The 63,357-nt window shown below is 40.9% G+C and overlaps 1 pseudogene; it reads left to right on the top strand.

Annotated features, from left to right (window-relative positions):
- Positions 1-15,192: 15,192 nt before the first annotated feature.
- On the top strand, positions 15,193-26,429 carry LOC148022694 (uncharacterized; annotated as a pseudogene).
- The last annotated feature ends 36,928 nt before the right edge of the window (positions 26,430-63,357 follow it).

The raw sequence follows: 63,357 nt of genomic DNA, 5'->3' as shown, positions 1-63,357 counted from the left end.
TAATAATGAGGTGCTCTTCATTGTTTTCCATGCCACTCCACGTTTTCATTAGTAGTTTAGCAGATTTTATGGTGTATGTTGATGGATTTTGTTTTCAAATGTGCTACGATCTGCTCCATTTATTTTACAAAGAGGATGATAAACTAATCTTGGTTCATGATGATCATGTGGACAAGTATATTCATAGAAGAAGATGATTATGCACATTGAACTTTGTGAGCTTCGAAATGTAAGATGATTATGCACATTGAACTTTGTGAGCTTTGAAACGTAAGATGATTATGCACATTGAACTTTGTGAACTTTGAAACGTAATTTAAACTTTGAAACATAAGATGATTATGCACATCAAGCTTTATGAACTTTGAAACGTAATGTAGACTTTCCATTGGCATATGGGTGGTTGTAAGATCACAATGCTCAACTTTGGAGACTCTGATTTTAAAAATGGGACATCTTTCTTACGATGCATTGTGTGGGCACCTTACGTCAATTGAGATCCTCTTACCTCATTTAGGAAACATGGCCCAATCGGAGTGCTCCCATCTACATATACCTATTCTACAATGTATGTTTTGATATTTTTAATTTTATTAATTATTTTAAACCTTTTTTTCTTTTAATTTTTTTGGGATGTGTATTGTTTGAGAGGAGGCAAGCCTTGCTCATTAGGTTGTTCTCCTTGATTATTGGATTGGGAATTGACGAAGAAAGGGATGAGAGCAATGGGCGAAGCAAATCTTGTTGATGTTCTTCGAAAAGTTTAATACACCATTAGAAAAATCCTACATAGAACGAGCTAAGCCACAATGCTACTTTCACTTCCAACATTGATGTCAAAGAAGAGTAGTGGTAGTTATTCCTCATCATATTGTTAAAGAGTTTACTGTCCATGATATAAATCATGGGATTCTTATAAACACAGAAGAGTTTCACTGAAGTTGTATGAGATATTTGCATACAAAATTCAGGCATTATTATCCAATATCTACCTTAGTTATACAAGTTCTTTTGTATTTAGCATATAATTTGCAGATATACCATATACATTTATGAAAAATAAGTCTATGGGAACCTATAACTTGGACATCTGGAAGTAATTGTCAGTCTGCTAGATAAATCACATTAATTTAGGTACAAAAATATGGACAAAACCCAAAAATATTGCCAAAAACGGTCAAAAAGTCCACTAGGTCCACATGGGACCAAAAGTAACTAACTTAGGTGACCAGCAAGTGACTTAGGCTAGTCAAAAAGTGACCAAGGTTAGAGCAGAGAGCAGCCTGCGTTTTTCGACGCAAAATGCGGGCTCCATTGCCTGAGGAAGACTGGAGGAAAGCTGGAGCTGAGATGCATGATGTGGAGCACGCAAACTGAAGATGAACAGGCCCAACTACTGAAGATGTAAACTTGGTGAGAGCTCCACTTCTGTGCCTCTTTGGTCTGATGAAAATGCATACTGAAACTATCTATAAAAGAGGGGAAATCTGAGAGAAGAGAATTTAGCCTGCTCTTATGCACAACTTCTCTCATCTTCTCTACCTTATTCTTGGTCCAATGAAGCCCGACTTGTGCCTAAGTACTTGAGTGACTTTGGGGCAAGCAAAGGGTGAGGATATTGAAAACTTATGGAATGTTATGGGCTGGAATAACCAGTCATAAACAGGGCAGCCCACTATTTTGATCTATTTTTATGAGCAAACATGGGTTTTTTATGGTTGTAATAGAGGAAAATGATGTCTTTTCTTCAAGACATTGTTCATAGATGATGAAGAGTGCTTCTTCTTGAGTTTATGCACTCATTTTGAATTTGTTTATGGGCTGGAATTTTCTGTTTTAAACAAGGCTGAAGCTAAAAATATTCTTTTCTCATTCATTTCATGTATCTTTGGTCCAAATCTTGGATGCATTTGTTTCTAGCATCAATATACTTGACCCAAAGGATTGAAATCCATCTTTGTACATGAAATAAATGCCATTAGAGCTTGCATTTGACATTTATAAATGAATTGAAAATCTGAAAATATCCTTTATGAAATGATGTATGTATCCTGAAGCATTTGATGTATTCAAGTTAGTCTTAATCCTTCTGTTCATGTATGCTAAGTACAAAGTGAGAAGGCTTGAATTCCCCTTCCGTACCTAAACTCTTTCTAAACCCCGAAACTTGTTAAAACCCAATCCATTTTTCCTTTTTGAATCTTGAATCCCAAACTCTTCGTCTGCACTAAAAGCCCCGGTGGTAGACCTTCAACTCTTAATGCAACGACAACGTAAGGTGATGAGAGGCCTACGTAGTTACATGTGCTAAGAAAACTGACAATCTAGGTGGTTAGTAGGTGCCCCAGTGAAGGCACTAATGGATAGCACCAAGTCTCTAGGTCAAAATAAGCATATACTATTTTGGGTCCGTGGCATTAACATTTGATGTATATATGCAAATCGATATCTCTGTGCTGAATCTCCAAATCAAATGAAATAACATGTAGCCTTGGATAAGGGTAGCATATCAAATTAGCCCTCTCTTTTGTAGTGGACATGCAAACGAAAAACCATGTGTAGTTGTTGATGTAACAAGCGGGATACACACTGACTAGGGTTTAGACACCCCGTCACACTGACCGGGATATTTAAGGTGTAAGAGCCCCAGATTAGGGAACTAGTAGTTATTATCAAGATTCTACTCTTCACCTTCATCTCCAGCTTCTATGGCTTCCTCCTTTCTACTCTCCTCTTTTCTCTCTTTCTCTCTCTTCTTCTAGTCTTCTTCCTTCTTCTTCTTGCTCTCTTTCTCTCTCCTCAGATCTCCTTCTCTCTCCTCTCAGCTTCTTTCATTACAAGTGGTATCAGAGCTTCAGGATTTGGTCCTTTTCCTCTTTCCCCTTTCTCCCTTTTCAAATCCTAAAAACCCTAGTTACTCAGCTTATAGGTACATGTACAACAAGAAGGACTGCAATTAACTTCAGCTTTTTGGAGCAAGCAGGAGCTATGGCTAGACAGTTAGACATATCTGGAGGTAAAACGGTTAAAATAGCAGGTCGTCACTTCTTTTCATGCAAATTTTAAGGGTTACAGGCCAAGTTTAGGATCCTAGGAGTTGGAAGAGGGCAAAACCTGAGTTGCTTTTTGCTCCAACCCCTTTCTCTCTCCTCCTGGGCAAGCTACCATAGCCACACAGCAGTGAAGAACTCCTCTTTTCCCCCGGAGCAGCCATGGGAGTCCTTATCTGAGGGTCCAGGAGCCTTCCCCACTTGCCCCTGACCAAGGCCAGAACCCTTGTGGAGGGGCACAGCCAGGTAGAGAGCCTAGGGAACAGCCCAAAAATCGCAGTGCATTTTTCGCTGCTGTTCCCTGCTCTGCCTACCCCTCCCCCATCCCTCCTGACCTTCTCCTCTTGCTGCCCTCCCCTCCCTGCCACTCCAGGGCACTGACTCAGCACATTGGTTTACCCCTTTGGCACTCTTGCTCCTGGGATTTAGCCCCATGGTGGACAGCAGATTGGACTGTTTGAAACAGTTAGGGACAGCTATGGATTCTTCAAGCTGAATCCATCTCGGGCCTTGAGAGCTCATACCCCACAAGCCCTTCAGCCCGTGAATGATTCGTCTTGCCCGTATGAAGATATTGAGTTCAGCATACATGGGAGCTTTGCGGGCAGCCATGAAAGCTTCACTTGAAGCTTCCCATTCTTGAAGCTCAAGCTCGGGGACAAGCACGGGAGCCGTCTTCATCAGCAAGAGCATTCAAATGCTGAAGTACTCTTCCATGGATACCCAACCAACAACAACCGGACTTGATCAATGGAGCAAGCAGCATCATGATGATTCATGCTTCAACGGTCTTCCCAAGCATTAAAGAGGTATGCCATTATGATCTTAATCTCTCAATTTAGCCACTTGCTGAGATTAATCCATTGTTGGAGAGATTCAAGATTGCATACAAGCATCATACCTCTTCCTGAAATTCATTGTAATGGTTGACATTAACCCCCTACCTTATCTTGTGATCTTGGATGAACAATAGCCATTTTTAAATTGGGTAAGTAGCAGCCAGTGAGTCATTGGACTACCAAGGTAACCCCTGCCCCAACCTTTATCCTTCCTTGCATCTCATGAAAAGGCCCAATGTCTTCTTTCCAATGCATCTCATGCTGATTGCTTATGAAAAATGTATGCCATGTATAGTCCGGCTGAGGAAAAAGGCCGATGCTAGGTGAGGTGGTAAGAAAAAAGAGAGGTGACCCTCCCTTACCACTTAAGACCCTGAAAGGGTGCACAACCCGGCTCGGGGGGAACTTTGCCCACCTCCCAGTAATTCGGAGCCCAATACTTGTATGCAAGTGCAGGTACTTCCATGAGCTCCACTCCCCTGCCTCAATGATCCTTCTTGGATACCCCACAATGCTAATGGCACCCATGAATCACACTTGAAGTACGTGCAGTCAAAGGAGATGTATGGTAGTGAATGTACTTATGCATTAATAGCAGAGTTGGGATATGCAATGATGCTCGGGATTATGTTCAGTGTGCTCAAGATGCTATTGATGTGGTAGATCAGGCCCTTGAACTATGCTCTATGCATGTAAGACATTGGTAGTAAGGGATATGCAGTGTTTTTGGTCATAGTCCTGTAGGATTGTCACAAAGATCCCATTGCAGAATTTTTTTTTCTAAATCTGGGGGTGAATCCTATAGCTCACCTAAAAAAGGGCTTTTTCCACTCCGATTTGAATAAAAAATCTCCCCAATTGGAGCTACGGTGCAAAAGTTATGCCCATTTTTGTGCACTAGAGTCACTGTGGATAGGATGGAGACCGCTCCAGGACATGCATTGTAAACCCCTTACAGAAAATTCTGGTCATTTTCTACCATAAAGGTTAATAGCTCATCTCAAAGAGGCCATTGTCCCTCCGACTTGAGCCCAAAACCTCATCAATCGGAGTTTCCTATAAAGAGTTACGCCCTTTTTACTGACAACAGGTCCTGTGGATTGCATCCAGATGGCTGGCCAGAAAGGTAAAAGCAAGGCCCAACAGGAACTCTAGAGGGAGATTAGAGAATCCCGGACCTCCATGGATGAGGAACCAAGCTCAACGAAAGATTACCATGGTGACATACAGGAGGAAATGCTTGAAACGGACTCGTATACCCTTCTCAATCACACCCTCTGCCAACATGAGCTCCATCATATAGAACGCCACAATGACATGGTCACCAACCACCGCCAAATGATGTCCAAGTTTGATGAAGCAATCGAGCACATGGCTATCTCAAACTCAAAGACTCAGCAGACCTTATAACAGCTCACTGCTCTTGTTGCTCAGTTAGGGACTGCTTTATCCCAAGAGAAGACCAATGACTCTAGACATGAGTCTAGACATCCTCCACATTAGGAACCATCGCATGGCCCACAGGGTATACTTGGCGCTAAGGGAATTTCCCCTTCTATCTATGAGTTTAGGGAACCCTCTCATACGCATGATGAGCCCCTATTGAATTTCCCCGTCCACCATGCTGGCAACATTCACTTGAGGCCTTCTTCCACCTTGGGTCGAATTTCACCCGCTCTACCTACGAGCCCCCATGCACCCCATATGAATCATCCCCATCAAGGACAATATGGTACAAATGGCCAGCTTAGCAATCATGGACAGTATGGTTATAATGGACAATATGGGCTTAATGCTTCACAAGGGATGTATGGACAGCAGGGCATGTATGGCCACCACGGGTTGCATGGACAACAAGGATTTCATGGGCAACATGGCCCCTATGATCTGTGTGACAAGGTCATCCTAACAAAGTAAAATGGGCAATCCCCCTCACCATCTGACCTGGAAGAAAGGACGTCCAAGTTGGAGTCCTACTTCAACATCTACCTTCGCACTAATGATTAGAAAATACTTTTTGCTTCTCTCCATTTGGAAGGTTTTTCCCACACTTGGTGGTGCTATATCAATCGGGAGAATCAACATTTCATTGATTGGGAAGATTTCAAAATGCATATGGTCCAAGTTTTTGTATTCCCAGCAGTGGAAAAAGAATGGTTGGCTAGACGATGGTACACTCTTGACCAATGTAATCTCACTGTACGTGACTACATAAATTAGTTCCTTGACCATGTATGTGGAAAGCATCAGTGATGATACTAAATTGCACAAGTACATCTATGGGTTGGAACTGAGTCTATCGACTGATGTCATGGCCCAAAAACCCAGTACACTGTTTGATGCAATCAAACTAGCTAAGAGATATGCAAGAAAGTATCGTAAGAATGAGCATTTTTAGCAAGGTGTTGGACCTCCTCGCATCCCTTCATGATCAGCCACATACGGAGGTGGTTTTCGAGGCACTTCTATGCCTATTAACAGCCCCAAAGTACCCACTTATCCCACCTTCCATGTTGAAAGAAAAACGGGCACTTTTGGGACAACATCGGGCTCTATTGCTGAAAATATGTATGCTGAAAATAAATGGTCCACTGCGTCACCTTCTCATGGATCCAGTAGTCAACGGTTCATCTCCCCAGATGTTGTGAAGGAATAGAAAGCAAAGGGCCTATGCTTTAAGTGTGGAGATAAGTACATTGTGCCTCCAAATGCCCATACAAGACAGCTAAGGTCAAAGTTTATAACATGTATGTCATAGAAGATTGGCACAATGAGGAGGATGACCTAGCCATTGACCAGACTGAGCCCACGGAGGATGTTGATCATGAGCAGTTCTATGACCCGGAGGATGGATTTCCCTTTGACCCGGGCGGTGCTCTGTCATAGATACTTGATTTAACATCCCACCCACCTCCCACTTCCCTTTGCTCGATCTCCTTGGATGCTTGGACGGTTTCCTGCAGCCCTAGTACCCTTCACATTCAAGGCAGTATCAATGGAAAGCATGTTTTTATCCTTGTGGATAGTGGAAGCACTCACAATTTTGTCAATAAATCATCCATTGATCGGTTGAAATATACCCCTATGGCATTACACCAACCCTTGAAGGTCTAAGTAGCAAATGAAGAAGAAGAAACCAACACACATGTATGTCCCACAGTTCCCTTATGCCTGGCTGAAAATTATGTGGCATTGATTGCCCTAAATATGGGCCCCATTGATGTTGTCTTGGGCTGTGATTGGTAAAACAATCGGGGAAAATTTCTATGGACTTCTCTAGCTTTACATGCAGTTTATGATGCATGGACAGCCTATCCACCTAGAGGGAGTTCGAGATCATGTTGATTTTCAGCTCATTACAGCAAAGCAACTCAAACGGGAGTTTAAGAAATGCTCACAAATCTTTATTTTGCAATTAAACAAGGACACTTGTGATCAGCCCTCTGCAATATCTCATGACTCTGCCTTGCAAGCCTTACTTGAGGAATACAATGACTTAATTTAGATGCCTACATCCCTCCCTCCCAAGAGACAAGTGGACAATCCACTTGACCTAGAGCCCCATTCCAAGCCAGTGAACAAACCCCCCCTATAGACTCTCCAAGTGTGAGCATGAAGAGGTTGCAAAGCAAATCAAGGAGTTGTTGGAGATGGGTTTCATTGAACTGAGTTCTTCTCCCTACGCATCCCCTCTCCTCTTAGTAAAAAAGAAAGATGGCTCCTTTCACCTGTGCATTGACTATAGAGATTTGAACAAAATTACAGTGAAGAACTGCTACCCCATACCACGGATTGATGATTTGCCGGATGAGTTAAAAAGGGCATGCTTTTTCACTAAGATTGACTTGCGCTTTGGCTACCATCAGATTCATATGCGGACAGGAGATGAGGTCAAAATGGCCTGCAGGACTGATCGTGGACTTCACCATTTTCTTGTGATGCCTTTTGGGATGACGAACGCCCTTGCCACCTTTCAAAGCCTCATGAACAAAATCCTACAGCCCTTTCTGTTCAAGTTCCTGCTTGTTTTCTTTGATGACATCCTCATTTAAAGCAAGTTATCTATGGAGCACTTGACACACGTTTGGAGGGTGTTTGACATATTGGGAGAGCATCGAATCTTTGCTAAGGAGAGCAAATGCATATTCATGCAAGCATCTGTGGAGTACTTGGGACACATTATGAGCAAAAATGGTATACAGGCTGACCCGAAAAAGGTGCAATGCGTTAAAGATTGGCCCACTTCTTCCACCACCACTTCTTTGCGTGGCTTCCTTGGTCTCTCTTCATTCTACAGATGCTTCATTAAGCCTTATGCCACCATTGCAGCACCTTTGACTGATTGCTTGAAAAAAGAGTCATTCTTTTGGGATGCCACTGCAGATCATAGCTTCAAACAGTTAAAGGACACGCTTACTTCAGCCCCCATCCTTGCTTGCCATGACTTCTCTAAGCTATTTACCATTCATTGTGATGCCAGTGACCAGGGTATTGGTGCAGTATTGTTGTAAGAGCATGGTGTGATTGCATTTCAAAGCCGCAAGCTTGATGAGAAGGAGATGCAAATGAATGTATATGACCAAGAGATGTTGGCCATCCTCCATGCCATCAAGAAATGGCACCACTATTTGTATGGCAGCTGCTTCCAAGTGAAAAGCGATCACCGAGTCCTCCAATACTTCTTGACTCAGTCTACTTTGACTCCTAAGCAAAGGCGATGGGTGGCAACCTTACAGAACTATGACTTTGACATTTCACACACGCGGGGTAAGGATAATATTGTGGCTGATTCTCTCTCTTGAATGTGGGCATGCAGAGTGTCCTCTATCTCCGAATTGCACAGTGATTGGGTTGAAGAGCTTCAAGAGGCTTACTTGTTAGATGATCATTTCAGCCACACATTTCAAAAATTAGAGCATGGGGTTATGGCTGAAAACTCCCAATATCAGCTCAAGCATGGCCTTATTTGGTCCCATGGCAAGATTGTCATCCCGCACACTTCCCCCTTCATGCAGAAGATCGGGGAAGAAATGCATTCTTGCCCCACTGCCGGTCACTTGGGTGTTTTCAAAATGTATGACAGGATTTCCAAGAGCTTTCATTGGAAAGGCTTATGGAGGGACGTCAAGGACTTTGTGACCAAATGTGTTCCATGCCAACAGAACAAGGATAGTACACTTAGGCCTGCTGGCCTCTTGCAGCCTCTCCCTATCCGTGAAGGAAAATGGACTCACATGACAATGGACTTTATCACTGGCGTTCCTGCGACTAAGAAAGGGTGGAACTTTATCCCCACTAAGATCCAATATACTGCCTCTCAGGTGGCCACTCAGTTTATGGAAAATGTCTTCAAGCTGCATCGCTTACCACAAGTCATAGTACATGATCAGGATGCAAAGTTTATGAGAAACTTCTGGCATATAGTTTTTACCTCCATGGGGACCAAGCTTGCTCCATCCACTGAGTACCACCCTCAGACTGATAGCCAAATTGAGAGAGTGAAAAAATGGCTTGAGATATATTTGAGGCACTTTTTCCATGATGTACAACACAGTTGGGATATGTGGCTTCACTTGGCTGAGTTTGCATATAATAACTCCACACACTCTAGCATTGGAGTTGGATACCCCATCTTGAGATTGCAAGCTCAACACGTGCAGATATTGATGATGGAATGCCTAGCTAGATGGATCTGCATGTCTAAACTTAGCACATCCTTGGTCATTATGATCTTCACATGGCCATTGACTTATCACTTATTATATTTAATTTTTTGCACCTATCTATAGCTGGCATAATTATAGTGCTAGTCGATTACTATAGTCAGGTATGCACTATTTGACTTAGTAGGCCACTTTTCTTTATGTTGTATCTTATCTGTACTTTGTGTACATTGTATTGTGTGTGGAAGAAGAAGGAAAAAATAGCAAGAAAACTTTTTAGCCTCCATCTCTCTTCTTGTGTTCTTGAGTGAGCTTCCTCTTATGTGTACATTGTGTGTTTAGCGCAACAGCTCAAGCAAGTTCCCCCACCATGCAATTATTGATATGGTATCAAAGTGCCGTTACTAAGAGGAGAGGTTGATTTTGAAGGTTCAAGTGAAGGAGAAGAAGCAAGGATTCGAGCAAGAAAACAACATGTAAGAAACTCTCCCATTCTTCCACTCTCTCTCTTGGTAGATAGTGCATGTGGAGGCACCAAAAGCAGGGTAGAGTGAAAATATCAGATTGCTCTTTTGGACATCTTAGATTGCTTCAGGTCGTCCCATTTTAGATCCGCAAGATTACAGACAACAATTTTAGGGTATACTATGATTTCAGTTGTATCGACCCAAAAGTGGGTGCACTGGTTGCAAATTTTGAATCTGTATTTTTGAGGTGTTTGTTAGGAAGCAAACATAAGTTTTATATATAAACAGGTTGCGAATTACATGTAGTGTTGAGCAATCAGTGAAAAAGATTGCATGGTGTATTGTTGTGCACTTGTTGTGAAAGGTTGTAGAAGACTTGCTTGCGATTTTGTATTATTTTTCTGATAATAGCAGAGAATAGTGGAAATCCAATCATTGAGAAGTTCAACAAGAATAACTACCCTTCATGTAAGTTCCATGTGACGAACTTTCCCATTGGAAAGGGCCTTCATGATTTCATTTCATGTGAAGAAAAGAAGCCAGAGTGCTAAGTATCCCTGCGACTCCAAATGAATTAAAGGTGTGAAAAGAGATCAATATGCAAGGTGACTCATCTAAAAGAAATGGTGAGCATGTCCAAGTATTTTACTCAAGCTTAGGCATAGAGGACGTGGCAAATTCTCTTCAAGAGGTCATGGTATGGGACGTGCTCATGATAACTAGTAAAACACATTGATGGATGAAAATGAGCGACTGAGGATATGATGCTGCGTGGAGTCAAGTGGCATAACACATGCAAATATCATTTTTTTGTCTTTCTAATACTTACCCGTAGCAAGAGTCAGGTTGATAAATGGAAATCCCAAGTGATACCATGCATGTTCGACATGTGGTTGTGATATTTTAGTTTTGAGATACGTGCCTCATACAGGAAGAGAAGGGAATGTATTCTCACTTCTAATTTTGAGTCCCCGAGCGGAATTTTACGTGGCAAGGGGCATGTTTGCCATCTAACAACTAAGGGGAAGCAAGGGACAACTTAGTAAAATAGGGAAAAAAGCAAAAAGGTGAGGAGTATTTTGAAAAAAAAGAAAGAAAGAAGGGTTCGACACAACACAAGCGAGAGAGAGAGAGAGAGAGAGAGAGAGAGAGGGAGGGAGGGAGGGAGGGAGGGAGGGAGGGAGGGAGGGAGGGAGGGAGGGAGAGAGAGAGAGAGAGAGAGAAGAAGAAGAAGAAGGAGAAGAAGAATAATCTTGTAGGCTGAAGAGAAGGGAGAAATCTAAAGCTAATAAGAAGAAGAATAAATTATCAGAGGAAAGAGACTGTGAAGCTGAAGTAATTGGAGTTGTGGACCATGATGGTAGGGCTCCTGAAGTCAATGGGTTGATGCGAGCTCTCAATTTTCAGATGACGATAATAAGAGTCGTCTTTTTGTCTTGTTTTCTTCTATTACTGCATGGGGTAGAGAGTATGGAGATCAGTTTTCTGATGTATGGATATGATTGAAAGACATCAGAGGATTGTTCTTCATCTTGTTGAGAGTGATGTGTGTTAGTCGTTTGCATGAGTCATCCCATCAACAGAGAAGAATGGAAGTAAAGAATCCCTACATCTGAAACTGGGTATGTGGTCGAGAATAGTATTATGGGTAGATGTTGAATGCATGGACTCGAGTTAGTGGAAATCTGGAAGGATTTGCAACCAGGAAAATGATGAATCAGAGTTTATAATGTAAGATATTGTGAGACATATTTGTTGGTATGCTGAAATGACAATTTGAAATCAAAGAAAGTGTCTTTCCGTTTGCAAGTTTATGCTTTTGGAACAGAGAAGTTGTGTTTTGCCGAATAGAGCATTAAAAAATTTAGGATTGTAGGCTGTGCAGAGCTGTTTCAGGGTAGTAGATCAAAGAGTTTGGCTTTGAGTTATTCTAGAGAGTTATAGATCAGAAAAAGAGCTACAGCTTTGTTTTTTAAAGCTTGAACACCATATTGGCAAATATGGGAATTTCCCATAAGTTTGGGACACGTGGTCAAATCTTTGGATTTGTCATAACTTGAACATTATAACTCCAAATCAAGCGCTATATAGCTCAATAGATTCCATTTTTCAGGTGCTTTACAACGATAGGTCACATCATATGATTTTTAGAAACTTATGGGTATGTTATCCGGGTGCCACATTTTTAGTATTCAAAAAATGGGAATTGGGAGATTCCCAAACTCACTAATATTGTGTTCTTGGCAATCCAAGATCTGGTTAGAAAGTTATGAGCTGTTATTTGTAGTTCTCTATGAGGCAATTTTTGTGCTCTATGAGGAAACATGTGAATTTAGCAACATCTACATTACCAACTTGGTTTCTCATAAAAGTCCATTGCTATATCAATGCAAACTCTGTTTTGATGCAGTAATGGAATGTCTACAACAGTGAAATACTTGTAGTTGTTGAATTGGCATGAAAATTTTCCGTATAAAGCTTTGGTTACCTATGTATTGCAATTGTATTTATGTGTGCTCTGAGAAAAGAAGAATAGAAAGGATCTACAACTGGTTTTGCACTGATTAAGGCAACCACGCTTTGTGGAGCAATTTGTTGCATGGGGTTACCATCCCTAAAAAATAGGAGTTGTGTGAAACTGAAAGGTCGTGTTGTCATAGCCTCAGTCATGGTTATTTTAGCATCAAATTCTCTCTAAAATGATAAACTTTGAGGTTGAGGGTGTAAGATTCTTTAGTGTTGAGTTGAAGTCTCACTGAGGAGTGAGTAATCAAAAATATTTAATCATGTGTTCAGTGGTGCTGTCTCATGGGATTTGTTGAGGTGAGATCCTCGACCTTTATCATGTGGTGTTGGCTTGATGGTTGTTAGAGGCCGACTACTAAATTCACCTACCATAGATTGGTGCCCCTGCTGAGAACTTCTCGTGTTGAAGATCTCTTGCTTATCTTATCAGTTGGGAAGTGTATGGTTTGGAAACCTACCTATACACAAACTCAAGCATAGCAGCTTTTGGATATTAACCCTTCTTTTGTATTGAAAATGAGGATGCTAATCAGTTTATCAAGAGATTGGAGTGGATGGCTTACTAAGATGGAAGGGACATTGATGCAGATAAGCTTCGAATGATTAGCATGTTTCTTGAAGACTTTGCAAGATTATGGTGGAACTTATTGAATGAAGAGATAAGGGCAAGTTGGAATGAAGTTAAAAATGAGTTCCTTACAAGGTTTGCAACTAAGCAAACTCCTGAGAATTTATGGAAATCTTTGGAAAGGATGTTTCAAGGGGAAAATGAGGAAGTGTCTAAATTTTTTGCAATATTTGAAGCAAAATGGATAGAAATTGCTCAGAGTATGGAGCAACCTCCGATGATGTTATTGAAAAAGGACAAGTTTTTTTCATTGCTCAAACCTGAAATTAGAGAAAAGATTTTGATAAAAGACCCTGGTACATATGAATTTGCAGTCAAAATAGCCAAAGAAAAGCAAAAGAAATTACAATTGAGGTTCGGATCAATCAAGAGGTATTGTTGTGCATGCATTTTTACGGCCTAATTAGGTTAACACTGTTGTAGGAGGTGCAGGACAGCAAGCTATGAAACTTCATGGGGCATTTGAAAGAGTAGAGAATAGGACTCAACAAGGCCATAGGAAACCTGATGATGATGTGATTAATAAACTGGAAGAATAGTTGGCAAATCTAAATTTGAATATGAGCCTATTGCAGGCAAGGCAGCCTCAAATGCAACCTAGATTTAGAGGACCTCCAAGAATAGATGGGAAAACTTTGAATGCTTTAATTGCAAGGAGAGAGGTCATATTGCTCTCCTGATTGTCCTTATCCAAGAAGAACAGGAGGGGAGATGTATCCCATGCCACAAGAGAATGCTAGGCAAGATGCTAGACCTCAACATGAACAAAGGCCACTTGAACCAATTAGGCAACATTTAGAAATAAGACCTGGTGAAGGCACATCGAGTATGAATTTGATCAAAACCAGCATGTCTGATGATGGGGAAAATGCAGATGTTCTAGCTAACAAGAGAGTTAGAGAGAGGGATACTGAAACTAAAACTCAAAGGGAAACAAGGATTAAAAAGGGAAAACAGGTTGCAGACGATCCAGAAACTAGTAGGAAAGCTAGACAATGAAGGAAGATTCAAATGGGGGACTTTGCTTTAGGAGTTAATCAAGTTCCTTACAACTTGCTTGAGGATTTAAAAGATAAGAAGGCTGATATTACATATGGTCAGTTGCTGTAGATGAACTCATATTTGAGGAGGCAATGGCATGGATTGGTTAGCATCGGAAAGGAAAAACCCAAACTGGGCATGTTGGAGTGGTATACCTATAAGATATGAAAGACATTATATCTATCATGGATGCATGGATACACAGAAGGAAAAGTGATCAAGTTTATATTGATGTGAGGCCCAAGTTTGGGTAATCACTGAAGAAGCAATGCTACAAATGCATCTTAAAATAACAGGCAAGTCATTGTTTAAGGTTAAAATGGCAAACAACTCAAAAGTGAAATGTTTAGGAGTCATTGAAAACTTGGAAATCAACATTGGAGGCCAAAGAGCATGCTTGGATTTCCATGTTCTGCCTGAAAATCTTGGGACATATCCTCTCATTTTCGGACAATGGTGGTTGATTGGTGTGAGATCTAGACAAGACTGGTATAGAGGTCAATCAGAACTCTATCTAGAGAAGCCAGTTTATAAGAGGGTGATCTTTGACATGAAAATAGGGTCTATCATTCACAATGGACATGAAAGTGATGTTGGAGGTGATGAAAGTAGTGATTCAGAAAATTCCAACCTTGATGAGGAACATAGAGAACGGTGTCATATTGCTGTGCATCCGAGGTGTGAAATCCACCCAAAAGTTGTGTGTGGGAGTTGATATTTTGTACATACTTAGTTGTCATGTTAGCAGAGGGGTCTTTACTACATTTTCTTTCAGTTGGGGTTTCACCTGATAGGTCCTCCTTCAACAATGGTAGGCATGATGGGATGCTTTCAGCCTATGTTGAGTAGGGTCAAGGAGAGAAGACATTACAACTATACAAACAGATGCAAGAGGAGGGCATTTTCTCAAATCAGTAGACATTTAAGATCACATTTCAAGCATGTGGTGCCCTCATTGAGAAGGAAGATGTTATGAGCATGGATGGGAAACCAAGAAAAGTTTCTTGGGAAATTTTTCGAGCATTACATGTAGATGCTCACAAGAAGGGGCTTCTTGCTGATGAGAAGGTTCGATATGATTTTGAAGGGGGATCTCTTGCAATATTTCGATTAGCCCCAGAGGATTACCGTCAGTTTCACATGCCAATCAGTGGAGTCATTGGAAAGAATATCATGGTGCCTGGTCATCTGTACACGGTCAATCCTATTGCTGTGAAGAGCAAATACTGCAATGTTTTCACAAACAATAAGCATGTAATCAATATTGTCAACAACAAGGAATTTGGAAAGGTACCAAGGAGATGCTTGTAAATTTATCCAAGTAGCAAGGGATGCACATGAGTCAACCTGAATCAGCAAAGGAAATATCAAAGTTTATAGAGTTTTTTTTCAGGATTGCATTAATGTTGACGAGTTCAAGTACCCTGTGGATCATTACAAGACTTTCAATGATTTCTTTATACGAGAGCTGAAACCTGGAGTGCAAGAAATTGCTTATGAAAATAAGAATCATGTGGCAGTTTGTGTAGCAGATTGCCGTCTAATGGTTTGTAGATCGGTAGATGATGCAAAAAGATTTTGGATCAAGGGCAAAAAATTCTCACTGAAGGGGCCGCCTTTCTGAGGCTATTGTGGGAGAAGTGGCTTTTCTGGTCAGGGAGAAGAGCTTTATCGGCTGGGAAAAGAAAAGCAACAGCTTTCTGTGATCGGGGGAAAAATATGCCATCGAAGAACAAGGAGGTGGCTTTTTGGACCTGCTTGGATTCCTGTTGATGAGAGGAAGATCGAATCTGTTGATAGGAAGATCGAATCTATTGATGAGAGGAAGATCACATTTGTTGATGAGAGGAAGATCGAATGCTGGGAAGGAGCGATACTATAGTCCGAGATGATCGACATGGTTTATGAGGGAGTGAAGACTTGCAAATACGCTGTGCAAGGCAGGCGGAAGAGGAAAATTTTGGTGGGAAGGAGAGGATCATCGTCTGGTCTTGGGGGGGGGGGGCTTTCTGATCCTGATTGGAATCTAGCAGATGATAAGCTATCCACTGCAACGGAAACAAGAAGAGGGGTCCAGAATCCAGATCACTTGCAATGGTGGCTTGTCGAAGGTTTCTATTCTGAGATTTAAGGTCGAGCATCCTCCTCTCCGTGGACATGGCGACATCTCCAAGAGCAGTGCAATCAAACATGGAACTGAATCAAAATGATGTGCTGCTTGCGAGTCAGACCAGAAAGTAGAGGAAGATCTTTTATGCATGGTTACAACTTCATGACGAAAATGCTTGTACCATGTGGTTATCCACTTGAGAAAGAGGAAGACTAGACAATCTTCTCTTAAATGTCTACTCTTCAAAGTCTTGTTCCTATATCGGACATTGCAACAGCTCTCTGTTAAAAGGGAAACAGAGGAACAAATCGAATGCTGGAGGAGGAACAGCGATCTGGGAACTCTGATGATCATGGCGGTGAGGGGAGTAAAGGTTCGAAGGACCACCATAGCAGTAGGAACCGTGGTGAGAATGACAGCCTAAGCAGACAAGGAATTACCTCATACTCACCCAGGGAGAAGGATTTGGAAGCCATTAACAGGACAACTATTTTGCCATCACTGTATGCTGCTGATTGCAGTACATGGGCTTTTAAAGCTCTATTAATGACAAGTCTTATGGATTTAGAGTATTGATAGTTACAGAAGATGAATCCGTATCCTTGTTGCAGCAAAGGGAAGTGATCTGGAATAAAGAGGATGGACTGGCATCTATAATTGAGGCATCAACTGCTGAACTTCCTATAGAGAAAGAGGGTGTTTCAGTAGCAAAGGATGAATATGGCTTGGCTGAATGGTTGAAGGATCATATTCTGAAACTCAAGACAACCCTTTTACTGGTCAGTCCGGAAGAGGTTGCAGCTGTACAAGCTCTGTGACTACTCGATGCTAACTGAATAGGCCCATCCTAACAGTCAACAAAAAGGGACAATACTGACAGGTCATAAGGTGCTCTGAAAATTTCAAAGCCTTCTTTTAATCTACCAAAGTTAACATCAGCGTTTGATGGCATTGATTGCATTAGTACTCTGATTGGATGGTGAAGAGATTTAGCCTCATCAAATTTCGTTCCCTCTTTTACTACTTGGACCAGGCTAGAGCTTTACTGGACTGCCAAAAAGGCCATGAACAACTACTTTGAAATATCTATGTGATACAATTACTACTTTCTTAAGGGCTATGGTGACTATAGCCAAATTTCTTTGCAGAGATTTTTGAGTTCAGAAGTCATAATGCAATTTGAACTTGCTTGATTCTCTTTGAGACCATGATTTCACTTTGTCAATGAGTAAGAAGCTGAAGCTGTTAATGCCATTATCCAAAATTGAGGTGCCCTTCTTTCAAATTGAATCGTGATCTTGCTTGGTTGATCTTCTATCTTGAAATTAATCAAGGTCCTCTGTGGTCGCGACTTTGCTTTCGAAACCCTTCGACATCTTTGGTGAACCCGACGTGAAAGCGACGCAGAAATTTCAAGATGGGAGACACTTCAGCATCCATTTCAGCCTCTTCTACAATTCCAGCTGCGTCCTCTACTTCAGTTCTATCAATGACTGCTGCGTCAAGTGCTTCAACACATGATCTAAAGCAGATTTTGCAGAATATGTCCATGTATATGCAGCTTCAAAATCAACAGACACAATTGTATATGCAGCAGCAGCAGCAATTGCATCAACAGCAGTTGTCTCAGCAAAGGCAACTATATTCGGAGCAGGAGAATGCAATCAGCGCGACTAAGGCGATTGAAGCAGTTGAGAATGAGAAGAAGCTATTTGATGGCCGTAATGTTTCAGCATATTTGAAGACATATGAGATCAAGATGGGGTTTTTTGGAGTTCCAGCTGGACTTATGAGTAAGTATTTCCTTCGTCTTGTCACACCCGCCTTGAGGGAAAAAGTGACTGATCTTTTTATTCAAAATTCGCATTGGCAAGATTTTAAGAAAGCCCTGAAAGAAGAGTATTTCCTTGAGGACTTTGGGATGGCTACACGGCGGTCATTCCGAGAGCGGGTCTACATGCCAAACAAGGGTCTAGCTGCTTCAGAGTTGATTCGAGAATTTGAAGAGAGGTATAGTCAGATTGATGCCATTGAACAAAGAGCATTGGATGTTGAGAAAGTTGAGCTTTTCTTGCAAGCTGCAGATCCTGCTCTTCAGGAAGAATTGGGAGAGCTTCTTGAGGATCGTACAAAGCCTATGGGACTTAAAACGGATTGGCAAGATGCCCAGGATGCAGTCTCAACTTTGACCAAGAGGAGGATATGGAAGACTCGCCTACAGAATGGCTCTATGACACCGACACCGTCTTCTGCTCCTATGCCTGCTTCTATCCCTGTTATTTCTTCTCCTCCTCAGCCAGTTTCTTGGCCTATGCCAGTGCCTACTGTTTCCACTCCTCCTATTCCTCCTGTTCCACGACTGATGCCAGCACCTTCTGCTCCAAAACCATCCACTCCGTCAGTGCCTACCTCTCTTGATGACATAATCAAAGGCATAACAGATTTGACACTGGAGTCAGTTAAAGCGGAGTTGGTGGGAAAATTGAAAGAGCAGTTTGCTTCGACTGCGCTTACTATTTCTTCTAGTGCTCCTACTGCACCTAGGAGTGCTCCTAGTGCACCTAGGAGAGATCGAAGATGTATTTGGTGTGATAGTACGGATCATCAACATTGCAGGGATTGTGAATCTTTTCAGGATGTAAGGAGGAATAATTTGGTATTTTGGGGACAAGATGGTAAGATTTGGTTGACTGAAACAGGAGCTCCGCTTGCTACCAACTTTGGGAAAGGCGGAATGAAGAAGTTAGTGGATGACATGGCTGCGCGTACTTCTTATGTGACAGCCAGAGGAGATGCTTCTGCATATGGAGTCTAGATTGAGAAGGGTTCAGAGAATCAATCAGCATTATGGACTTATGCTATGGAGACTGCAAACAAGGGAAAAATTCAGCAAACTGTTTTGACTAGTGCAGGCTCTAGCATCAGATCTGAGACAGGTTGGGATTCGCCTGTTGACAGGTACTCTATTTATGCCTACTTGGCTAAGTCTTAGGGAGCAGATGTACTTGTTGAGGAGAAGCGTAAGAGGGATGAAGAAAATCCAAGTGCAGCTAAAAAGACTAGAGGGGGTGAGTTTGTTACTCCACCTACTACAGGACCGTCTTTGAGACCAGGGCCAGAATGACAGATGGAAGATGCTCAAAAGAGAGAAAAGAGGCAAGAGCCTAGAGAGAGAAAGCAGCCAGGGTTTGGATTGATGTCCGATATTGAGACATCTACAGAAATGAAGAAAATCTTTAATGACAAGATACTTGGTAGTGAGGTGACTTTTACTAATTCTGAGGTTTTGGGCATTTCGAAAAGAGAGTTTCAAGATCACTTTCAAGAGGTCCTGAAGAGGAAAAGACATGCATTGCCTACTATTGATACACAGGGAGTTTTGATTGGGGAGTTGGATGAGGATGAGGATGAGGTTATGGTTGAGAATGCTTCTGATTTTCCACAGATAGAGAAGAGAGTTCAGCCTATGCACTATGCTGAAACTGATGAGCCTGTCTTGATACCGCGTAGTCACTTTTCGCGGAGTCATTGGGCTAGGGCAACTACAGAGACGATGGTAAAAATTGGAGAGAAACAAGTTCCTTATGTTGCTTTGGTGGATCATGGTTTAGAGATTAATCTCATAGTTCGTGGAGTTTTGAGAGTAACAGATGGCCTATGGATGTAGAGCATGGGTGGCGTATGAGAGCTGCCAACAACACTGCAGGTGATTTGTATGCTGCCTGTCCTAGTGTCAGGGTTTCTATTGGAGATGTAGAGGAGGATTTCCATTTCTTTGTACAGGATTCATGCTCTTATCCCATAATTCTTGGGCAGCCATTCATCACAGAGATGCGCATGGAAACAAAGGTAATGGATGATGGATCTGCTTATGCACGGATTCGCAGTAAAGATGGTATGAGAGCAATTCAGTTTATGATTGTGTGTGTGGACCATGTTAGAAACAGGGATACTCTTAGAGATGCAGCTTTGCCCACTGTGAGGGATTCGGGTTTTCATTAGGTACCGCTGTTTCGCGAGACGACGGTGGTATAGAGCAGAGGAGATTGGAGTTCTCGCCTCCTGGCAGTAGTGTTTTCTCCTCTAGTTTTGTTGGGATTTCAGCAAACAGTTCAATGAGCTATCAGAAGACTTCTAAGTTGCCTAGAGCTGCCAGGCAGTACATATGCAGGAAGGAGAAAAATTTGAAAAATGCAGGAATTTTAGAGGATGATGAGCACATAGATGGGATGTATGACAGTATGATTTGTGCAGATACGATGACAGAGATGGAAGATATGCTGAAAGCTGATATGCAGAGTTGTCACAGTAATGTATTAGTGCAATACCTAGACATGTTTCATGAAATTGCAGATTTTGTGTCACAGATTGAGTCAGAGGCTGAGATGACTCAGCAAAAAGTGTTGAGTGTTGAAGAAATTCAGCAAACAAAGTTTCCAGCTGATTATGATCAGCTTATAGAGACACAGAGGGCTGAAAACTTTCAGCCAACAGAGTTTACTGCTGAAATATTTCAGCATCCAGAGTTTAGGGCTGTTCTTATGCAGTCCATAGAGCAGAGGGCTGAGGATATTCAGCCATTGGAGTGCAGAATTGCTGATTTACATCAAGATTTGAGTAATGCAGAGGATCATAATGAAGCTAAGGTTGACACGAAATACAAGACTGTAGATAAGAAGGTGAAGCCGGTAGCTGTACCGCTTCCACCTGACAGTGATCAGCAAATAGAGAGGGCTGCCAAACAGCCAATTTTGAGGAATCCGGAGCATATAGGCCATAAATTTTCAGCAGAGACTCTTGCTGAATTGAAAATTGGAAATGGTGAATTCTTGCTACCCATAGAGAAGCAATGCTTTCAGGAGATGCTTGAGCGACATGGAAGGGGGTTTACTTTTTTCCCGCATGAGATTGGATGTGTGAATCCGGATATTGTTGCTCCTATGGTGATCTTTACTATTCCTCATATTCCATGGAACCTCCGACCTATTCCAGTGCCTAAGGCACACCTGCCAAAGTTGATTGATTTGTTGAATGAGAAAATCAGGATGGGAATTCTTGAGCCTTCATCTGCACCATACTCAAATAGGTGGTTTACAGTTCCAAAGAAGAATGGTACTCTCCGATTTATACAGGACATGCAGCCAGTAAACAGAGTTACTATCAGGAATGTTGGTATAGGTCCAGTTGTGGATGAGTTTGCAGAAGCATTTGTTGGACGTGCCATCTATTCTTTAGGTGATTTGTATTCGGGATATGATCAGTTTCAGCTGGCTTTGGAAAGCAGGGACATAACACTATGAGAACTCCTATTGGGCTTGTCAGGATGTGTACCTTGCCTCAAGGTGCCACTAATTCTGTTGCGCATATGATGAATGCCATGCATAAGGTTCTTTGTGATTATATACCTTAGCTTACCATGCCTTTCTTGGATGATGTGCCCATTAAGGGGTGTGCAGAAGAAGAGAAGAATGAGAGTCTAAATGAGCAGGGATGCAGATACTTTGTGGCTGATCATATTTCAGCTTGTGAGAAGATTTTGGCTAGGTTAGAAGAAGTGAACTTAACACTATCAGGGCAAAAATCTGTTTTTGGAGTGAATGAGGTTGTCATTGTTGGACATATGTGTGGATATTATGGCAGGAAACCCTCACCTGATAAGGTGGATGCTATAGGCAAGATTACGGAGTATTGTTCTACCACTTCAGAGGTACGGAGATTCATTGGAGCTTGTGTGTTTTATATGATTTGGATTCCCCATTTTGCACACATAGCAGATTGTTTATATCAGTTGCTTCGAAAGGGGCAGAAATTCTATTGGGATGAGAGCCACACTAGAGCCATGCGGAAATTGAAGAAGCTATTGCAGATTGCTCCTACTCTCAAGAAAGCGGATTATAATTGTGGAAGGCCTATTGTATTGACAGTTGACACTAGTCCAATTGGCATAGGTTGGGTTGTGGGTCAAGATGATGCAGATGGAAACAGGTATGCTATTCGCTTTAGGGCGAAAGTCCTAAACGAGAGACAGAGGAGATATCCGCAAATCAAGAGGGAGTTACTGGGGATTGTTACGACTCTCAAATGTGACAAGGAGTACTTTATTGGAGCTTCAGTTGTGGTAGAGATAGATTGCTTGCCATTGATTGGTATGATTACGAGTTGTTCTACTCCGGATATTGCTATGCTGAGATGGATTGCATACATCAAGTCATTAAATCTGGAATTTAAACACATAGCAAGGAAGGATAATCCAGTGGCAGATATGTTGTCTAGAGCCAGATATGATGATGAGGAAATACTACTTGCAGAAGAGGATAATGCAGAAATTTCAGCCGCTATGGTTGATCATGTTTGTCATGTCTATGATATTGTGGCTTTCATAGAAGAACTCTATGTTGGAGATTGGTTGGAGATTGGCAAGTACCTTAGTACACTAAGCAAAAGAGATGAATGGACAGATGAAGAGTTCAAGAAGATCAGAAGGAAAGCCTATGGTTATTTTCTCAAGGACGGATTTCTTTGGAAGCATCCAAAGAAAAGAGGTGGATTACCTTTGCGGGTTGTCTGCGATAGAGAGACACAGTTACAGGTGTTGAGGGAGTTTCATGAGAGTCCTTGGGCTGGTCATAGAGGAATGTGGGCTACTTATGAGAAAATAAAGGAGAAATATTGGTGGAAAGGCATGTATAGAGATGTTTCTCACTTTGTAGAGACTTGCAGAGACTGCCAGATGTATTCGGTAGTGCGTCATCGAGATGACTTCATCCAATCTATCAACTATGCATTCATTATAAGTGGGTAGTTGACTTGGTTACTATGCCTATGGGTCTATGGTAGATGAGATATATTGTTTTGGCTAGAGAGGATCTTACCAATCATGTTGAGGGCAAATCTTTGAGAACCAAGACCACTAGTGCAGTGTGTAAGTTCTTATTGGAAGAAATTTTCTACAGGTATGGCTATGTGGGTAAGATCACTACGGATCGCGGTGAATTGGATGCAGATGAAGCTAGGGAGTTTTTCTCTCAACTAGGAATCAAGTTGGCTCTAACCGCAGCATACAATCCAGAGGAAAATGGAAAGAGTGAAAGAGGGCATCCGCCGATAGTGAAAGCATTAGCCAAAGCATGCAGAGGACGGATTGGAGAATGGCCGAGACTTCTACCATTTGCTTTGTGGGCTGATTGTACGACTCACAGTGTTACCACAGGATATATGCATGTAGAGTTGATTTATGGTCAGAAACCGGTTATGCCGACTGAGACTTGTGCTTTGACTTGGTCAGTTTTACCTTGGCAGGAGGATTTGACGAGAGAGGAGCTCTTAGCTCTTCGGATTCGACAGTTGGAGAGAAGACCAGAGGATATTCAGCTAGTTATTGACAGGTTGAAGGTTGCTAGACTAAGAAATAAGGACAGGTTTGACAGCAGGCATCGCCTGCGGCCTAGAGCAATAGAAGAGGGAAACTGGGTATTACTCTTTGATAGCAGCCTTGAAAATCAACATACTGCACTTCGGAAGATGGTGAAAAGATGATTTGGGCCGTACATAGTCAGACATGTCTTTGATAATGCAACATATGAGTTGACAGAATTGGATGGGACAGTGCTTAGAGTGCCGATTGCTGGAAAAAGAATCAAGATTTTCAAGAAAAGAAATGATGAAGATTATGCATTGGAAGAATTTACAAGAGAAGAGCAACGAGAAGAAACTCCAATGGAAGAGACAGATGATATGACAGATAATCTTGTTGATATATCGAAAATGCTCAATGAAGAGATTGATCTATTTGTGGATCCTGATGATAACGAGCCTGGGTAGTTGGCCCATCCGGAGGATGCGCAGGATTAGAGGGGGTGGATGTCGTATTGTTGCGCATCCGAGGTGTGAAATCCACCCAAAAGTTGTGTGTGGGAGTTGATATTTTGTACATACTTAGCTGTCATGTTAGCAGAGGGGTCTTTACTACATTTTCTTTCAGTTGGGGTTTCACCTGATAGGTCCTCCTTCAACAATGGTAGGCATGATGGGATGCTTTCAGCCTATGTTGAGCAGGGTCAAGGAGAGAAGACATTACAACTATACAAACAGATGTAAGAGGAGGGCATTTTCTCAAATCAGTAGACATTTAAGATCACATTTCAAGCATGTGGTGCCCTCATTGAGAAGGAAGATGTTATGAGCATGGATGGGAAACCAAGAAAAGTTTCTTGGGAAATTTTTCGAGCATTACATGTAGATGCTCACAAGAAGGGGCTTCTTGCTGATGAGAAGGTTGGATATGATTTTGAAGGGGGATCTCTTGCAATATTTCGATTAGCCCCAGAGGATTACCGTCAGTTTCACATGCCAATCAGTGGAGTCATTGGAAAGAATATCATGGTGCCTGGTCATCTGTACACGGTCAATCCTATTGCTGTGAATAGCAAATACTGCAATGTTTTCACAGACAATAAGCATGTAATCAATATCGTCAACAGCAAGGAATTTGGAAAGGTACCAAGGAGATGCTTGTAAATTTATCCAAGCAGCAAGGGATGCACATGAGTCAACCTGAATCAGCAAAGGAAATATCAAAGTTTATAGAGTTTTTTTTCAGGATCGCATTAATGTTGATGAGTTCAAGTACCCTGTGGATCATTACAAGACTTTCAATGATTTCTTTATACGAGAGCTGAAACCTGGAGTGCGGGAAATTGCTTATGAAAATAAGAATCATGTGGTAGTTTGTGTAGCAGATTGCCGTCTAATGGTTTGTAGATCGGTAGATGATGCAAAAATATTTTGGATCAAGGGCCGAAAATTCTCACTGAAGGGGCCGCCTTTCTGAGGCTATTGTGGGAGAAGCGGCTTTTCTGGTCAGGGAGAAGAGCTTTATCGGTCGGGAAAAAAAAAAAGCAACAGCTTTCTGTGATTGAGGGAAAAATCTGCCATCGAAGAACAAGGAGGTGGCTTTTTGGACCTGCTTGGATTCCTGTTGATGAGAGGAAGATCGAATCTGTTGATAAGAGGAAGATCGAATCTGTTGATGAGAGGAAGATCGCATTTGTTGATGAGAGGAAGATCGAATGCTGGGAAGGAGCGATACTATAGTCCGAGATGATCGACATGGTTTATGAGGGAGTGAAGACTTGCAAATACGCTGTGCAAGGCAGGCGGAAGAGGAAAATTTTGGTGGGAAGGAGAGGATCATCGTCTGGTCTTGGGGGGGGGGGCTTTCTGATCCTGATTGGAATCTAGCAGATGATAAGCTATCCACTGCAACGGAAACAAGAAGAGGGGTCCAGAATCCAGATCACTTGCAATGGTGGCTTGTTGAAGGTTTCTATTCTGAGATTTAAGGTCGAGCATCCTCCTCTCCGTGGACATGGCGACATCTCCAAGAGCAGTGCAATCAAACATTGAACTGAATCAAAATGATGTGCTGCTTGCGAGTCAGACCAGAAAGTAGAGGAAGATCTTTTATGCATGGTTACAACTTCATGACGAAAATGCTTGAACCATGTGGTTATCCACTTGAGAAAGAGGAAGACTAGACAGTCTTCTGTTAAATGTCTACTCTTCAAAGTCTTGTTCCTGTATCGGACATTGCAACAACTCTCTGTTAAAAGGGAAACAGAGGAACAAATCGAATGCCAGAGGAGGAACAACGATCAGGGAACTCTGATGAGATCATGGCCGTGAGGGGAGTAAAGGTTTGAAGGACCACCATAGTAGTAGGAACCGTGGTAAGGATGACAGCCTAGGCAGACAAGGAATTACCTCATACTCACCCAGGGAGAAGGATTTGGAAGCCATTAACATGACAGCTATTTTACCATCACTGTATGCTACTGATTGCAGTACATGGGCTTTTAAAGCTCTATTAATGATAGGTCTTATGGATTTAGAGTATTGATAGTTACAAAAGATGAATCCATATCCTTGTTGCAGCAAAGGGAAGTGATCTGGAATAAAGAGGATGGACTGGCAGGCATCAACTGCTGAACTTCCTATAGAGAAAGAGGGTGTTTCAGTAGCGAAGGATGAACATGGCTTGGCTGAATGGCTGAAGGATCAGATCATAAGAAAACAATGTTCATTACCCCATGGAGATGCTTCTTGATGGGACCTAAAATGGGCTGGCACTGGCTTTAGCACTAGTCAGACCTCAAGCACACAATAGACAACCCCACCACATGGCCTCGCGGCCACGAGCATCTAAGACTCACTCTACACTAAATGCTAATGTCGATTGTGCTTTTGTATTAGGTCATAGTCCAACGTTTACCATCCCTTCTCCTCAGAGGGAGATCCCATAACATATAGGCATAATACCTCGTAGCACAAACAGAGAGAAGCACCTCTCGTTTGATTGTCGCGGCTCCACTGCGACTCTCTTACACCTCGGGGATTGGCCCGAAGGTGCGTCGCTCCAACATAATGTACACATGACACAAGCTCTACTCTTTCATTTCAAACATATTCTAGGAGATACCATGTGTCCTTACCAAACAATTCCCCTAGAAAAAGATAAACTAACCTACAGCTTAGGCTCCTTTCCACCCCACGTATAAGTCATGTCCTAGGAAAACAATTGCTGTGCAATCCAAGATCAATACCGTGGCATGTGTCATGCATAGTGCATATGATCCTAGTGCAATAATAATAGTTATCAAATTAGCACTTTGTGATGTGGAAAAATAGCCCTTTCATGATCTTCACTAAAGGTATGCTTTGATGTATGGAGACTAGTATCGATTTCTTGTGCTATTAGCCTCTTAATCTTAAATTTTGTATCATCCTATATGACACGCACAAACAAAAGATCAAAATTTTCTTCATTTTCAGAACTTAAACACTTCCACAACCCTTCTTTTCCCCCTACCGCTTATGTGTTGCCTTGTTGCATAGGTGTAGGGTATTATTTTTTGTCATTTTCAACGTATAAGGTAATGAAAACACACTAGAACATAAAGAAAAGGGTGATTTGAGGCTTAAAACCATACCTCAACCCTTTCCAAACATTCAAGGATACTAACCATAATTTTTCGCATTTTTCTAAGCCCCAAAACCCATTTTCTTTCCATTTTTTCCTATTTTCTACTATCTATTTATGCATAAAAATAGGTTATTTTCTAATGTGTGATTATGGATTAATTATGATAGTTGAAAGATGTTTTGAATGATAATTTTATCCTATGTGCATCTCTTTTCCCCACTCGAAACCAATAAAACCTTCATTTTTACACTAAAAAGGCATTTTTCGGATTTTAGAAAATTATTTTCAGCATTAAGGCAATATATAGTCTAGATTTTTTGACATACAATCATCAAACATATAGAAAACAACATTCTCACCAATTTTCATTCAATATGAAAATCATTTGGACCATTAACGATAAAAAAATAGCCATTTTCCTTCTTAAAAGAGAAATACTAGTTTTTCCTTTTTGTTGCAGCTTTTTTAAAATCTAATTCAGGACAAAAAAACATTCCACCATTGATGCTCAATCCATCTCCAATCATCCATCTCCAGCCCCACTCAATCTAGAAGGAATCTGGTACCACGCCGAATAAGCATTTATCAATCGTGCTTCTTCCACATGAATTGCCTCTCTTAGGGGAGAGGGAGGAAAGAGAAATACTGATTTCTGATCTCAGCAATCAGGCAGCCATTGGAGGAGTGGAGAATGGAATGGAGAGTGTAGGCATCAAGCATCAGGCTGATAGGATCAGTTGGTATGGGTATATGGAGGTGCCATAGCTCCCCCCTCTCCAAATCACGTCGTGTGAAGGTCGCCATGGCTCGTTTTTTTTTTCGTAAAAAAAAATCCCCCCCCCCCCCATTCTTTAAATTTAGGGGGTTGGGAGACCCCAAGGGTCACCCCCCTTGACCTTACAAGTCCCCTTCACACTAAACCTCTTTGGTCTTGGCCTACGAGCACCCCCATTCTTACATCCAGCATCGGATTTTAAATCTGTAAATTTTTGCGTCTCCATCTCAAAATCCCCCACTACCTGGCAGTTCCTTATCAAGTCTCATTCAACATCCTGGGAAATTATGAAAATTACCCAACCATCGCTCGATGGGTCTTTAAAGCACTTTTGGCACCCGTCGGTTGCTTGCTACTTAAAATCGACTCGATTGCCTATGCCACTTTCGACGAAGTCTATTTTTCCCTTGAAATTTGGATTTTTAAGCAAATTTTGAGCATGTTTCTCAGGAAAAATCCACTGCTGATTTCTGCTATAGAGTAATGCATTTTGGTCTGATGAATGCATATGCCAGCTTTTCAAGATGGATTAGTTGGGTATTTGCTCCTTTCATTGGAAAGTTTTTGTGGGTGTTTATGGACAACTTTTGTGTGTACAACTCAAGGGCATTACACTCTAAAAAACTTGATGAAGTTTTTTGTAGACTTGATGAGGATGGCGATCAGCTAAACCCTGATAAATGTAAAATAGCAAGAACTAAAATGATACTCTTGGGTCATGAAGTGTCTCCTAATGGTATTTCACCTGGGCCTAGTAAAGTTGAGGCTTTACTTCTTATGGATTCTCCAATAACTATAAAAGAACTGATGAGCTTCGTTAAAAAATTGAGGTATCTATCAAGATCATTCCATATACTGACTGAGTATGTATATCCTTTATAGAAAACAACTCAAAGGGATCCTTTAGTTTAGATGCAAGTTGAAGAGGATGCATTCTTGCATATTAAAGAAAAGTTAAGCACTTTGCTAATTTTTATGCCTCCAAACTGGGATGAACCTTTCTTCATTAGTATCAGTGTTGGGAAAAATGCAGTGGGAGCCATTTTAATGCAGAAGGGAAAGGGGATGTCTTATATGAGGCATGTGTTTTATATAAGTAGATCCATTTGAGTAACTGAAAAAGCTTGGCTAGAAGAAGAATTGTTAGTATGAGGGCTAGTATATGCAGTTAGAAGATGGAAATCATACTTAATTCAAAAACCATTTGTAGTACTTACTAGTTTCGAGTTGCTTCCACACGTTTTGCGATGTGCTGAAAATGCTCCAAGAGTTACTAACTGGCTGCTGGCTTTGCAAGAATTTGAATTTACATGTTTGAAGGAGGATACTATAAAAGCTAGCTTAGCTGATATTTTGACTTATTAAGAACCTATTAAAAGTGTATCTGTTATAAGACGGAAACTAATTCCACATCCACAATCTCATAAGGAAACGAAGGATAAAGATGCTACCTTGTTTTTTTATGGTAGTTACAGAATAGTGCTGAAAAAGGGAGAACTAGGTTTTGTCATTATGGATGCTAAAAATCGAGAAGTCTTTTTTGGAAGTCAAGAAAGTAAAGAGATGCAAAGTAACAATGAAGCTGAATATGCGAGTTTACATGTTGACCTAAAACAATGTATTCACATGAGATACAGGAAGATAGTTGCAAAAGGTGATGCTATGTTGGTGGTCAGACAGGTTCAAAATGTTTGGAAAGCCAATAAAGATGTTTTAAAGGACTAGCTCTTTAAGATAAAAGGCCTCATGAGGCAGCTACAAAAATTTGAAATTTGGCATATTGGCAGGGAGAACAATTGTAGAGCTCATGAATTGGCTGAAAATGCTCATTCCCAGTATGTTACTGCCATGAGGGTGGATAATCCTAGATATGAGGGCAAGGAGAGCCTTCACCTGATTGAAGAGTTTCTAAAAACTAGGGAGTTAAAGTCATTGGCAGATAAATATAAAAGGTATGCCATTTTTAGAAAGGCTAGGGCATATGTGCTCATAAATGATCAATTGTACATGAAGGGGATTGATAATGTACTAAGAAGGGTATTGGATAGTTTTGAGATTCCTACTTGTTTACATTCCTATCATGAGGAAGCATGTGGTGGTCGTTTTGGTTTTGAGATTACCAAAAGGAAAATTCTGTTATTAGCAAGATTTACTTGGCCTAATCTGAGCGTTGATGTTGCTCATTGATGTAAAAGTTGTCATGCTTGCCAGTCATATGCAAAAAGGGTACTAATTCCAGAACCTGCGAAAGCCATTGTTGCCTATGGACCGTTTGAGAAGTGGGTTTTGGATTTTATTGGACCTTTTCTTGGTACAAAAATAGGAAAGTCTTACATCATTACTGTTGTTGATTATATGACCAAATGGCTTGAAGTTAAGGCTATAAGGAATTGCAAGAAAGAGGATGTAACTCAGTTCCTCATGGAGGACATATGTTGCAGATTTGGAATACCACTAGAAATAGTAACAGATCAAGGTCCTGGTTTAAAAAATAAGCTATTGAGAGAATTAACAGGGAAACTAGACTTGAAACACAGATTTGCTACTCCTTATTACCCTCAATGCAATGGATTGGTGGCAGCATTCAATGGAACGCTACAAAAGATACTCTTTAAGCTAGTGGAAGATCATCCTAAAGATTGGGAAAATTATCTACATCAAGCTTTGTGGGCTTGTAGAAAGCATCAATGAATCCCTATGAACGTTATGTTCCCTACCATGGAGTTTGTAAGAAAGCATCAATTGGATCATCTATTTTGAGGAATATTATGGAGTTCTTTCTTCTTGCACCATACACTTTCTTGAGCTCATCCACTTCTCCTTTGCAGTTCCAAGTTGATCAATCTGGTGGATTAAGGATTCATCCAGGTGCAACATTATTATGGCTTGGGCTCTTTCACAAATTTCTATATCTATAGGGTTGGATGGGTCAATGGACATGGTCTCTTTGATGAAGGGTTAGTAACCCCTATCCATCATTTTATATTTCACTAATACCTACCATGGGTAAAAGTCTCACCCATCAAACTTGTGGATTTGATATTTTACATCAACATAGGCCATGATAGGAAGGTCTTACTGATCGCACAGGGAAATGGCAGTGTCTAATGCTTTACAAGGCAGGAAATGAAAGCAGAAGAAAATGAAATGATTTTTAGACACATATATAAGGTTGAAAGTGATTTCAGAGATGAAAAGGAAGATAGTAAGAGCCTTTAGATTTCTGAATAACCAGCAAGCAAATGATGCTTTGGATTACCCTATCCTTTTACTTTTTCATAGCTTTTACAATGGTATAGAAAAAATGATGAGATGTAGGTTTGGATGTTGACCATACATTTGAGACAAATGCTTGTCCACTTATGCTACTTTAAGAGCTTCTTCTAGGTTCTAAAGAGCACTCATTTGAATGGCAACTAGTAGTGGCTCAATGTGTAAACACACTCTTGACCCTTAGGAGTACCACTCAACCAAGCTTATCGGATACTTGTTGAAGAAAAGTGATTGAAGCTTAATTAAACCATTTGCGGTCCTTGTTGCCTAAGAGAGACCTTCAAGAATGAGTCTTCAAACTTGCGATGGGACCATAAGATTGTTTGATAGTGATTAGAGTCATTGATAGTGAAAGTCAGGGAGAAAGAATCTCAAAAACCAAGCTTTCACCTACTTGGCTATGGATGCCATGAATATTGATAGTTAGGGTTTTGTTCTATGTGAGCAAAAGATAAAGAATTATGCCCAACCCTTCTAGGTGGGGATAGCCCACTTAGGGGTACTACCAAATCCCTATGATAGCTCCAAGGATTGCATCTTGTCCAGCACTCATATAATGTGGCAAAACCTGCTGCTATTTGAACTTGCATTGATTTGGGTAATACTGTAATGTTAGGCCAGAAAGCATGCAATGTGGTCAATTGAAGTGACAAGAAGTGCATCCTGAGGTGAGGAAAGAAGAAGGCTAGAGCTATTATTCTTGCCTTTGGCCACTAAGTCCTCGAATTTTAGTGGGTTGTAGAAAGCTATGGAGGTTGAGAAGATAAGATAAAGAAATGAAGGTCACTTGTGTACTTTGATCAAGACTTGATTGTGGAAAGCTCAATGGATCAGAGATGGCTCTAATACTATGTTAGAATATCAGAGTGGCAACATGGAAATGTGTGCACAAGAGGGAAAAGAGAGCTCACAAAATATAAGAAGAAGATGTTACTTATTCAATTGCTCGAAGTACAATGAATACACTCTCTCTACTACATGAGAATGACCTTTGGCTATGCATATATAGCCTTACTAGAGCTAGGGTTAGGGTTTCCCTTGTCCTCTAGTCCATTCACAACTCACCTTCCCTCATGCACCCTTGCTTACACAAGGTTTCCATGCTATAATTCTAACACAAAGGCTTCAAGCCAAGTTCTTTACATATCTTTAAAGATAGTTTACATAGTCTCTGGTACGTGGCTAGTGCATTAGTCAGATTGAAAGGTATGACAATGTAGGTGAACACCCTCCATTCATTGGCAAATGCTATCTTAGGTTCATCATATGCATGCACTTGCATCTAGTTATAGCCAAAAAAGACACCCAAGAAGCTATGAGCTTCTTTTCTTGCCACATACTCAATCATGTGATCTACGTAAGGTAGTGAATAATGGTGTCTTTTGATTGCAGTGTTTAGTTTCTTATAGTTGATGCATACTCAAATCTTGTTGTTTTTCTTGAGTATAAGGACAATGGGTGATATGTAGTCGGTATGCCCAATCTCATAAATTAATCTTTCTTTTTGTAATTTCTCAAGCTCCTCTTGTATATGCCATGTGTAGCAAGGATTCATATGGTAGGGTCATTGTTTAGTGGGTTTGGCATCAAATTTCAATGGAATGATATGCATTAGTACTTGAGGTGGAATGCCCTTGAGGAGGCAAGAGTAATTCTAATTGAATACATCATGGTACTCTTTTGAGTAGATTGATTAATTGTTTCTTGTCTTCTACATTGAGGTCCTTAGCTATGTAGACTAATTTAGGGACTTCCCCTAGTTAGCAAGGCTAACCTCTTTGACCTTTGTTGGCAAGCCCTCCATGGGTTTGCTGGTTTGCCCTTCCCTTTTTGCACCACGTAGTAGAATAACTTAATCTCCATTTTTACATTGTATAAATTGATTTGGGAGTTCCTATGGCTTCTTGTGGCTCATGCTTTCTGGCTCATTCTCAAGTGCAACATTTTTAAGGTGCTTGCGTCGAAGATGAATTGGTTGTTTTGTCTTAGCCTTACGAGAGTTGAAAGGTGGTAGTACTTTAGAGTCTAGATCATCCCTCTCCTATTTTTCTTTGAGTTATTGGACTTTATTGGTGGAGTATCAAAGATTGAGTCTTTTACTTTATCGACCAAAATCGTTTCAAAAGTGAAAACTAGTTCGGTGGGTCGGTGTCCTATCTGCTCTTACTCTAATACATGTAGGTGCTCCCACCATTCAAGTTCACAGATTTTAGTGTGATTATGTACACATCAATGATCAAACCTTCTATATGAGAGGACTTAGGATTAGTCAAGATATTCTCTCTATTGTTTGGAAATAAGTGTTGTAGTTGACTAAGTCAGTGTCCATGCCATCATCTTCTTCATTATCGATGGAGTTGTCACTTTCATCTTTGAGGCCAACCCCTTGTGCTTTCATAAGGGTGACAAAGAGATTGTTATGATAATAAATAGGACTTAATGAAGGTTAATCCATTACCACATGGGACTAGTGAGAAATTCCTCAAAGATTTAGAGATTTGCTTCAGGCTTGTTATGGAAGTAGAGTCTCCACTAGCTTAACAACTTATACAATTCAAGACAATTTGTTGAAATACGACAACCCTTAGGCAAGGCTTGTGGCACTGAGTTAGGGACCATCATAAAGAGAGGAATTGAGATACATTCTAATTGAGAGTTGATCATTTGGGCCATAGGGTCTCATATTCCTCCACTAACTCAAATGTTCATGAGATTCTCTATATTCAAGTTCCTTCATAAACAACAATTCTAGAGTGGCAAGTATATGCATCCAGTATTTGTCAGCTTTAGGGCATGGAGTGTAGTTTTTGTGAGAGGTTTTTGGTGGGCAGGAGGACATTTAACATCCCCTCAAAGCATGCTAGATATCTCATCTAGGTCAACTAGGGATGTTTTGCATGTCTCCACTAGGTTATCTGTGTTGCATCCTTCCTATTCCCAAGGAAGACTAGATCACTAATTCAATCCTCAATGAGTCATGCATTATGCATCCAAGGATGTCCAAGTAGCAAGTCATTATCAACCCTTTTCGTGACAACAAAGTTAACCTAGTGTGCCTTGGTGATGGCATTGACTACAATAGGAGTAACATCCTCATCCTTGATCATTTCCACCATCAAGAGACTCAAGAGCACCGAGGGAATGATTGCCTTAATACTACTAGCTTTGCATCTTGGGAGCTCCTAGTACATATGAGTGATTCCACACTCTAAACATAATTGATATACTTTGTTTCCTTGATATTGTTATTGTTGCTGTGGGGACAATATGCAGATATTTACCTTGATTGTTCACAATTCTAGTAAACAATTGTCTCGCAAGGCTAGATCATTCCTTGCCCTCTTCCTCGTTCTAATATCATAATAGGCATTGGCCTATAATCCATCACAATAGGGTGATCCTTTTCATCATAGTAAACAAAGGGATTGGTGTATTCCTCATCCACTTCCATTTCCTCAATATAATGGATGGGTTCATTACTTGGGGATGAGTAATGATTAGGATTGGTGGTCTAGGAATCCCAAAGGGTTGATTGTAGCTCGTTGGGCCACTTGTCTTTTCTCTAAGGGAGGTGATAAGGCTAGACGTTATGGCTATCTTGGGTAAGTGAATCCATGATTGTATTGTGGATAGCAAAATTTGGGAGTGGGGCCAAGGAGCCATCACTAAGCTCTACAATAGACTACTTTGTACCCAAAGTGTCCACAATTTGTCCATTTGCATATTGGCACAGTGAGCACTTTGAAGGGAGATGGTGATTGTTGCAATGGGTGCACTATGTATTTTGTCACTAAGATCAAGACAACTTCAAGGTCTCTACCATTTTTAGGAGCTCTTGCTACTGCTTCTTTATGTCAACTATGTCTTATGTGCCATTCACTTTAGCCTTAATGTGGCATTAAGTGAGGTTCTTGATGGCTTGATGACTTTCTTGTTTCTATTTCTCTCTCAATGTTGATCATCATCTCACAGATTGCTTCTTGAAGTACATAATTGATATTGGAGTGATTCAATCCCAAGTTCCTTCATTATGGATTCCCTTAATGAAAGCCTTGGTCACATTCATTATTTCATGAGGCTATAAGGGTCACTGCTAGCTCAATATTTATCGAGTTATTTGGCCATTAATGGGATTTTAGGTAGGTCCTTACTTGCAGAGATGTTCCCCATTCTTGTTAAAAAATACTAAGAAATATGTTTTCCTACTTGCAACATAATAATGTGCTCAAATAGGCAACACTGCACTACATCCAATAACGAATCTTATGGGGATCCTATGGCTCCAGCACTCAACAATATCCTGATGTTATTCATTTCTACTTGTATGGTGACAAAGTGTTGTCTTGTGTCATTATTGTTGTTTAATATCCAATTTAGGGTGCTAGAACTTTGGTCTCTAGCTCAATGATCTTGTATTCCATGGCCTATGGGATCATATTAGAGACATCAAAACTAGTAGCATGTTGGAAGGTATCAATTGTGGTGTAGAAGTCATGCAAGGATCTTCTTGAATATTTGGCTCTCCCAATTGTGTTTGGTATGGTATCTCTTTCATTTATGTGGATTAATTGGATAATCTGGTTGATAAGGTCACAAATAGGGGTATTTTCAATATCTACTAGCCTGCTACTAGGACAAGGTGTCAAGATTGTGGGAGAGAAGGAAGGAGTCTCACTTGTAGCTTTCTTGCTTGCACAATGGGGGAATACACACACGGGTGGAGGCTGAAAACAGTTTTCCTCTTCTTAGTTGTGTAAGCCAAAAGAACTCTAGTACAAAGAAATAGAAGAACCCTATATATCGGTCTCAAACCAAACTCAACTAACTAAGGTGGCATACTAACTGAGCCACGAACTAGAGTAGATAAGGATAGCTATCATGTAGCTATTATTCATGGGCGGTGTACCAACCGCGTCTGCAACTGACAAGTCCGTGACATAAATACACAACGGTCACCCTGGCGTATCACGAGTGGAGCTCGATATCTCAACACTCCCCCTCGAGCTCAATCCCAATTCCTGCACACCAAGCAGGTCTCTGAACTTGCGCAGCTTCTCCGCGCCCAATGCCTTCGTGAATATGTCAGCTACCTGATCCTCTGTGCTGACATAAACTAGATCAATAAGACCTAGTAAAACCCTCTCTCGCACATAGTGATAATGCACCTCAATGTGCTTTGTTCTAGCATGATAGACTGGGTTATTTGCCAAGTGTATACTACTCATGTTGTCACAATAAATGACAACTGGCCCATCTGTAGACTGATGCATATCATAAAGTAGCTTATGCAACCAAGCTACCTCACATGCAGCCATTGCTGCACCCCTGTACTCAGCCTCTGTGCTCAACAAGGCAACTGTAGGCTGTTTCTTGCTGCTCCAAGTGACTGCAACACTCCCAAAAGAGAACACATATCCACTGGTAGATTGTCTATCAGAAATACTACCAGCCCAATCAGCATCAGTGTATCCATGCAACTGTATCTGAACCCCAGTCTCATAAAATAGTCCATACTGCAATGTGGACTTCACATACCTGAGTATGCGTCTAGCCACATCCAAATGTGGTTTCCTTGGAGCCTGCATAAACTGACTTACCAATCCAACAGCATAGCTCAAATCTGGCCTGGTAATAGTCATATAAATCAAACTTCCTACTATGCGTCTATACATAGTAGGGTCTTCTAGAAGCTCACCTGCATCTGTGCTCAGCTTCACATTCTGCTCCAAAGGAACTAAAATAGGCTTACAGCCTGTCATCCCATATTTGGACAGCATGTCCAATCCATACTGCCTCTGCAAGAGATGTATCCCACTTGGTGCTCTAATCACCTCAATGCCCAAGAAATAACGCAGCTCTCCCAAATCCTTCATCTCAAACTTTTGCTTCAATAGCATTTTCACATGAAGGATATCTTCATCACTGTCACCTGTCATAATCAAATCATCAACATAAATGACAAGTAGCATAATACCTTTCTCTGTTTTTCTCACATAAAGTGAGAAATCTGCCTTGGAAATTTGAAAGCCAATAGTGACAAGATACTGCCCTATCTTGTCAGACCATGCTCTAGGTGCTTGCTTCAAGCCATACAAGGCTTTCTTCAACCTGCAAACAAACTCAGGATGAACAGCATGCACATAACCTGGTGGCTGCTCCATATATACCTCTTCTTGCAAATCACCATGCAAAAAGGCATTCTTTACATCCATCTGATGTAAAGACCATCCCTTTGATGCAGCCATAGCAATGACTGCTCTTACGGTTGCCATCCTTGTAACCGGACTGAATGTTTCTTCATAGTCAATGCCATATGTTTGTGCATACCCCTTGACTACTAATCTTGCCTTGTATCTGTTCACAGAACCATCTGCATCGTGCTTCACCTTATAAACCCACTTACAGCCAATTGCATTCTTACCTTTAGGCAAAGGTACCAATTCCCATGTAGCATTTGCTTCCAAGGCATCCATTTCTTCATCCATGGCTTTCTCCCATTTTTCTTTTCCCATGGCTTGCTCAAAAGAAGTGGGTTCTGGTTCCTGTATCACTTTGACCATATATGCATAGTGGATGGCTGTAAATCCATCATATATCAGCCTATCCACAGGATACCTAGCTCTTGTAGACCTTCGCAAAGTAGGCTCACTTCCAGGTGCTCTCAAAACATCCCTGGTCTTCCTTACTCCAGGTGTAACAATAGAGGGGATACCCAACTCATCATCAATGCTCTGTTCTGAGCCACTGGATTCACCATCCACATAAGAGTGACCTGCATTCACATCAAACATGGGCTGATCAACCTTCTCTTTTCCTTTTCGTGATACCTGCATACCACTATCTGCATTGCTTTGAGAAGATTCTCCTGATCTCAATCTGCCTGTCCATGGCGAAGAATGTGAACCACTGCTAGAGGACGCTCCAGGTCCACTAATATTTTGTGACTGCTGCTGTGAATTCTATGCAGCATTACCATTTTGTGCATCTACATCATCAATCACATTTACTGGTTTATACCAGCTACTCATCTCATCAAAAACAACATCTCTGCTCACTGTAAACTTACGAGTAGAAGGGTTATAGCATCTATACCCTTTTTGCTGCAGAGAGTAACCAATAAAGATGCACTTCTCAGCTTTTGGATCCAACTTGGATCTCAACTCGTCTGGCACATGTACATAGGCAATGCAACAAAAAATTTTCAAATGAGAAATATCTGGTTTCCTACCAGTATACCTCTCCTCTGGAGTCATCCCATGTATTGCTGCAGTGGGAGTCCTGTTCATTATATAGACTGTTGTAGCAATTGCTTCAGCCCAGTAAAAATCTGGCAGGTCTTTTTCATTGAGCATGGCACGAGATACCTCTCCAATATGCCTGTTTTTCCTTTCTGCAATTCCATTTTGTTGTGGGGTATGACTGCATGAATATTGCTGTTTTATGCCATGCTCCTGCAAGAACCTTGCAAACTCATTTGAGAGGTACTCTCCCCCTCCATCTGACCTTAGGCATTTTATCTGCATGCCTGTTTCTTTTTCAACCATCGCTTTAAGAGTTTTGAAATGCCCAAAAACTTCACTTTTCTTTTTCATAAAATACACCCAAAGTTTTCTGCTATAGTCATCAATAAAACTAACAAAATAATGACAGCCTCCAAGAGATGCAGCTTTAGTTGTCCACACATCAGAGTGGATTAATTCCAATGGCTTCTTACTCTCTTGAACATGTCTAGGAAATGGTTTCCTTGCCTGTTTTCCAAACTGACAGGCTTCACATACCTTATGCATTTCTGCAACCTTGAATTTTGGCAAACGCAACAATATTTTGGGCCTGCATTGATTTAAGTCGCTGTACATTAACATGACCAATGCGTTTATGCCAGATATCAATATCTGCAACTACACCGGTCCCATGTGCAAACATTGCTGCACTCAATTCAGACATGTATGCATCCAATGTAAACATTCTGCCCTTCTTCTTTCCTTTTGCTATCAAGCGACCTTTATTTTTCATATCCTCAACAAAGCATCCATGAGGATTAAATCTGACCTGCAAGCCCTGCTCAATCATTTGACCAACAGAAACCAGATTCTTGGTGATATTTGGGACATGAAATACATCGGACAGGTATTTCTTTTTCCCATCCTGCATAGACAAGGGAATTTTTCCAATTTGCACAATAGGATGTGCAGTATCATCACCAGTCTCCACAAATCCTGGTTTTTCCATTTTCCTTGCATCCTCCATCCATTCTGCATGACCTGTCATGTGGTTTGATGCACCTGAGTCAACATACCATACATCATTGCTTTCTTCTACACTTGTCACAGAATTGTCCATGTGCTGCACCATGAACAAATGCTCATTTCTGTCATCACCCTGTCTACTAGAAGATGCATAATTTCCTTGTTGCAGCTTTCCATTCATGATGTCATTCTGCTTTTTATAACAGTCTTTAGCCATATGACCCATTTTACCACAATAGTAGCGTTCAACATTACTGTTTGCATTTTGGCCTCTTTGCCATCCACCACAACCTCTTTGGCTCCCCCTGCCTCTAGAGTTATCACGTCCTCCTCCATAGGACTGGTTTTCTTGAGTTTGCTGCATATTCTGATTTCTACCACTGCCTCCAAATCGGCCTCCTCTACCTCTGCCTCTAGCTCTTCTAGCATTTGAGTAGAAGACAGTTTCTTTTGAAGTTCCTCCTGAAGAAGATGCACCACCATTTCTCTGCTCCTCAGAAATTAGAAGAGCAATTAACTCCTCAAAATCAGGAAATCTTTCACGAACTGAAATGGATGTCTGAAACTGTGCATAATCCTTTCCTAGACCATTCAAGGTCACAAAAACTAAATCATCATCTTCCACTGGCGACCCAATGGAAGCAAGTGCATCTGCAATCTTCTTCACCTTCATGTGGTAGTCATTGATGCTCATATTTTCTCTTTGCACATTGTGCAACTCTTGCTTGAGCTGCATTTTCCTGGCTTGTGTATTTGTGCTATACATCTTTGACAGAGTTGCCTCCTTTGGCGTACTTGCATCCTGAATATGCACAATCATAGAGTCTGAAATGCTGATAGACAGCCAGTACATAACTTTCCTGGCTCTCTCATGCCATGCTTTAAATGCCTGCATTTGCTGTTGATTGGGAACATCAGGAAGAACTGGTTCTTCTTCATTTTCTGCAACAAATTCCCAATATCCTTTTCCCATAAGGAAATTCGTCATTCTAAACTTCCATGCTTGGAAGTTGTTCTTGTCAAGCTTTTCAATGACAATCTGTGAGAGAGAATCAGACGCCATTACAGAACACTGCAAAAAATTCTGTCACTGCAAACAGCACAGCTTCAGCCTCAGAAAGGCAAATCTGCAAAACTGACGAAAGTGGTATTTGACCACACAGTCACTTCCTAGTGACGGTTTTGCATCAATAGGCAACAGGGATGATTCTGTAACTCCTAATGTCTCTGTGCACAAGCATACAATGCAATTTCTACAGAAACTTTTCACCGACCTGTAGAACAGTGGCCGCACAGCATAAAACAGGGCCTTTTCCTGAGTGCGTGCAGAAAACTTCCGCCTTCAAAACAGGCCCCGAAATGGCCTCAAATCAAAAAAATAGGGTCGCGAAGGGCTAAAGCCCTATCCCGCAGCATATACTGCCCTCTTGCTTCACCGCGAAGGGCGTCTCAACCTGAGACAATGTACTCCTACAATTTCCGGCTGTGCTACCTGCAGAGATCTGCTCCCAAAACAGAGAATGAAAGCAACACTGCTCCTCTTACTAGACCACCGCGAGCTTGGCTTGCTTTCTTGAGCTCCTTACCACGAACAAGGCTCTGATACCATGTCAAGATTGTGGGAGAGAAGGAAGGAGTCTCACTTGTAGCTTTCTTGCTTGCACAATGGGGGAATACACACACGGGTGGAGGCTGAAAACAGTTTTCCTCTTCTTAGTTGTGTAAGCCAAAAGAACTCTAGTACAAAGAAATAGAAGAACCCTATATATGGGTCTCAAACCAAACTCAACTAACTAAGGTGGCATACTAACTGAGCCACGAATTAGAGTAGATAAGGATAGCTATCATGTAGCTATTATTCATGGGCGGTGTACCAACCGCGTCTGCAACTGACAAGTCCGTGACATAAATACACAACGGTCACCCTGGAGTATCACGAGTGGAGCTCGATATCTCAACACAAGGGTCTCTACTTGAAGTGGGAATCAGAACGTAACATCCACTTCACAAGTGCATGCACCTATGTCATGAACTTATGTCATAGATTTTATTCTCATCCATTAGTTTGGTGTTTCCATTATTGATGATTGTTCCCCTTACAAAAAATTTACAATGTGTTAGATTGTCTAGACTCAAGTAATGATTTTTGATAATGACTTCTCTTTATTTTCATTGATATTATATTTTGGATTTTTGGGTTATGTCTTCTGCTCAAAGCTTCTCTTGCACTGGTGTGAGTCAACCTATATGCCCTATGCCTATATGTGTGGATATGGTATACAATGGTAAACGTGTAGGGATGCACTAGTATGGGTATCCTAGGATACATGTGTGCTATTGAAAATGTAAGCTAATTACATATCCAAAGTACATGTGTGTATTAGAGATGGACAATAACATAGGTACACAAAGGTTTTTCTGCATGAATACATGTTTTTTTCTATGCGCAAGTGTAAGGGTGGGACACTAGAGGTTGACTACATGTGTTCTAGTGTGTAAGGCTACTACACAATGCAAGTGCAATATGATATGATCGCCAAGTAAGGTGCTAGTGAAAGTGCACTAGGTTTGAGTTGCTATTCTAGGATGCAATGGCATGCCCTAGATCATGTGTGGGTGAATTAGTGGTTAAGGCTATTGTCCAAAGATATAACTAGTGCAAGTGTGTTTCCTACTAAATGAAAGAATTTTTTATGAAAGTCTAGACAAGTGTTACTGTCAATGCAAGTGCACTTAAGTGCACTCAAATGCACACAAGTGTCCTACGTAAGGTTTGAGAGTAATGTTTATGCAAGAAATGGACCTATAGTGGTGAAGGGTGTGGGCACTAATTTTAATCGCATAGCAACTAAATGAAGTTTAATTCTCTTGATACATGCACTTCACAAACTCCTTCTTTGAATATTTGAGAGAAATTTATCCTTTCCAATGACCTATTCTAGTGTGGAATAGTACAGTCTTGATGTGACCCATGCACAAGTCAAAGCAAGCAACTACAACTTAGAAAAGTATTATTCAAATTCGATACCATAGTTGTATTGACGGTGATTCCCTCACCCGAGGCTTTGCTGCGGATTGTGGGATTTCCACCCGCACTCAACGTTCTTTATTTGGGGGCCATTCTCGATCTCCTTTACTTTAAACATGATTCCCATAAGACTTTAGTTGCCTCTTTCTCAAATAGCGGAGCCAATTGGAGGGGGAGGGGAATTAGGCTGCAGATAACCAAGCGAAAAAAGGGGAGAAGAACAGCATGTGTGGTCACCCTCTAAGGAGGGGAAGAGAAGAAGAACTTTCTAGAAGGTTCTCTCCCTCTCTCTCCCTCTCTATCAATGTGTTGAACCCCCTCTTTCTTTGCCATGGGGGGGGGGGGGGGGGTTTTATAGTGGAAATGAGGGTACTATTGGGGGGGGGGAAGTGGAGTGGTAGTGGTGCCTCCACCACCCGCCAGTTTTGCATGGCGGCAGGGAGTCTTCAGCCTCTCGTGGACTGGATGAGGTGGCTTGGAGGGGTGGTAGGCCACATGGCCTCCCCCTCAACTTCATATTCATCATCGTCCTCTCCTTCATCATCATCGTGACCTTCATCAAATTCTCCTTCTTCCTCCTCATCATCGTTGCTTGCTTCCTCCCCCCACCACTTGTTTGGTGATGACATGGGGGAGGGATTAAAAAATTTTGAACTAATTCTAATTATTAAGGCGGGGTTCCTATGGCCCGCAGGGATATTACATCCTCTCCCCCTTAGAGAACTCGAGATGTCCTCATCTTGGAAGAAACTGGGGAAGAAAAGAATTTATGGGGCTAAATACCTATGGGTTAGGACCCACCATGAGTCTGCTATGGGTTAGGACCCACCATGTGTCAGTTGTGGTACTCTTAATGACTCAAGTAGTGCAACTGATGTTATTGCAATGAATTGTATGCACAAGAGTAGGATTTATTCCCAACATAAGTTGTATTACATGTTGATAAAATTTCTACGAGTTCTAATCATCCTAAAAAGGGTTCTAGGTCTTCGTCTTAATTTGATTCCTTTATATATCCAAAGGCTACACTCGTGGAGCTTCACTTTCTTGGAGGCTCAATATCTTATGTCAGGGCAGTCTGCTTGGATGTGCCCTAGCTCATTGTAGTGGAAGCATCAACGATTGGGACATCTCCTACGGATGTGCCCTATCTCTCCGCACGTGCGGCATCTCTTGTTTTGATCTTCGGAATCATCTTTGTCACAATTACCCAAATTAAGTTCTTGGACGATTGGCTTCGCTCGAAGTAATGCATCTTGCAAGTCTGTTGGATGCATTGCTTCAAGATGGTGGTTTAGAGGAGTGTTCAAGCCATGACAAAATTTAGATACTTGTTGCGCAATATCCATAGGTGGTGCATATTTTAGTAGGGTTACAAACTTTGATTAGTAGGCTTCCAAGGTTTATTCTAGCTCCTTTAACTTGAAGAATTCATTCATCCTCAAAGTCTGCTAGGTTGATGGAAGATATCGTCCATGTATAGTATCTTTCAGCTAAGCCCAAGTGACAGCGGCTTCAGAAATACCTTGATCTTTACACTGTTGCTTTCACCATATTCAAGCCTAGTCACCTAACTTAAGTTTGACTGTCATTGCTTGAATGGTAGAAGCAATTCTTGCTCATAAGCTCAATCCATATCTCCTTCTCCACTACAACGTATATTCCTTTTGCACCAAACTCGGGTGCCTTAATTTGCTTGAGAAGGAATTTCTTCTCTTGCATGTTAGCATTCGTGGGTGTAGAAGGTGCCTGAAAATCAAGCCATACCACTTACGTTACTCTCTTTAGGATATGTCTATGAACCATACATTAATCAATTGCATATCATTACAAAGTTTTTCTCTAATACCAACTGTAACGTGCCAGTCGACAGGCTGTCCAGGCACATTTTTAGTGGTTCGTCAAGAGAGGAATCTAAGCGATGCTGCCCGGCACTCCCATGGAATGTTACGAGGTTCGTGGCCCAGGGTTTCTTGAGTCCACCTCGTAACTGAATGTTTGGGGACGAATCCACTGAGATGGAGCTGAAATCCGGGCTCCTAGTGGTCAAGGTCTCCTGATAGCATTTTAGTGTCGGGTCCTGGACATCCTGCTTTACGCAGAGATACCCAAGCCAAAGCAGATCCATGTCACACTTGGTTCAAAGATAATGGGAAATGAGAGGGATGCGTTGCTCAACCTCCTTATCCGTAGGGCATAGTCCCATTCTGGTCCCCTAAAATGGCATGAACCAGGGTTTTAACCTAACAACTACTAAGGGTAAAACCTTATGAGAAGTCTTTCGGTTTGCTAGGATCACCTTGCCATAGGATAGACCTATCCGGGGTTCTACCCACATACTTTCCTCAATAGGCATTCTTTAGTTATTTAATTAGGTCCTATCATATTTATGTGTGGCATTTAAAATCAGCTTCCTTAATTAAGCCTTTTAGGAAACAAGGTTTGTCCACGTAACTTATAGTACGGATAGGAAAACAGAGCAAGCAGTCCTTTTGATGAACAAGTTCAAACAAGCTCCTTAACTTACCTACAAGTAAATCTTTGTCTCGTGCCCATACAAGAGAAATTAGTATATCCCTTCTGCCCTCTTGTAGAAGTACCCGGTCCAAATCACATGGCACCATAATTTCCATCCTTTATCTAGAATAGGATCTTTCAATGCCACACACATTGGGGCCACGATAGGCTTCAACTAGGCTCCCGACTTGGCAAGGGATATCAGGAGCTCCACTTGACTAACAAGAGGCCTAGGAGTGAAACACCATTTCCGTGGTTGGTCTTGTCACCACTCGACCTTTGGCCCGTGAATGGAGCAGCGCCCTTCTCAGATTAATCTGTGGTGCGAGCTTGGAGATGATCCACCCGTGCAAAATATACTTTCCTTAATTAATCCAATTAAGAATCAAACACAATCAAGGCAATTAGCCCTAATATCATTTTCCAAGAAAACATTCCTTTATTCCCATGGCAATTTGTCATCACAGACCCCTACCATGAATTTACCATCAATCACAAGTACTTGGAATAATCATCCAAATGATAAACTAACAAGCAGTTGAATGTAAAAGCATTTAGGACATTGCTTGATCAACCAACAAAACCAATTGTATTTCCAAACAGTGCAAGAATAGACGCGATAACATTTGCATCGCATATTTTCTCTCCCCCTTGGGGTCAAAGAGTGATTCTATGTAAAATTTACTTAACACTCCCTTCCTTCAACTAAGGCATATGTTAAAGTTTCAATCATTGTACAAGACGTAAGTTCTATAGATCACTTACATTGATCGATAACCCAACCTTCTTCCTAACAATTTTAGAAGTGTTTCTCTTTACTTTGACCTAGGGTTTTCCCAGTCCTTGAGCTCTCCACTTGCCCTGAGGCCTAGAGTTGTTGTTTGTACCTAGCCTATCCCCCAATTAGGCTTGATAAACATTGTAGTTATCAAACGGATCTCAAGGCATATTACTTTTAATCCTTATGACCATTACTTATACTACTACACACATCATTAAGCTTCCAATCTATCAAACATGAGTGATCAGTTTGTGTTATCATTAAGAGCTTGGGCAAAGGCCTAGAGTTTTGAAAATGATTCTCTTTAGACTAGGTTTCTTGCCATGCAATCCATCAGGTGTGCAAGCTACAAATACTTTCAAAAAGGTGAAAAACATATCTATTATTTACAAGAAAAGGGGAGTCAAAAATACCTTGGAATCTTATATGTTGCTTATGTTGTGTATGGATTTTTATTGCATAGCAACTAAATGAAATTTACTTCTCTTAATACATGCACTTTACAAACTCCTTTTTCGAATATTTGAGAGGAATTTATAATTTCAAATTACCTATTCTAGTGCAGAATAGTACGGTTGTAATGTGACCCATGCAGAAATAAAAGCAAGCAACTACAACTTAAAATTGTATTATTCACATCTAGTATCGTAGTTGTATTGACGGTGATTCCCTCGCCCGAGACTTTGTTGCAGATTGTGGGATTTCCACCCGCACTTGACATTCTTTGCTTGGGGGCCATTCTTGATCTTCTTCGCTTTAAACATGTTATGCACAAGACTTCAGCTACCTCTTTCTCAAAGAGTGGGACCAATTGGGGGAGCGGGGGAAATTAGGCTGTGGATAACCAAGTAGAAAAAGGGGAGAAGAACATCGTGTGTGGTTACCCTCTAAGGAGGGGAAGAGAAGAAGAACCTTCCAGAAGATTCTCTCCCTTTGTGTGTGTGTGTGTGTGTTAGCATGTCGAGTCCCCCTCTTCCTTTGCCATTGGGGGGGGGGGGGTTTTGTAGAGGGTACTATTGGGGGAGAAGTGGAGTGGTAGTGGTGCCTCCGCCACTCGTCAGTTTCACATGGCGGCGGGGAGTCTTCAACCTCCTGTGGACTGGGCGAGGTGGCTTGGAGGGGTGGTAGGCCATGTGGCCTCCCCCTCGACTTCATATTCATCATTGTCCTCTCCTTCATCATCATTGTGATCTTCATCAACTTCTCCTTCTTCCTCCTCATCATCGTTGCCTACTTCCTCCCCCAACCACCTATTCGGCGATGACAGGGGGGAGGGATTAAAAAATTTTGAACTAATTTTAATTATTAAGGGGGGGTTCCTATGGTCCGTGGGGATATTACAATTTAGTGCATGTTCAAGGTTCTACTACACATGCAAAAAAGTGTACACTAGTGCTTATGCACACAAAGTGTTCACTAGTGCACATCCAGTGCTATTGTCAATGTGCATGTGCATTCAAGTGTGTGCATGTGCATGTGTGCACTAGGTGGGTGCAAGTGCACAAGGGGGCTTTGTAGGATGGAATAGGTGCAAAATCAAGGCCTGAACATCCTCCTTTACTCCCCCTCAACCCTCCCATGTGAATAGGGTGGGTGTTGGGTTGTGAAGGAAGAAGGAGAGACTCTCATATATGCACTAGGGTGATGCTATTGTGTAGTGACCTAGGCTAGGTGCATTATAGTGCACTATAGTGCAAGTATGCCTAAGGGTAATGCCCAATAGTCTGCCCTAAGGTGCAAGATGGATGCAAAGGTATGTAGTGGTTATTGTGCATGTGAAAAATATGCTTTTGGTATACACTATGGTACAAGGTGTATGTGCATAAGGGTGGGTATGTACATAGTGCATGCTAAAAGTGCAAGTGTAGAGGAGCACTCGCACACAAATATGTGTGGGAGTGCCAATGCAAGTATATATGCACTAGAGTGAACACAAGCACACACAAGAGCATAAGGGCATGCACTAGTGCACACGGAGGAAAACATCTACATACATTTTCTTTAGTGAATGTTAGTATGGTACACAAGCACACTGCAAGGTACATTGTTCCTTCCCTTTTCTTACCCATTGAACCTCCCTTGCAAACAGGGTGGGCACCTAGTGAAAGAGAGAAAATGAAAGAGGGATCAATCAAGAGCTTGAACTAATTATGAGCACCTAGAATTGTGTTCATGCACATAGGACTCGCAATGGAAGGTGTACAAGGATCAAGTGCACACAAGTGCACATGTCAGTGCCAGTGTTAGTGCCCATACAGGTGCTTGCAGTAGTGTATGTACATGTGCTTGTGTTAGTGCTTTGCACAAGGTTGATTTTAATGCACAATGAAGTGCACTAAGAAATTCACGTAGAGGGTGAAAAAGAAAATTCAAAACTCTCATAGATTAAATAATGAAAAAAATTAGTGTTTTGACCTTATTAAATATAGAGTGTACATGCAAATGCATTGATGGTCACCCTCCCACACTTGATTCTTCCCCCTATTCCATCCCTTGTGAACAAGATGGGAAAGAGAGAATATAGGGTGTTAGGTGGCCCTCTCCCCTTTTACTTCTATTTCTTCCTTTTAATACCCCATTACCCTTATTTAAATATAGATGCAACTAGTCAACAAACCATTCAATAGCTTTGATTGATGAGCTAGACATGATCCACAAAGAAATCTTCTCTTCTTCAAGTAGTGACCAATTGTAGATCCTCTTTGTCTCCTTTGGTGGCTCCTCCTCTTGGTGGTGCACAATGGTGCTTCTCTTTGTGAGAGTGGTGGGGAGGATGAAGCTTGTGGTAGAGAAGAGAAAAACATCAAGGGTAGAGATAGTAAAGATGGCAATGAGGCAAAAAGAATAAAAAATTCTTTTCAAACTAAGTCTTTACAACACTTGATGACAAGTCAATTCTCACACTTGGTAGAGATTATGTGGACGTATTGGGTGTCGACCCATCCTATAACATGATGATGATAACATCATTGAAAGCTTGCAAATCTATTTTATGGCATCATGGATTGCAATTAGGTGATAGAGATGATGATGATGGCTATTTAGATGCTACTTGTGATGAAGATGATGATGACCAATCAATAAAGATGATGATGACAATAATCATGGAGGAGATGTTAAGGCCACTACTGCTTGTGCTGATCGTGAAGGAGATGATGAAGATGCATGGGTGGATGGTGATCAAGATCACATTGATGGTGCTAATGCTATGTTATAGGCTTAGTAATGTACCTGTCTCTATAGTAGGAACAAGTTTGGAGGATGGAGGAGGTATGAAAAATGGTTTGAGAGGTACTGTTGCTAGAGATGATGTGGCTTAGGATAGCCACAACCCCTTGAATCCATTTAGCAAGAAAAACATTGGTGCATGGATTTTAAAGATGTTGAATTTGAGGATAAATATTATGGTAATCTACATGTTGATTGATTCTTTCCATATATTGCATGATATGAGGTGCCTCCTCTAACAAACTCGGAGGAGTCCTCTTTGTAGTTGACTGAAATTCATATCCATACACATCACCATCCCGTCTTCCCATGGAAAACCTCGAACTTAGTTAAACATGGGAATCTCAGTTCTACTCCACAGGGAAAGGGTGGACAAGTCACCCCTAACAACAATCCAACACCCACCTAAGAAAGACCAATTTGTGATCAATCAAAGGCAGAAGTGAGGTTAACACCACACTTGGCTCAAAGAGAGTGAGAGATGGGGGAGAGTGTAACTCAATCCCCCTACCCATAAGGTAAAATCTCAGCTCCAACCCCCTAAAATGGTGTTAAACCTGGTAACTAATCCTACCAGTATTGGGAGAGTTACGATTTAATCAGCTCTATCTAGTGCTGGAAAGTTACTCGACTTATCAGATCCACCCAGCCATAAGCGTTCGATCATTAGAATCAAAGCCTCCCACTTTCCTCGATTGGGTTTGCTTAGTTTTCTAATTAGCAAAGCATACTACCATGCTGTTTGGACATATAAAATTAGCTTTCTTTTATTAATATGTTAAATTGGGTTTGTTAAAATCAATCTTTAGCATATAACAAACAATTCAAAAATGAGATACATTATTTCATAGTAATATCTAGAACCATCACTCCGCAGAGTGGTACAAAACCGTCTTTCTGCAGAAAGACACTATAGGATAGGACCTTCCAATCTCTCGGGATTGGGATGTTGTATGTGATTGAACTCCGTCGGTGGTCAATAGGGAATTTATTGGCTCAGAGCCCCTCTAAGCTTCCCTGAGCCCTCAGGAGCCATCCTACATAACAGGGACACTTATCACTCAGCCATTTTCCCTCTCAAGTGCTCACGTGATCAAAAACCAAAAACAACTACTTCCCTTGGGAGAATAGGATCCCCACCGATAGTAGGTGAGTTTTTCCACACTCCGCAGAGTGTTAGGGAGCATTGGGTTGGGGACCCCAACATCTCGAACCAACGTAATCCACAAATCGTCTGCCTGTGCAAGCACAGAATCATAAGACCCATAATTCATCATTCACAAATCCAAAAGTAATCATAACCATAAGGCAACTTTAATACACTTATCAATGTATACGATGCATAGAATCTATCCCTCCATCAATTCCAGTGTTCCTTCCTAAAAAGTGATTGATAATACTAACATGTTTTTGTAAGTTTAAGTGCGTTCTAATTTATCATAATCTATGTAACGGACTAACTTATCCCTCATTAGGAAGTTGTAGAGTTATTAACTTAAAAGTAATCATTTTCTTATATACTAATCCTACTTTAAAGACCCACCGAGCGTCAGTTGGAGAATTTTCATAATTTCTCGGCATGTCAAATGAGACTCTGGGAGATGGCCGCAACCTCGGTTTGTTGTGGAATAACCTATTCTTCTAGTTGAATGGGTTCAGGGTTAACTTCTGCTTGTGGTTCAGTAGTGACTACTTCCTCACGATGGGCAGCTCTCTAAGCATGACCTCGCTCAGTATCTTGACGTCTGTTGGGAGCCATGGAAGAAGCTTGATGGATTTGAGCAGCACTTCTGGATAGGTGTGGAAAGAAAGAGAGAGGCTTGGCTGATTGTAGTAGAGCTTCATCACTCAACAACAGAGAGACTTCAGCATGGGTCATTGTTCTGTTTCTCATGTGACACTCTACCCTTGTTTATATAATAGTTGGGGAGGGGGGTAAAGAGAGGACACTTGCTTTTTAGAGTTTCCAATGATGTCATTGATGAAAAAGAGAGGACACTTGCTTTTTAGAGGCCGTCACTCCAATCTTGATGATGAGATTATGATGATGATTGTGATTACGTGCTACCCAAATGAGATGTAGATGATAAATATGATGATGCAAATGTTGAAATCGATGCAAGGTAGCAGGTGCAATCTCCTCCTCCTATGCTAATATGATCTTGGTAGCATACGATAATAATTAGGGCATCATAAGAACTATTTCCTTTTAGTTTCCTTCTCCCTATTTTTCCTTTCTTTCCTTTCATTTTTTCACTCTTTCTTTAATAATAGAGAAAAAACAATTAAGAATAACCTCTCTACCTCTTTCCCTCAAGATCACTTTCTATGATGAGAGCTCCCTTTGTATTCTATCTACTTGAAAGATTAAATCTAATGTACCATTGTTTTTTAATTTTATTATCTTATTACCTTCTCTAGATACATGTACATTATCCAAACACATATTCAACTACACTTCCTAAAACTTATTTTGAATTGCAAGAATATTGTTATTAAGCACAAAACCTATGACTACAATCTTGCTATATTCCGCCATTTTGGACTTAGTTTGCAAATAGCATATCCTATTCCATAGTTTGACATGCATGAGTGGCTTTATTGTTGATGTGTGTCCTAGTCTTGAAAACACAACCAAAATTTTATGCTACAGGAAGTACAAGCAGGGAGAAGACTTCGAAATTTCATTTCCCACATGAAGAAACTAATGGCCTAACTAGCTTCAGTCCAAGCTCTGGTTGTTGTTGAAGAAGACACCATTGCAATACTTTTAAAAGCTATAAGGAAATTCTTCCCAACTCTTGTAACTACTCTAGCAAATGTACCAAATCCTACATGTGAAGGTGTCATTCAATCTTGTCTGGATGAGTAGAAAAGAAATCAAAAGGAAGGCATCACTAGCTCAGCATCTACCTCAACAACTCATTATCAACTCTTAGTCCATACTGTTTCTACTGAATTATAATTTTGCAATAAAAAGGAACATATTGTAAGCAAATGTTAGAAAAATAACCACAACAAGATGAAGTGTAACAAATGTGAGTAAATAAGACGCATCACTAGTAAAAGTCCTAACTTGCCTGAAGCATCAAAAGAATTAGAGGCCAACGATGTCTCCAAATCACCTGATGATTGCCTTTTTTAGTATTTATTGTATCATCTTTCTTCTTCTTCTTCTTGTACTTTATGAGTTGTCATGACCAAAAATGCATCTAACATTGGCTCTAGGGCTCTGGCCAGGGCCTCCTATAGTCATCCAACCAACCCCATGGCCTCGCAGCCAAGAGAGTATAGACACTATGAATAGATTTATTGAAAGAACATGTTTTTAGATACAATATCTAGAATGTAGTCCAATGTGATGCCCTTCCCAACTCCAAGAAAAGGGAGTATCCAAACATATAGGTGGCTAGCACCTCTCGTAACACAAAAAAAGGAAGCAACCCCTAGCTTATCATAGTGGCCCCACTATGGCTCTCCCACACCCGAGGGATTGGCCCCAAGATGGTCCGTCTTAACATGTAACACATACACACAAAGTTCACTCTTTATGATACTTGTTTTAGAAGATAGTATATTCCTTATCAAATCAGCCCCCAAGAAAATGATTATACTAAACCTACAGCATAGGGAGCCTCACACTCACAAAGGAATCACCCACACACTTAATAATCTTGTATGGCCCATAAAACATGTTTGCCAACTTGTTACTAGAGCCATCCTTGAGAGTAGAATACCATGACTTGGGCACCTTCAAAAGTACCAACTCTCCTTCTTGGAACTCCATAGATTGCATTTTTTCATCACAGCATTTGGTTCTGGGATACGATGGTTTTTACTTTCTATCTAGAGTTTCCACATGTTCATATAATCTAGTTTGACATTTATTAGAAGCTCTCTAGGATCCATCCTTCTATCTTCTTGGAACACATTAATAGGATCTCCACCATGTCAAGCTCACATGTTTGGCATATAGGTTGGATTCTTGCTTTCATTTTTGGCTACCATGAAGGTTGACTTTCAGCTTGGAAGGCCTTATTTGGACTATTTTGGGCCAAATACCTTTCAAGCACTCATCTTGGCTTCAAGTTAGAGTCTTACATTTGGGAGGAAAAATATTTTCTATCTCAGTTACTATCCCACTGATTCAAATATTCAACTTGAAGGTGAATATAGAGAGATAATGTGTGCTACTTCATCAACAAATACTCTCTTGGTGACTTCATGCATTGCCACAGAGATATGATTCCTTATTCTCATGGTTCTTTCTGGCCTTCTTGTTAATACTACAAATGGAAGGAATGAAAAGGGGATCTATAGAGAGTTCTATATGTTATATTGATGGACATCTACTAGATATGATTCTATATGTCATTTTGATGGACATCTTCTGGATATTGTTCTAGGACTACCTTTAGTGACATGCAAGTTCATGTGGTTCTACCATATCCTTGAATTGTTTCTATCTTGATTGACCCATCATGCATTTGAGATGCTTGCCTTCACATATTGTTGGAGTTCACATATGGATCAAGTTGATGGCTATCAAATGCATTTAACATATATGGCAATGTCTTGGTTGTGTGTTGCCCATGATGCTTGCCTTCATGTATGCTAATTTGATTGGAATGAGCACAATGCACAATGCACAAAAAAGACATTGTCTAGTGGAAGTTCCAATTGGTGGCACTTGCTAAGAGTGATATAACTTAGTGGAGGAGCCAAAAGATTATGAATAGGCCATAAGGGCATCTATTGAAGAGGTAATGTGAAAAAAGAATCACGCTATCTTATAATAAGTAGCTAATATTTTAGCAAAAAATGGGGAGAGCTCTAAGAAAGGGAAAGAGAAAGTGACACAAGAATCACAATCCTTTGACATAGCAACTCTTCATTAATTGATGGCACAAATAGGGAATATTAAGGCACAAATAAATGAGATCAACAAGGAATAAAAAGCTATCATGTAAACCAGGGAGATAAACTAGGCCTGATCAATCCTCTGAGAGTACACAAGAGTCTTCCATAGGGCAAAACATAGCAAGTAGATAAAGAGATCTGAAACAATTGTGTTCAAAACTCAAAAGGATGAAGCAAAGAAAATAAAGAACAAATAAGAACTTCGAGAAAAAATGGATGAAACCCAACATGCCTATAAGAAGTTTCTTCTAGAACTCAATGAGAAAGTACATGAGCTCCAAACACAACTTCAAGAAAAAGACTAAAAACTTCAAGAAAGAGACTTTGAAATTGAAGAACAAGACTTAACACTTAAGGCTAGGGAGAAAGAAGTGGAGGAGTTGCAAAAAAACTATTAGAAATAAATCACCACTCTCATTGATGTCACACTCCACTTGGCTTAGAAGAAGGAAAAATAGCCTTGCATGAGAGAGAAAAACTAGAGCATCAATAGGTATAGGGCCAATGGAAGGACGCATATACAAGCCTACAAGAGACAATAGTTGCTAGCCTAATAAGGGTTATAAGCCTAGTGGAAAATGAGATCTAGAGGCTATATGAAGCTACACTAATGAAGATATCCAATTATATAGGAGCAACACTAAACAGTGAAGGCCAACATAAGGTTCATTGGAAGCTTACAAGTATGTCATGGTTAAGTAGTAGGAACTTTTGAAGTAAATTGCACTATTGGTCCACATTCAGCATATGGAAGATCTTAATAAACTCAAGACTTGACTAGGATTGGTTTTTGGAACTTTGGAAAGAATGGAGAAAATTTGCAAAATCAATCTAATGTCTATAGAGCAAACAAAGGATGAAGTCAAGTTCAAAAGACCATTATCTCTATGCACAATATGGTTGTTCATATAGTAGGTGAGAGTATAGCAAGTCAGTGGCTCAAGTCACTAGATCTCATAGAATCTCAAAGGTCTTGTCATGCACAAGGAAGCAGTGGTAAATATCTTAAGAAAAAACCAAGGAAGACATGGTCGAGTTAATCAATGTGGCAATACACCATCTCAAAAACAACAAAAATGCATGGAAAGCCTTTTGCTATTCACACAAAGATGAGAGGGTGGATCTACTGTAATAGAGGGAAACTGTGGATAAATGAGACCATTATTAATTTGAAAAGAGGCCAGGGGGGTCCACCTATAAGAAATCATCTATATAACATGCGTTCAAAGGATATTAATAAATACCATTTCTTTACATGCTATAAGGCCTTAAAATGACCCCTTTTACTTTACTAAACTTACGGATTTTTTTCAAATTGTAATTAAAAAACCCCTTTTGTAAATATATTCTTGTAACTTGTAATAAATTTAATGCCCTTTCTTTTGAACTCACATGGTATCTTACATGTTCTATAAGGTGGACTCCCCATGAAAAGAGGATAATAATTGGGGAGGAGAGTATAAATAGAGAGGATTATTGTAGGAGTATAAAAAGGGCCCTTAGTGCCAATGTGCTTACTTTTAACTAAATTTTCAAAAATCAAACAAGAACTCCTAGTTAGCATTAGTTGTTACATCTTGTACTTCTTTATATCTACGACTTTGGATGCATGGTGTTCCCAACCAATCTTGCAGGAGATCTAGCAGAGATATGCACACTTACTACACAAGTTCTTTACAAGGTTGGTTAAAATGTTTGTGCTGCTAAGAAGTATGAGAAGGCAGCCAAGTATATTGAGTATCACAATACATTTTTTAGAAGATTAGAAAAGATAGGATAAGTCCCTAAAAGTGTCATGTTATCTCAACAATACTGCATGCAAGTTGAAGTCGAAAGATCATAGGGAAGATGCAAAGCTTTGCACTAAGGAGCTAGAACTAGAATCTCAGAATATCAAAGTGCAATATGAAAGCAGCATGCTCAGATCTCAAGATGAATTAATGGACTAGATCCTTAGCACCATAGCGCTTTGCTTCATCTAAATGGTGTAAGCAAGCAAGATAGAATGGCACATGAAGAGGAAAAAGTCACTACAAGATATAGGCTTTATACCGACGTTAAAAGCCACGAAAATGTTAATAAAGAAATTTGCCCCCATCGTCGCAAAAAGTGTCGTTATCGGCGACGCCATAGAATAGTCAGTATTAGCATCATTATCAACATCACCGACGCAAATAACAATGCTAATAATGACGCTTTGTGACGCTAATAATGATGCTAATAACGATATGTGCAGTAAATTTGCGATGCTAATAGCGATGGTAACAGGGATTTTTTTTTTGGTGGCAGGGCACCTCTGCACTATGTACAATGCTCATGTAAATAAAGACAAAGTGTACTTAAATCAGAGTTAAATCATAACACTAATACATGAAATAAATACATGATCACATAATGAAAGCGACTGGTACAATCATGGCAAGATATCACTACTACATAGAAAATGCCTACACAGATAACGTGACCAAAAAAGAAGGGTGTGTGAGCTCCAGGGATCCAAGGGCGAGCTATATAGATTATCGCCATCCGAAAGCTCATCCCACCGCAAAGGAGCATCGAACAGACTCTGCAAAAAAAGATACAACTACACATCAATCCACTATACAATAATGCATTCTAATTAAACATGGTACCTACGGACAAGAAAGATGAGTGACTTACAGGGCCGTCGTATCCATACAATCGGTCAATCAATGTAGTGAGACCATGCCTCTCTGCATATCGAGTCTCAAGGCCGGTCGGATTGCGATTTGTAATGGAGTACTGCAAAGAAAACAAAATACTAACTGTTAGAAACACAATTGTTAGTACAAAGGATATTGCAAAAAAAAAGGAAAGCAAAACAAAAGAAAAACTTACAAAGTCCTCTAGATATGTCCTGTGGCCGCCACTCCCAAGGTGATGGACCACTCCTGCCTCTAGTCGTGCCCTCGCCGCCTCACTCTACTGTCTCCAACATCCTGGAGAATTTGTAGCCTCCTCCTTGAGTCGGTGCCAGCCATCCACGTCTAGCCACTCAAGCTTTGCAGCCCCACTCTTGAGTGCCTTGCATGCGCCCGATCATCTGTGTGACATATATGCATACATGCACTCCATCATCTAGCCCATTGAAAATCTATTTGCTTTGGCTGGTACTAGAAACTCCTCATGCAAGGACGCTACTATGTAGTCCTTGCTCCCCTTCGATATGTTTTTCCAATGATCCAAGACATTGTTCCAGAAAACTTGTTGGTACAACTCTCTCATGTGAGCCATCACCCTCCTCTCCTCATCATTCATGATGATGGCTCTTGACCTATTATCTACAAGGTAGACATACCCCTCAGGGGTATGCCTAAGATGGGTTCTCTCCCACCTGTGACCATACTCTTGGGCATATCTAGGAGACCCTTGTACATCTAGTGTACTGACCGGGGTAGTATTTATCGGAGTAGCACCCATATGAGTGCCACCCCTACAGACGATTGAGCAAAAGCTGGAGTGACTGGAGTAGATGTCCTCACAGGTGTGACAAATCCCGGAGGTAATGCAACTCCAGTAGAACAATGAGATGGAGACACTGCGTCCGTGTCTCCATAGTAACCACTTGAGCCACGTTCTCTAGAACTGTCATGAGAGCGAGGAGTAGCACATGTATCCTGATCCGACCACGGCCTCACTGCATCCGGATCTCTACAGCATCCCCTGAATCACTCCCTCCATTTGGCCCAAGTTTGGAGCATCGACCTCGTCTGCTCAAAACTAAAGCATCAGATCACACTGAAGTAGATCTAATAGAGCAGCCTGATGATATCCGAGACAGCTCCTAGTCTGTCATGTCTCTGAATCTCGCCATCTGATCTAGAGACATGCGCGTGAAGATCTCATACAACTCCTCATCGCTCATCCCTTGACTCATTCTGATGATCTAAGTATCCACAAAGATCACTTGCACAGACAAAAAATGATGTTAGCATAATCAATTTAAATCATACAAAGTACGATAATATAAATCTTAAAAAAATGATCTTACTTAAAATGCATATCTTATGTACCGTTATAAGCGATTTATCAACGAATTGAGTAGGTGGATGCTCCAAGTATGAAGTATCATATGGTCCCATATCAATCTCCTGACACAACTCAGCATAAACTGGAAGGTCAATAGACATGTCACCACAAAAGGATGAGTCTACCTCATTCTCAAAGAATTCTTGGACTCCTGTATTTCCATCATTATTACCCGATGCTGGCTCCTCTACATGCTCCAAGCTTTCGGTGGCCTCCACCCCTTGCAATATCGATCCCTCTATTTGCATATTGTCCTCATCTATGCTCGGAACATCGCTTTGATCATATACTCTCGCACTTCAGAGAGCTGAAGGTATAACATACCACCATCAAGGTTTTCGGGGGTTTGGATAGAAGATTACCTGTTCACAAACACGTACAAGAGAGATTTAACTATTGTGACATGTAGCATGTCGTAATACAATTAAAAAACAAATGAGTTCATGCACCTATTCACAATGGGCCGGCAACACAAAGGTGTTGCGAAAATCCATCCATTTTTTTTCGGAATCTATTTCGAGAAATCCAGATGGACCTCGTCGAACTATTGCTCCAGCTCCTTCAAGTATCACTTTGAACCACTGCACATCGAATAATATCATGGAGTAGCTATGGTAATCCACCGTAACAATACTTTGTAAGTTCCTAAAATACTCCATCTCATCTATAACCATGTTTGGATCCGTTGCTCGTCATCGGCTCTCTTGCTCGAACCTTGCCATGATACCACAGTCTGTTGTGGAGCGCATTTTGTCAATACGCTCCACACAAAAATGCCGTCCGCGTGACCACGCTGCACTATATATTTTGTATTGTACATTGAAACACTCAATTAGTTGTCACATATAAAATATAGATACGACAAACCCTAAACACGTCATCACCTTTGGACTACATCCCCTCAAGAATTCCCACTCATCGGTTGAGACCTCCGCCCCTTCGCGAGACGTTGCGGTCAAAGCTCCATGCAACCATCGTGTTGACATAAACCGCGGCATCTCCTCCATGCCCTCAGGATATCGAATCGGTCGATGATGCATACTACGTCGAAATTCAGATCATGCTTCCTCTTGATCTTGCCTAGCTTGCTGGTACCTAGCAAGCCACGTCTCCATAGAGGCATGGTGCAACATAAAAAAGTGATTCACTTTCTCCTCCATTGCAGCATCCATTCTTTTTTCTACCCCATTTTCAATCACCACATCTCCTATCAGTCTATCATCATCCTTCAGCGACCATAGCATACGGTTGTCTGGATCCACTGTTGGTAGCCATTGTGAAATATGCACTAGCGCCTCAGACACCAACCAACCTTCAGCCATGCTACCTTCTGGCCGAGCTCATTATCGCACAAAGCCTTTCAGGGTTTTCATGAAGCACTCCAAGAAGAACATCCATTGCGTATGGACAGGCCCAACAATCTCCACTTCATCTACAACTTCATCTACAAGATGTACAAGAAGGTTGATTTGTATCGTGAGCATGTTGGTAGGCAAGTATTTCTCAAAGAGACAAATCATCTCCACTACTCCCCGCCTCGCGGATTCAATAGAGGACATCTTAATCTCCTTCTATGAGATCCATTGCACTAAAGTCGTCAACCTGTAAATTGCCCTGCGTATTTCTGGAGTAAGGCATCCTGCGATTGCGATCGATAGTACAAACTGCCACAAATGAGAAAGCATTATGAACAATGACTACACTCCAAATAGAAAAATATGCAAGCCACTTACAATCCATTCGTAGTACAAACCTAACATATCTTATGCGAATCATGGGATTTTAGCCCTGATAATTGATCGTCTTTAGAAAACACAGACATGAGAGAACGCATCATACTCGTCTAAGTGCGGATAGACTTAACTGTTTTCTTCACAATGCGCTCGTCCTTAGTAGTGGACAAAACCCAAGGAGCGCGAGGTAGCTATAAGAAGCAACCATCAGCACTCGACTACAGCCAAAGCACCTCCATCTTGCCTACCTCCTTCAAATCTATTCGTGCCCCTATAGTTTCTCTCTTTCCTGTGATTTGGTCCCATAGCAAGCTGCCCAGATTCTTGAAAATATGCATGGGATCCAACAAGTGGTTGATCTGTAAGTGGGTCCAATATGGAAACTCGTAGAAAACTGAGGGCTGTCACATTCTGTTTAGATGTGACTCCGTGTGGACTATTTTCAGCTCGTACCAGCTTTGGGTATTCATACATGTTGGAGGTCATCCAAGAAAACCTTCCTTGAGTTCATGACCCTCTGGCAAGATAGCGGCATGTCCTTGATATACCATATTCTTCATGGTTCGTGACTTTGGGAGTCTAACTATGGCCCGCATAATGGACATGCATAACAACCTGAGGTAACCAGACATGTCCCAACACCTCTATCCAATGAATACAAACTTGAACGAGCTATGATAGATACCAACCAATGAGAATGGAAGCCTACTTACCTAAGCACTCTCTGAATCCCGAAAAGTCATGCATCGTCCACATGAGAATGGCTCGAATATTGGCAGACCATCGACCATCGCGCTTGCTCATATCTTGCATGGTGACCCCCTCCTCCCACAAAGTCTTAAGCTCATTGAATAATGGACGAAGATATATGTCCATATTTTTAACTTTGTAGCGGCCGGGGACGAGTAAGCTAAGGATGAGATGTCCTTTCTTCATAGAAAGCCATGGAGGGATATTATAGTTGATAAGGACTATAGGCCACACACTGTAAGAAGTTGAGCACAGACTGAATGGGTTCACGCCATCCATTGCAAGACCGAGCCAAAGATTGGCTCTCGGGCAAAGCCTGGGAAGGTAGAGTCAATGTGGCTCCATGCGCGTGAATCCGCTAATATTCGTTGAACTCCATCTGTGGACCTATTCTTTGCATGCCCATTGTCAAGCTCACCATGCTGGACGTACGAAACATGTGGTTTATGCGGGAGATAAGCTGAAAGTGTCTAAGAACTTTTTGAGGGATGGTTTGCCCTTGCAAGTCCTATCGATATCTGTGAGAACCACACTTTGGACATGTCTCCATAGTCTCGTATTCTCCTTGAAACATTATGCAATCATTGATACATGCATGGATGCTGTTGTAGTCCATGCCAAGCTTTCGTAAAACATGTTGTGCATCATCACGAGACTCATGTATGGTATTTGCAAGTGGTAATATATGATACTTCAGTAACCTGAAAAAATCATAAAACACATTGAAAAAGTACAAATGTTTTTAATGATAGTGCTGAAAAGAAATCAACGAAGCGTATGTACAAGGTACCTGATCAACTCGGTCACACTCCCATCGCTCCACCCGTATTTTGCTTGAACACTTAGGAGTGCAAGCAGTGTCTTTAGGCGAGATACTCGGCACCCATCATATAATGGTATGGATGCTTCCTCTCTAAGTGGATCAGAAGTCTCGACATCCATGGGAATCAATGCATCGATCATTGCCTCCATCTCAGGCTCCAAGATTGTAGGTAAGTCTCGAAGGCTATCTGTCTCCTTTGGTATTGACAGTATAGATTGGGTAGTACCTTCCAAGTGGTGGATTGGCTCAGGCACTCCATTCATCGCACGCCCACGAACTCTTCTAATTGGTCGCAAAGGGTGCACTCCTCCTTGGGACGAGACATCACCTCCCTGGATAGAAAATTCGCTAGCCACACCCAATCTTTTTCAATTAGCTTGCGAGTACAATCTTGCGAGTATAATGCATGATTCATATTAAATTTTCTTGCCGTTTGCTCAAAATCCAAGCTTGCCTTTTCAATGATCTCAGATTGAAACTCGTCGAAGCGTCATACGTGTTCTATAGACAATTGATGTTTTTGTCTAATTGCCAACTTACATTGAGAGCAAAGACATGGGACATGCTGATTAAGATATACCTCGCGATCTTGAACATCAAGATCTTCATCCTTTTCCATTTTATCTACGTTACGACAAACAATTTGCTTTTATTATCATTCTTTTTTCCTTTCTTAAATTGTTTGAGAAGGAATTTCCTCTTTTGTAACTCAGCAAAAATTAATATATGTAAAGTCTCCACCCACTCACCCATAAATTAACGTATGTTGAAGTGTTTTCCATCTCATGGTATTGCACCGGACCTCACTAGACCTCGCCATCACTCTCTCTTTGTTTTTTATCCATTCATTATATCCTCCCCTTTCATCTCTCTCTCTTTTTCTCTTTCTTTATTATGTTGTATGTTTATTCCCTCTCTCTCGTTCCTTCTTCCTTTTTCTCTTCCTCCCCTTCTCTCATTTCCTCCCCCTCTCTCATTCCTTCTTCCTTTTTCTCTTCCCTTCCCTCTCTCATTTCCTTTAACAAAATATATTTCTCTCTTTACTACTGCAACAATAACAACTACTACTGCAACAATAACAACTACTACTACTAATACTACAACAACAAAAACAAACAAGAAAAGAAGAAAAAACTACTACTACTACCACTACTACAACAACAACAACAAATAAGAAAACTAGACAACAATAATTAAGAAGACAAAAAAAACTATTACAACAACAACAACAACAACAACAACAACAATAACAACAACAAAAACAATAGCAGCAACAACAACAACAAACAAGAAAACCACTACTACTACCACAACCACGACTACGACAACTACGACTATATCTACGACCATGACTAGGACTACCACTACCACTACCACTATAATAAACAATAAAAGAAGAAAAAACAACAACAACAATTACTACTACAATAACAATAAACAAGAAAAGAAGAAAAAACTACTACTACTACTACAAAAAACAAGAAAACTAAACAACAATAAACAAGAAAAGAAAAAAAACTACTATTACTACAACAACAAAAAATAAGAAAACTACTATTACTACTACTAGTACTAGTACTACAATCACGACTACGACGACTACAACCACAATTACGACCACCACAATAATTCTCCCTCTCTACCACTACCACTACCACTACAACTCCCACTCCCACTGCCACTGCCACTGCCACTGCCACTGCCACTACAATAAACAAGAACATAAGAAAAATCAACAACAACAACTACTACTATTACTACTATAACAACAAAAACAAACAAGAAAAGAAAAAAAAATTACTACTACCACTACTACAACAACAACAAAAAAGAAAACTAAACAACAATAAACAAAAAAAGAAACAAAACTACTACTACAACAACAACAACAAACAAGAAAACCACTACTACTACTACTACAACCACGA

This window comes from Lygodium microphyllum, chromosome 16 (assembly GCF_053477565.2).
Source record: "Lygodium microphyllum isolate KBCC chromosome 16, Lygodium_microphyllum_v1.1.10, whole genome shotgun sequence".
NCBI lineage: Eukaryota > Viridiplantae > Streptophyta > Polypodiopsida > Schizaeales > Lygodiaceae > Lygodium > Lygodium microphyllum.
The sequence above is the reverse complement of the archived record's forward strand: the minus strand, read 5'-3'. Positions and strand labels throughout refer to the sequence as shown.